Consider the following 50490-nt stretch of genomic DNA (forward strand, 5'->3'; position numbering starts at 1 on the left):
CTCCTCCCTCCTGCTCCTCCTCTTCCTCCTCCTCCCTCCTCTCCTCCTCCTGCTCCTCCATCCTGCTCCTCTCTCCTCCTCCTCCTCCTCCCCCTGCTCCTCTCTCTTCCTCCTCCTCCTCCTCCCTCTTCCTCCTCCCCCTGCTCCTCTCTCTCCTCCTCCTCCCTCTCCTGCTCCTCTCTCTTCCTCCTCCTCCTCCCTCCTGCTCCTCTCTCTCTCCTCCTCTCCCTCCTGCTCCTCTCTCTTCCTCCTCCCTCCTGCTCCTCTCTCCTCCTCCCTCCTGCTCCTCTCTCTTCCTCTTCCTCCCTCCTCCTCCTCCCTCCTGCTCCTCCCTCCTCCTCCTCCTCCCTCCTCCTCCTCCCTCTTCCTCCTCCATCCTCCCCCTCCCTCCTGCTCCTCTCTCTTCTCCTCCTCCTCCCTCCTCCTCCTCCCTCCTCATCCTCCCTCCTCCTCCTCCCTCCTGCTCCTCTCTCTTCCTCCTCCTCCTCCCTCTTCCTCCTCCATCCTCCTCCTCCCTCCTCCTCCTCCCTCCTGCTCCTCCCTCTTCCTCCTCCATCCTCCTCCTCCCTCCTCCTCCTCCTCCTCCTCCCTCCTGCTCCTCCCTCTTCCTCCTCCATCCCTCCTCCTCCTCCTCCTCCTCCGTCCTGCTCCTCCCTCCTGCTCCTCTCTCTTCCTCCTCCTCCTCCTCCTGCTCCTCCCTCCTGCTCCTCTCTCTTCCTCCTCCTCCCTCTTCCTCCTCCATCCTCCTCCTCCCTCCTCCTCCTCCCTCCTGCTCCTCTCTCTTCCTCCTCCTCCCTCCCTCCTCCTCCCTCTTCCTCCTCCATCCTCCTCCTCCCTCCTCCTCCTCCCTCCTGCTCCTCTCTCTTCCTCCTCCTCCTCCCTCCTGCTCCTCCCTCCTGCTCCTCTCTCTTCCTCCTCCTCCTCCTCCTGCTCCTGCTCCCTCCTCCTGCTCCTCTCTCTTCCTCCTCCTCCTCCCCTCCTCCTCCTCCCTCCTGCTCCTCTCTTCCTCCTCCTCCCTCCTGCTCCTCCCTCCTGCTCCTCCCCCTGCTCCTCTCTCTTCCTCCTCCTCCTCCCTCCTGCTCCTCTCTCTTCCTCCTCCCTACTGCTCCTCTCTCTTCCTCCTCCTCCTCTCCCTCCTCCTCCTCCCTCCTCTTCCTCCTCCTCCTCTCCGTCCTCCTCCTCCCTCCTGCTCCTCCTCTCCCTCCTCCTCCTCCCTCCTCTTCCTCCTCCTCCTCTCCGTCCTCCTCCTCCCTCCTGCTCCTCCTCTTCCTCCTCCATTCTGCTCCTCTCTCTTCCTCCTCCTCCTCTCCCCCTCCTCCTCCTCCCTCCTCTTCCTCATCCTCCTCTCCCTCCTCCTCCTCCCTCCTGCTCCCTCCTCTTCCTCCTCCCTCCTGCTCCTCCTCTTCCTCCTCCATTCTGCTCCTCTCTCTTCCTCCTCCTCCTCTCCATCCTCCTCCTCCCTCCTCTTCCTCCTCCTCCTCCTCCTCTTCCTCCTCCCTCCTGCTCCTCCTCTTCCTCCTCCCTCCTCTTCCTCTCCTTCCTCCTCTTCCTCTCCCCCTGCTCCCCCCCCCTGCTCCTCCTCTTCCTCCTGCTCCTCCTCTTCCTCCTCCCTCCTCTTCCTCTCCTACCTCCTCCCTCCTCCCCCCCTGCTCCCCCCCTCCTCCTCTCCTGTTCCATCAGACATCAGCTGTTTTTTCCCAGGAAATGTTTTGTTTGAAGTGATTAATTCATTAGATACAGTATCAGAGCCCCGGTGGTCCTTAGCCTGGTCTGCAGAGCTAATGGGGTGCAGAGGAATCTGTGTGTGCGTGTGTGTGTGTGTGTGTGTGTGTGCGTGCGTGTGTGTGTGTGTGCGCACGCGGGTGTGTGTATGTATGTGTGTGTACGCATGTTCAAGCGCATGCTCCGTACTAATTGGAGTGTCAAGCAGTGTGTATTTTTAAGTACCGCAGGTTTATGTGTGTGTGTGTGTGTGTGTGTGTGTGTGTGTGTGTGTGTGTGTGTGTGTGTGTGTGTGTGTGTGTGTGTGTGTGTGTGTGTGTGTGTGTGTGTGTGTGTGTGTGTGTGTGTGTGTGTGTGTGTGTGTGTGTGTGTGTGTGTGTGTGTGTGTGTGTGTGCATCTTGCACCCATGTGTGCTAATTGGGGCTGTCAAGTGGTGCGTGCGTGCACATGTTCAAGCACATGCGTTATACTAATTGGAGTGTCAAGTGTATTTTTAAATACCGCAGGTGTGTGTACGTGTGTGTGTTCCAGACAGTTACATAAGCAGACCCAAGTACTTCTCCTATCATGTGTGCGTGAGTATGTGTGCGTGTATGTGTGTGTGTGTGTGTGTGTGTGTGAATGTGTGTGTGCATGTGTGTGCGTATGCATGTGTATGTATTTGTGTGAAAAAATAAATAACGCACATCCTCCGTTTGTTGGTGCTGAACCAAACTGTAAAAACAGTAATACATAAGATAAAGCAGGGCTCGCAACTCATTCGTAGTTCCAAGGTGTTTATTTGACAAAAAAAGGCAGATGCGACGTTTCGACCCTTCTGGTCTTCTTCAAGCATGAAGACAACACAACACTGACATCTTTTTATACAGGAAGTGAACTAAATTGATTATCAGCCCCACCTGGTGATCAGGGGCGGTCCCAATATTTGCATGATACATTCTATACATAATTAAGTAACAATTTCTTTTCATTTGACATTTTTTAGAAGATTTGAGAAATATCTATGTTAAACACAACATTAAGACATAATTTACAGATAGGCAGCAGTGTTAGTCACTGAAAACAAAAATGAAAAAAACACAAACAAAAAACAAAAACAAAGTCCATTGACTGTCTCCCTCTATAAGTTACATTTACAAATAAGGTCTAATGTCAAAGTCCTCATTAAGTCCTGTTGGTGCCATCGTTTTAAGATAATGGATCCACCATACTTCTCTCCTCAGTAGGAGATTATCTATATCTCCCCCTCGTCTTGGAAGATGCACTCTCTCTATTCCAAGGTATCTTAATGATGAGACATTGTGGTGTGCCTTTTTAAAATGTAAAGCTACTGGGCTTTTTTCATCCCCATTCCGTATCGTACTCCTGTGTTCAGCAATGCGTGTTTTTAAAGCACGTGTTGTCTTACCGACATATGCCTTACCACATGGGCACTTAAGCATATAGATTACATTGGTAGTTGTACATGTTATTTTGCCTCTTATTTTTATCTCTTTCCCAGTTGTTGGGTGATAGAAAACAGTGCATTTTTCTGTGAAGTGACATTGAGCACACAAACCACAACGTCGGTTTCCATCTGGTAAGTCATCTAAAAAATTGTGTGTTTTCTTAGGAGGCAGGTCTGATTTAACCACAATGTCTCTGATGTTATGTGCTCTCCTGTAGACTAGTCTAGGGGGGATCTGAAAAGATTTATCCAATGTTGGATCAGAACTGAGAAGATGCCAATGTTTTTTAATAGTATGTTTAAAAAGGTTGCCTAGAGGCGAGTATTGTGTAATACACTGTATAGGTTGTCCAGAGGTAGTTTTGTTTCTTGTAGATTGTAAGCAATCTTCTTGGGTTTTAGCCCAGTAGCTTTACATTTTAAAAAGGCACACCACAATGTCTCATCATTAAGATACCTTGGAATAGAGAGAGTGCATCTTCCAAGACGAGGGGGAGATATAGATAATCTCCTACTGAGGAGAGAAGTATGGTGGATCCATTATCTTAAAACGATGGCACCAACAGGACTTAATGAGGACTTTGACATTAGACCTTATTTGTAAATGTAACTTATAGAGGGAGACAGTCAATGGACTTTGTTTTTGTTTTTTGTTTGTGTTTTTTTCATTTTTGTTTTCAGTGACTAACACTGCTGCCTATCTGTAAATGATGTCTTAATGTTGTGTTTAACATAGATATTTCTCAAATCTTCTAAAAAATGTCAAATGAAAAGAAATTGTTACTTAATTATGTATAGAATGTATCATGCAAATATTGGGACCGCCCCTGATCACCAGGTGGGGCTGATAATCAATTTAGTTCACTTCCTGTATAAAAAGATGTCAGTGTTGTGTTGTCTTCATGCTTGAAGAAGACCAGAAGGGTCGAAACGTCGCATCTGCCTTTTTTTGTCAAATAAACACCTTGGAACTACGAATGAGTTGCGAGCCCTGCTTTATCTTATGTATTTGTGTGAACCATGTGTGTGTGTGTTCCACAGTTACATAAGCACATGGACCCAAGTACTTCTCCTATCATATGTGTGTGCATGTGCATGTATATGTGTGCACGTGTAGCCTATGTGTGTTCACAAATGTGCATCCATATGTGTGCGTGTCCATATGTGTGCATATTTGTGTGTGTGTGTGTGTGTGTGTGTGCATGTGTTCACAAATGTGCATCCATATGTGTGTGTGTCCATACGTGCACTTGTTTATGTGTGTGCGTGCATTTGTGTGTGTGTGTGTGTGTGTGTGTGTGTGTGTGTGTGTGTGTGTGTGTGTGTGTGTGTGTGTGTGTGTGTGTGTGTGTGTGTGTGTGTGTGTGTGTGTGTGTGTGTGTGTGTGTGCGTGCATGCGTGCGTGCGTGTGCCAGACAGTTGCATAAGCAGACCCAAGTTCTTCTAACACATTGTGTTGCTAACAACGTTGAGTTTTGTGCTAAGCTGACAAATCAAACATGTTGCTTCATTAGTGAATTTTCCATAATGAACACTCTCTCTCTCTCTCTCTCTCTCTCTCTCTCTCTCTCTCTCTCTCTCTCTCTCTCTCTCTCTCTCTCTCTCTCTCTCTCTCTCTCTCCTCCAGGGACCAGTTCTCACACCAGGGACGTACCGACGAGCGATGAGGAAGAAAGGCAGCCCCGACTCTCGTCCAATCAGAGATGCAGATGGCCACAGAAGAGGACATGAGTAACAGCCAATCAGGCGTGAGGAACAGGACAGTCTTGCCAACCCACTTCCTCAAAACCAATCAAATGTGACCCCAGAGTTCAAGAGAAACGATCAATCGCTTCAAGTTCATTTACACATACAGATATTTATATACAGTATATCTGTTTCCAATGAGGGAGAACATTGCCTTCCATCCTCGTTTGCTCTTTATTTAATTATTAATTTCACAAACGGAGTATAGGACACGACAGAACGTTCAACTCGGTACAACACAGTACGGTGGGGCGGTCACAGAAACAGTACACTAAAGTGACATACTACTTGACTCCATCTAAAACAACATACTATAGTGACATACTATTTGACTCCATCTAAAACAACATACTATAGTGACATACTATTTGACTCCATCTAAAACAACATACTATAGTGACATACTATTTGACCCTATCTAAAACAACATACTATAGTGACATACTATTTGACCCTATCTAAAACAACATACTATAGTGACATGCTATTTGACTCCATCTAAAACAACATATAGTGACATGCTATTTGACTCCATCTAAAACAACATACTATAGTGACATGCTATTTGACTCCATCTAAAACAACATACTATAGTGACATGCTATTTGACTCCATCTAAAACAACATACTATAGTGGCATGCTATTTGACTCTATCTAAAACAACATACTATAGTGACATACTATTTGACTCCATCTAAAACAGTACACTAAAGTGACATACTACTTGACTCCATCTAAAACAACATACTATAGTGACATGCTATTTGACTCCATCTAAAACAACATACTATAGTGACATGCTACTTGACTCCATCTAAAACAGTACACTAAAGTGACATGCTATTTGACTCCATCTAAAACAACATACTATAGTAACATACTATTTGACTCTATCTAAAACAGCACACAGGCGATACTGGAGGTACACCTTAGAGCTGTATTCTGACATCTTATCATCAGATAAGATATTCCTTTATTGAAGGGAGTCCTATAAACAGAAACGAGCCCTTGGTCCCCGGCCCTCCTTCTCAATGGGACTTGCCTGCATCGAAGGTTAAACAGCAAAACATCATTGGACGGGTCTCTCCAATGGATATCGCCACGGCAACCCCCGCGGCCCAAGGGGCGGGACTCGGTCAACAGAGCGCCTCGTCGTCCGTGGCTCTGGCTACCGCCAGGTCCTTCCTGTATTGGCTCGCCCTGCTGTCGATGATGCGGTTGCCGGTGGTAACGGCAGACTGTTGGCTGATCGAAGGGGAGAAAGGCTTCGTCTGGTTGGCCATCTGCAGTATGAACCAGCCCCCGTACGAGGCCATCCCTGCTCACATCAACAGGTGAGAAGCTCCACAGTTTGGTCCTACTACTAAAATATGTAAATAAAGTACTAATCGACCACAGGACAAAAGTTATATAATGTACGTTATGTTATAGCCATGAGTAATATACTTACGTATTGTATAGTTTTCAGAAAACTTTTAAGTTCCCCTGCTGGGGATGGAACCCTATAACCTTAACCATAACCGTTAAGTGAACGTTAAAACGAACCTTAACTCTAACTATAATCATTAATCAGAGTTAGATAGTGGTGAGAGCACTCACCCGCAACGGCAAGGACTGTTGGTTCAACTCGTGCTTATATATTTGCGGTATATTTGCGGTATATATAAGTATAATTTACGTATAATTTACTGCAACCACATAACCATCATTATATTATATTCGATTGTACTTTTATTTTAACTTAGTTTATATTCATTTTGTTTTATTCTGCCCTTTATTTTATTCTACCTTAATTGTCTGTTAATGTCGCACCAAACGACCAATTCCTTGCAAGTGTAAACTACTTGGAAATAAAGACCATACTGATTCTGATTCTGTAAATTACTTATGGCTATAAAACGTAACACACATTATGTACCTTTTTTCCCTATAGTCGTCTGAGCACTGTTGGGTGAAAACCTTGTTTCTTCAGTTTAGATGGTTTTCAAGTTTTAATTGAATTGAAGGTTCGTGTTCCTCTTATGTTGCTGAATAATAAGATCCGTGACCCCGAGGCAGGGCGTCCATTTAGAAGCCATTATTAAATGCCCATGTAACACCAAGCAAGCAGGCTATTATACTAGTAGTAATAATTAACTTTTCCCCCCGACCCAGTTTATGATGTGGTGCTGTGGTCAGACACACAGCGTCCCCCCTCGGGACTCAGGGGGTCATATGTATTTTAATTAGGGATGTCCAATATTATTGGCCGATATTGGCATTAAAATGTGATATCGAAAAATATCGGTATCGGTTTAAAAAAAATTATAATAATTTTTTGTTTTTTTTACATTTCTATAACCTTTATTTACCCAGGCAAGCAAGTAAGAACAAATTCTGATTTTATTTATTGTCAAAAGTATGCATAATGTTATGTTAATTCCACAACAAGACATATGTAATGTTAATTACCAGAAATTATTCCGTTTTTTGGGGGGGAAACCCTGCATATATCGGTATCGGTTGATATCGGTTGATATCGGTATCGGAAATTAAGAGTTGGACAATATCTGTATATCGGTATCGGTAAAAAAGCCAATATCGAGCATCCCTAGACGAAAGGTAACAAAACAATTGACATCCCTAATAATAATAAATGCACTCAATCTGAATAACAGGCTGTTTTTTCGTAACTCCTGAAACGTACACTTTTGGAGCTGCACCCTCCATGTTCTCCATGTTCTCCTCGTTCTCCATGTTCTCCATGGTCTCCTCGTTCTCCATGGTCTCCTCGTTCTCCTCGTTATCCACGTTCTCCATGTTCTCCATGTTCTCCACGTTATCCTCGTTCTCCATGTTCTCCATGGTCTCCTCGTTCTCCATGTTCTCCACATTCTCCATGTTCTCCTCATTCTCCACATTCTCCTCGTTCTCCACGTTCTCCATGTTCTCCATGTTCTCCACGTTCTCCTCGTTCTCCATGTTCTCCATGGTCTCCTCGTTCTCCATGTTCTCCACATTCTCCATGTTCTCCTCATTCTCCACATTCTCCTCGTTATCCACGTTATCCACGTTCTCCTCGTTCTCCATGGTCTCCTCGTTCTCCATGTTCTCCACATTCTCCATGTTCTCCTCATTCTCCACATTCTCCATGTTCTCCATGTTCTCCACATTCTCCATGTTCTCCTCATTCTCCACATTCTCCTCGTTCTCCATGTTCTCCACATTCTCCATGTTCTCCACGTTCTCCTCGTTCTCCATGTTCTCCATGTTATCCATGTTCTCCACGTTATCCATGTTCTCCATGGTCTCCTCGTTCTCCATGTTCTCCATGGTCTCCTCGTTCTCCATGTTCTCCATGGTCTCCATGTTCTCCTCATTCTCCATGTTCTCCACGTTCTCCATGTTCTCCTCGTTCTCCATGTTCTCCTCGTTCTCCATGTTCTCCATCTTCTCCACATTCTCCTCGTTCTCCATGTTCTCCACGTTATCCTTGTTCTCCATGTTCTCCACGTTCTCCATGTTCTCCTTGTTCTCCATGTTCTCCACGTTCTCCACGTTATCCATGTTCTCCTCGTTCTCCATGTTCTACATGTTCTCCACGTTCTCCATGTTCTCCTTGTTCTCCATGTTCTCCACGTTCTCCACGTTCTCCACGTTATCCATGTTCTCCTCGTTATCCATGTTCTACATGTTCTCCACGTTCTCCATATTCTCCTCGTTCTCCACGTTCTCCACGTTCTCCTCGTTCTCCTCGTTCTCCATGTTCTCCATGTTCTCCACGTTCTCCACATTCTCCTCGTTCTCCACATTCTCCTCGTTCTCCATGTTCTCCATGTTCTCCACGTTCTCCATGTTCTCCACATTCTCCTCGTTCTCCATGTTCTCCATGTTCTCCATGGTCTCCTCGTTCTCCATGTTCTCCATGTTCTCCATGTTCTCCTCGTTCTCCATGTTATCCACGTTCTCCACGTTCTCCATGTTCTCCACATTCTCCTCGTTCTCCACGTTCTCCATGTTATCCACGTTCTCCACGTTCTCCACGTTCTCCTCGTTCTCCACGTTCTCCACGTTCTCCATGTTCTCCACGTTCTCCACGTTATCCACGTGCTCCATGTTCTCCACGTTCTCTACGTTCTCCATGTTCTCCTCGTTCTCCATGTTCTCCATGTTCTCCACGTTCTCATCGTTCTCCTCGTTCTCCATGTTCTCCATGTTCTCCACGTTCTCCACGTTCTCCACGTTCTCCACGTTCTCCATGTTCTCCATGTTCTCCATGTTCTCCTCGTTCTCCATGTTCTCCACGTTCTCCACTTTCTCCACGTTCTCCATGTTCTCCACGTTCTCCTCGTTCTCCTCGTTCTCCATGTTCTCCGCGTTCTCCATGGTCTCCATGTTCACCACGTTCTCCACGTTCTCCATGTTCTCCATGTTCTCCATGTTCTCCTCGTTCTCCATGTTCTCCACGTTCTCCACGTTATCCTCATTCTCCATGTTCTCCACGTTCTCCACGTTCTCCACATTCTCCACTTTCTCCATGTTCTCCACGTTCTCCACGTTCTCCTCGTTCTCCTCGTTCTCCATGTTCTCCACGTTCTCATCGTTCTCCTCGTTCTCCATGTTCTCCATGTTCTCCACATTCTCCACGTTCTCCACGTTCTCCTCGTTCTCCACGTTCTCCACGTTCTCCTCGTTCTCCACGTTCTCCACGTTCTCCTCGTTCTCCTCGTTCTCCACGTTCTCCACGTTCTCCACATTCTCCATGTTCTCCATGTTCTCCTTGTTCTCCTCGTTCTCCACGTTCTCCATGTTATCCACGTTATCCTCGTTCTCCATGTTCTCCATGGTCTCCTCGTTCTCCATGTTCTCCACATTCTCCATGTTCTCCTCATTCTCCACATTCTCCTCGTTCTCCACGTTCTCCATGTTCTCCATGTTCTCCACGTTCTCCTCGTTCTCCATGTTCTCCATGGTCTCCTCGTTCTCCATGTTCTCCACATTCTCCATGTTCTCCTCATTCTCCTCGTTATCCACGTTATCCACGGTCTCCATGTTCTCCACGTTCTCCTCGTTCTCCATGGTCTCCTCGTTCTCCATGTTCTCCACATTCTCCATGTTCTCCTCATTCTCCACATTCTCCATGTTCTCCATGTTCTCCACATTCTCCATGTTCTCCTCATTCTCCACATTCTCCTCGTTCTCCATGTTCCCCACATTCTCCATGTTCTCCACGTTCTCCTCGTTCTCCATGTTCTCCATGTTCTCCATGTTCTCCACGTTCTCCATGTTCTCCATGGTCTCCTCGTTCTCCATGTTCTCCATGGTCTCCTCGTTCTCCATGTTCTCCATGGTCTCCATGTTCTCCTCGTTCTCCATGTTCTCCACATTCTCCATGTTCTCCTCGTTCTCCATGTTCTCCTCGTTCTCCATGTTCTCCATGTTCTCCATCTTCTCCACATTCTCCTCATTCTCCATGTTCTCCACGTTCTCCTTGTTCTCCATGTTCTCCACGTTCTCCATGTTCTCCTTGTTCTCCATGTTCTCCACGTTCTCCACGTTATCCATGTTCTCCTCGTTATCCATGTTCTACATGTTCTCCACGTTCTCCATGTTCTCCTTGTTCTCCATGTTCTCCACGTTCTCCACGTTATCCATGTTCTCCTCGTTATCCATGTTCTACATGTTCTCCACGTTCTCCATGTTCTCCTCGTTCTCCACGTTCTCCACGTTCTCCTCGTTCTCCTCGTTCTCCATGTTCTCCACGTTCTCCACATTCTCCTCGTTCTCCACATTCTCCTCGTTCTCCATGTTCGCCATGTTCTCCACGTTCTCCACGTTCTCCATGTTCTCCACATTCTCCTCGTTCTCCATGTTCTCCATGTTCTCCATGGTCTCCTCGTTCTCCATGTTCTCCATGTTCTGCATGTTCTCCTCGTTCTCCATGTTATCCACGTTCTCCACGTTCTCCATGTTCTCCACATTCTCCTCGTTCTCCACGTTCTCCACGTTATCCACGTTATCCACGTTCTCCACGTTCTCCTCGTTCTCCACGTTCTCCTCGTTCTCCATGTTCTCCACGTTATCCACGTTATCCACGTTCTCCATGTTCTCCACGTTCTCTACGTTCTCCATGTTCTCCTCGTTCTCCATGTTCTCCACGTTCTCCATGTTCTCCACGTTCTCCACGTTCTCCATGTTCTCCACGTTCTCCACGTTCTCCACGTTCTCCATGTTCTCCACGTTCTCCATGTTCTCCTCGTTCTCCATGTTCTCCACTTTCTCCACGTTCTCCACGTTCTCCTCGTTCTCCATGTTCTCCACGTTCTCCTCGTTCTCCATGTTCTCCACGTTATCCACGTTATCCATGTTCACCACGTTCTCCACGTTCTCCACGTTCTCCATGTTCTCCATGTTCTCCATGTTCTCCTCGTTCTCCATGTTCTCCACGTTCTCCACGTTCTCCTCATTCTCCACGTTCTCCACGTTCTCCACGTTCTCCACATTCTCCACTTTCTCCACGTTCTCCACGTTCTCCACGTTCTCCTCGTTCTCCTCGTTCTCCATGTTCTCCACGTTCTCATCGTTCTCCTCGTTCTCCATGTTCTCCATGTTCTCCACATTCTCCACGTTCTCCACGTTCTCCACGTTCTCCACGTTCTCCTCGTTCTCCACGTTCTCCACGTTCTCCTCGTTCTCCTCGTTCTCCACATTCTCCACGTTCTCCACATTCTCCATGTTCTCCATGTTCTCCTTGTTCTCCTCGTTCTCCACGTTCTCCATGTTCTCCATGTTCTCCACGTTATCCTCGTTCGCCATGTTCTCCATGGTCTCCTCGTTCTCCATGTTCTCCACATTCTCCATGTTCTCCTCATTCTCCACATTCTCCTCGTTCTCCACGTTCTCCATGTTCTCCACGTTCTCCTCGTTCTCCATGTTCTCCATGGTCTCCTCGTTCTCCACGTTCTCCACATTCTCCATGTTCTCCTCATTCTCCACATTCTCCTCGTTATCCACGTTATCCACGTTCTCCATGTTCTCCACGTTCTCCTCGTTCTCCATGGTCTCCTCGTTCTCCATGTTCTCCACATTCTCCATGTTCTCCATGTTCTCCACATTCTCCATGTTCTCCTCATTCTCCACATTCTCCTCGTTCTCCATGTTCTCCACATTCTCCATGTTCTCCACGTTCTCCTCGTTCTCCATGTTCTCCATGTTCTCCATGTTCTCCACGTTCTCCATGTTCTCCATGGTCTCCTCGTTCTCCATGTTCTCCATGGTCTCCTCGTTCTCCATGTTCTCCATGGTCTCCATGTTCTCCTCGTTCTCCATGTTCTCCACGTTCTCCATGTTCTCCTCGTTCTCCATGTTCTCCATGTTCTCCATCTTCTCCACATTCTCCTCGTTCTCCATGTTCTCCACGTTCTCCTTGTTCTCCATGTTCTCCACGTTCTCCATGTTCTCCTTGTTCTCCACGTTCTCCACGTTCTCCACGTTATCCATGTTCTCCTTGTTATCCATGTTATACATGTTCTCCACGTTCTCCATGTTCTCCTTGTTCTCCATGTTCTCCACGTTCTCCACGTTCTCCACGTTATCCATGTTCTCCTCGTTATCCATGTTCTACATGTTCTCCACGTTCTCCATGTTCTCCTCGTTCTCCACGTTCTCCACGTTCTCCTCGTTCTCCATGTTCTCCATGTTCTCCACGTTCTCCACATTCTCCTCGTTCTCCACATTCTCCTCGTTCTCCATGTTCTCCATGTTCTCCACGTTCTCCACGTTCTCCATGTTCTCCACATTCTCCTCGTTCTCCATGTTCTCCATGGTCTCCTCGTTCTCCATGTTCTCCATGTTCTCCATGTTCTCCTCGTTCTCCATGTTATCCACATTCTCCACGTTCTCCATGTTCTCCACATTCTCCTCGTTCTCCACGTTCTCCATGTTATCCACGTTCTCCACGTTCTCCTCGTTCTCCTCGTTCTCCTCGTTCTCCATGTTCTCCACGTTCTCCACGTTCTCCACGTTATCCACGTTCTCCATGTTCTCCACGTTCTCTACGTTCTCCATGTTCTCATCGTTCTCCATGTTCTCCATGTTCTCCACGTTCTCCATGTTATCCATGTTCTCCATGTTCTCCATGTTCTCCACGTTCTCCATGTTCTCCACGTTCTCCACGTTCTCCTCGTTCTCCATGTTCTCCACATTCTCCATGTTCTCCTCATTCTCCACATTCTCCTCGTTCTCCACATTCTCCATGTTCTCCATGTTCTCCACGTTCTCCTCGTTCTCCATGTTCTCCATGGTCTCCTCGTTCTCCATGTTCTCCACATTCTCCATGTTCTCCTCATTCTCCACATTCTCCTCGTTATCCACGTTATCCACGTTCTCCATGTTCTCCACGTTCTCCACGTTCTCCATGGTCTCCTCGTTCTCCATGTTCTCCACATTCTCCATGTTCTCCTCATTCTCCACATTCTCCATGTTCTCCATGTTCTCCACATTCTCCATGTTCTCCTCATTCTCCACATTCTCCTCGTTCTCCATGTTCTCCACATTCTCCATGTTCTCCACGTTCTCCTCGTTCTCCATGTTCTCCATGTTCTCCATGTTCTCCACGTTCTCCATGTTCTCCATGGTCTCCTCGTTCTCCATGTTCTCCATGGTCTCCTCGTTCTCCATGTTCTCCATGGTCTCCATGTTCTCCTCGTTCTCCATGTTCTCCACGTTCTCCATGTTCTCCTCGTTCTCCATCTTCTCCATGTTCTCCATCTTCTCCACATTCTCCTCGTTCTCCATGTTCTCCACGTTCTCCTTGTTCTCCATGTTCTCCACGTTCTCCATGTTCTCCTTGTTCTCCATGTTCTCCACGTTCTCCACGTTCTCCACGTTATCCATGTTCTCCTTGTTATCCATGTTATACATGTTCTCCACGTTCTCCATGTTCTCCTTGTTCTCCATGTTCTCCACGTTCTCCACGTTCTCCACGTTATCCATGTTCTCCTCGTTATCCATGTTCTACATGTTCTCCACGTTCTCCATGTTCTCCTCGTTCTCCACGTTCTCCACATTCTCCTCGTTCTCCATGTTCTCCATGTTCTCCACGTTCTCCACATTCTCCTCGTTCTCCACATTCTCCTCGTTCTCCATGTTCTCCATGTTCTCCACGTTCTCCACGTTCTCCATGTTCTCCACATTCTCCTCGTTCTCCATGTTCTCCATGGTCTCCTCGTTCTCCATGTTCTCCATGTTCTCCATGTTCTCCTCGTTCTCCATGTTATCCACGTTCTCCACGTTCTCCATGTTCTCCACATTCTCCTCGTTCTCCACGTTCTCCATGTTATCCACGTTCTCCACGTTCTCCTCGTTCTCCAAGTTCTCCTCGTTCTCCATGTTCTCCACGTTCTCCACGTTATCCACGTTCTCCATGTTCTCCACGTTCTCTACGTTCTCCATGTTCTCCTCGTTCTCCATGTTCTCCATGTTCTCCATGTTCTCCATGTTCTCCATGTTCTCCACGTTCTCCATGTTCTCCACGTTCTCCATGTTCTCCATGTTCTCCTCGTTCTCCATGTTCTCCACGTTCTCCACTTTCTCCACGTTCTCCACGTTCTCCTCGTTCTCCATGTTCTCCACGTTCTCCTCGTTCTCCTCGTTCTCCATGTTCTCCACGTTCTCCATGTTCTCCATGTTCACCACGTTCTCCATGTTCTCCATGTTCTCCATGTTCTCCTCGTTCTCCATGTTCTCCACGTTCTCCACGTTCTCCTCGTTCTCCATGTTCTCCACGTTCTCCACGTTCTCCACATTCTCCACATTCTCCACTTTCTCCATGTTCTCCACGTTCTCCTCGTTCTCCTCGTTCTCCTCGTTCTCATCGTTCTCCACGTTCTCATCGTTCTCCTCGTTCTCCATGTTCTCCATGTTCTCCACGTTCTCCATGTTCTCCACGTTCTCCACGTTCTCCACGTTCTCCACGTTCTCCTCGTTCTCCACGTTCTCATCGTTCTCCACGTTCTCCACGTTCTCCATGTTCTCCATGTTCTCCTCGTTCTCCACGTTCTCCATGTTCTCCTCGTTCTCCATGTTCTCCACGTTCTCCACGTTCTCCTCGTTCTCCATGTTCTCCACGTTCTCCACGTTCTCCACATTCTCCACTTTCTCCATGTTCTCCACGTTCTCCATGTTCTCCACGTTCTCCACGTTCTCCTCGTTCTCCATGTTCTCCACGTTCTCCATGTTTTCCTCGTTCTCCTCGTTCTCCACGTTCTCCACGTTCTCCTCGTTCTCCTCCTTCTCCACGTTCTCCTCATTCTCCTCGTTCTCCACGTTCTCCATGTTCTCCTCGTTCTCCACGTTCTCCACGTTCTCCACGTTCTCCATGTTCTCCTCGTTCTCCTCGTTCTCCATGTTCTCCTCGTTCTCCACGTTCTCCATGTTCTCCATGTTCTCCTCGTTCTCCTCGTTCTCCACGTTCTCCACGTTATCCACGTTCTCCACGTTCTCCACGTTCTCCTCATTCTCCACGTTCTCCATGTTCTCCTCATTCTCCACGTTCTCCATGTTCTCCACGTTCTCCATGTTCTCCTCATTCTCCACGTTCTCCATGTTCTCCTCATTCTCCACGTTCTCCATGTTCTCCACGTTGTTCTCCACGTTCTCCTCATTCTCCACGTTCTCCATGTTCTCCATGTTCTCCTCATTCTCCACGTTCTCCATGTTCTCCATGTTCTCCTCATTCTCCATGTTCTCCTCGTTCTCCATGTTCTCCATGTTCTCCACGTTCTCCTCATTCTCCACGTTCTCCATGTTCTCCACGTTCTCCATGTTCTCCTCAGTCTCCACGTTCTCCATGTTCTCCACGTTCTCCTCATTCTCCACGTTCTCCATGTTCTCCACGTTCTCCATGTTCTCCTCATTCTCCACGTTCTCCATGTTCTCCACGTTCTCCAGGTCAAGCTGCGTGAGATTATGTGCAAAATAAATCAGCATCGTTTTTTGGGTGAAGTGCCCCTTTTTAAAAGCAACGTTGTAGGTTTGGTTAAAAACTGTATTGGACCAAATATAATGCATGCATTTACACTTTAACCCCTCGCGGGCCTAGCGGAGATTGTGCTCGTCACCAATGCAAGAGGCTGCGGTCTCGACTCCCGGAGAGTCAGCATTGCCTTGGCTCGGGCTGATCGCTATACTAACTCGTTTGGCTGAGTTAGGGGGAGGGGAGCCGTGGGTGGGTCCTGGGCGTTGTGGACAGCGACCCCTACAGTTCGGTCGGGGCGCCTGCTCAGCGAAGGTAGGATCTGGAGAGAGGTAGTGCGACCTTCCACACGTTACACTCTCCCGGTGAGAATCTGCGCGGCCAGGCTGGCTGCCGGCTGGCTGCACATGCGTCGGAGGAAAGCATGTGACAGTCTCCGGCCTCCCGGACCAACAGTAGGGGGGAGTGCGCAACAACCAGGAGGGGGGTTGTGAATTGGCATAACGACTAACAGTGGGATGGGAGAAAAATCGGAAAAAAGGAGCGGAAAAAAGATAATAAAAAAAAATTATAAAAAAATCCAGATCCAGAACCGCCCCCGTAGGTTTGGTTAAAAACTCTATTGGACCAAATATAATGCATGCATTTACACCTTAACCCCTCGCGGGCCACCAGAACCGCTCCCGAGGGCCACACTTTGAGAACGCCCGGTCAACGTCGGAACAAGTTTCATTTGGTAGTCGTTGTTTGGCCGTCCTGGAGTTGGGGACTAATGGCACTGTACTCGTGAAACTGCGTCGGTTGTAATGTGTAGATATAGGGACTCTCTCCCTAAACACAAGTGTAATTAATAACGTTAATCACGGTCCCCTTCCGTTTAGGCGTGTTTGTTTCACAGCCGTCGTTCCAGAGAGACAGTGCGCACGACGCAGGGCCCTGTACCCTGTGTGCCCTGATGGAACGCAACCGTCGTTAATATAACAGCCGCTTCCCGCTGTGGCCATTCTGACGTGTCATCGCACGGTAAACACACGTGTAATTAATAACATTATAATTATGCTCCCGACGTCCTGTTTAGGCGTGTCACAACGCATTCCAGTGAGACGCCGCGCGCGATGCGGCTTAAATGGAACAGGACCATTTGATTGGATTTGATCTTTATTTATCTCGAACAACCATAAACACACAAACTTGAAATAACAAAAAAAAATTATGTAATTTTTTTTATAAAAAAAACTGAATAAAATACAAATACAAATTAAATAAAATATATCTTCCTAGACATGGAAGCAATTGTCAACACAGCTCAAGACAAATGGTTTTGTTCGAGAAGGGACAGAAAGAAGCTAAGCTTATCTGGTCCTGCCCCTTCCTTACAATATCATATGTAATAAGTTATCTATCAATATAAAAAATTATAATATACCTATCCACTACAGCAAAATGTAAATAAATAATTACAGAAATACTAGTTCACGTTATTTTCAGGCTCCTCTAACTTATACTTGTCCAATAATTCCTGTTTATTAATGCTGTGAGCTACGCCTGTGTTTACCCTGCAATGTCAAAATGGTCACTGTGAAAAGGGGCCTATTGGACGATTTAATAATAAAAAAATAAATCTAGGATGATTGATTGATTGATTGATTGATTGATTGATTGATTGAATTTATTGGACAATCTGACTAAAATCACATACAATACCCGATACACAACATGTACATCCATCACATAATTATAATTTAAAACCGTCAAGGATTGAAACACAATAAAACCTTACGGTTTATTTCCATTGTGGTCCCCAAAGATGACGAGAATGCACAAATAAGAGATGCACAAATAAAATGTTCAAGCATTATAAATATATAACTATGGATAAGAAATGCAATAAAACAAACAAACCCAAAGTCTACAGCGCACCTGCATATATCTTTCTTTATCCCGAGTGACTAAGCCATTTCTTTCTTCATAGCCTGTTTAACATTTCTATCTGAGTCAATACTTTTTATAGACACTGGCTGAGTACTGAACGGTGTTTTCCCCCATTGAGCTCTTGAATTTGCACAGTTTAATGTCAGTTAAACTGCCCCTGGTTGCATGTGTGTGGGTGTCCCCAAAACACATAAAATAGATGAATAGATAGAGAATAGTTTTCGACGCGGGTCCTCAAACACAAAACATAACGACTTCCAGACAAAACAAAATACAAGCTATAACAAATGATAAACAATGAAGTGACACAAAACAATAAACATATAAAGACATGCACATAGAACAAGAGCTCTCGTTCTCCCCAAATCACACCCGGTTACATGTGTAAACCAATAGAAAACAAAAACAAGAACACGTTTATTTTAAATAAACAAGCAATGGTATCTTAAAGATATGGAAAGAAGTGATTGATCTGAACGAGCTGGTAAATCTTTTCAGTCAGATGTTGTTGCTTTAAACATAAAAGCTTGTCTCCTGATGTCCTTTAATATTCTAGCAACAACAAAGACAGGTGTGTGTCTGAGGGAATATTATGAATATGATGATCTCTAGATGGAATATGATGATCTAGATGAAACTGAAAGTTGTTTTAGGTGAAATAGGTAGTTAAAGTGCCTGCATTTATACCATGGTATAATTTACATACGAAAGTGGTACCACAATGTTACAAAACTGTCTTTTATAAGTAACCACAGCTACTCGAATGCTTTTCCAACAGCATCATAGTGTTTTATATAATAACCACAGCTACTCTAATGCTTTTCCAACAGCAATATCGTGTTTTATAAGTAACCACAGCTATTGTTTTATTGTTTTATTGTGGATCCCCATTAGTCTACACCAAAGTGAGACTACTCTTCCTGGGGTCCAAATGTTAAAAATACAAACAGACAAAAAAAGTTAAATAAAAATATAAAACCACAAACATTGAAGTACTCACAAGAAAACATCACAACGAACAAAACAGTGAATAAAAGCTCACTCAATATTCATAAGTTAGATATCACAATTCTCAACCATAAAATACAATTTACATATTCAGTCCATAAGAACAAAACAGATCAAAATCATATATATGATTTGAACTCATATTATAGCATAACTTTTCTCAAGTCACCGATCACCTTTATATTTCCATACTAATTTCAAAAGTCAATGGCCAAAATATAACTCATTATTCATGAGTGCAATTTTTAACTTTTTTTTAAACATAAATTTGTTCCTTATTATAGTTATATTTCTGGGTATTTTATTCCAATAAGCAACTGCTCTATACATTACCGTCTTTTTCAGAGCACTTGTTTTTGGTAGAGGTAAAGTAAAGCATGAATCTAATGCTTGCCTTGTGCTATATCCATGTCTCATATTAGTTGGGTACAGTTGTGAGTGCAAACCCTCCGGTTTCCCAGTATTACAGATATTAAACAAAAAAGTTACCAGGCTACATGCCATCCTCTGTTCCACTGTCATCCAGGTCAGCGTGGCTACTCTAATGCTTTTCAGCAAAATAGTGTTTTATAAGTAACCACAGCTACTCTAATGCTTTTCAGCAACATAGTGTTTTATAAGTAACCACAGCTACTCTAATGCTTTTCCAACAGCACCATCGTGTTTTATAAGTAACTACAGCTACTCTAATGCTTTTCAGCAACATAGTGTTTTATAAGTAACCACAGCTACTCTAATGCTTTTCAGCAACATAGTGTTTTATAAGTAACCACAGCTACTCTAATGCTTTTCCAACAGCAACATAGTGTTTTATAAGTAACTACAGCTACTTTAATGCTTTTCCAACAGCAACATAGTGTTTTATAAGTAACTACAGTTACTCTAATGCTTTTCCAACAGCAACATAGGGTTTTATAAGTAACCACAGCTACTCTAATGCTTTTCCAACAGCACCATAGTGGACCTGCGCCTGAATGAGAACAAGATCCGGTCGGTGCACTACTCCTCTCTGAGTCGCTTCGGGAACCTGACCTACCTGAACCTCACCAAAAACGACATCAGCTACGTGGAGGACGGGGCCTTCTCAGCACAGTTCAACCTGCAGGTCAGCCAGGAGCACACACACAGAAACACACATACACACATACACACTTAGACACACGTGAACACTTAGACACACAGGGCGGCTGGGTTGCGCAGCGAGAGACACCGGTATCGAATCTGGCTGTCGACGTTGACGGCGTCATACTGACTCAATTGGCAGAGCCAGCGAGAGGGGAGTCGATGGGTGGTAGTCTGATGATCGTTGTAAACAGCGACTCCTACAGGTCGGTCAGGGCGCCTGCACAGCAAAGACAGGAAAAACGGCGGGGGCAGTGTGAGCCTCCCACGCGTTACACCTCGCCAATGAGAGGCCGCGCTGGCAGGTGAAAAGATGTGACTGGCTGCCTCCACGTGTATCGGAGGGGACACGTGATGGGCTTCTATCCTCCCTACGACCGGCCAGTGGGGGGCACATGCGAGCAACGATCAGGACAAGGGAGGGATAATTGGCACGAGAAGTACATTGGGATGGGAGAAAAATCACAGAAAAAGGAGGAGAAAAAGTAGATAAACATTTAGACACGTAAACACAAGTACACGCGTAGACACAAGTACACACATAAACACTTAGACACACATAAACACACGTACACACTAACATTTAGACACATGTAAACACAAGTACACGCATATACACAAGTACACACATAAACACTTAGACACACGTAAACACACTTACACACATAACCATTTAGACACACGTAAACACAAGTACACACATACACTTGTAGACACACGTGAACACAAGTACACACATAAACATTTAGACACACGTAAACGCAAGTACACACATATACACAAGTACACACATAAACACTTAGACACACGTAAACACGCGTACACACATAACCATTTAGACACACGTAGACACAAGTACACACATAAACACAATACACACATAAACACAATACACACATAAACACAAGCACACTTAGGCACACATAAACACATTAGACACACATAAACACATTAGATACACATAAACACATTAGACACACATAAACACATTAGACACACATAAACACATTAGATACACATAAACACATTAGACACACATAAACACAAGTACACACATCAGCAGGTAAAAAGCTATTTCTGTTTTAATTTTGAATTGATTGAATTAAAAGTGAATTGATCCCAAACCTGAGACACCGATATACACACACACACACACACACACACACACACACACACACACACACACAAGAACATATTGCACATTACTACGTTAACGGCGGCAGTTACCACGGGTGTTGCTCAGATGTTAAGAACGGTGCGCTCCAGCATTCAGCTGCGACCTGCCCTGAGACACTGATATACACAGACACACACTGTTGGATATTATCTGCGTTGGTCTTGAAGGTGAGCTTGTGGTCGATGGTGGTGCCAAGGTATTTGTACTCCTCAACAAGCTCTATTGTCTGGCCATTTATCTCCAGAGCCGGGGGAGTTGTGGGGTCACGCCTGAAGTCCATCAGCAGTTCCTTCGTTTTGCTGGGGTTTAGGTCCAGGAAGTTGTTCTCACACCACTGTGCAAACCTGTCCATTTCTCCAATGATGCGGTCATCGGAGTTGGTCAGAGTACTTGATGAAAAGCATCTCAGGGTCTGAGCTGCTACAGTTGTCGGTGTACAGAGTGAACAGGACTGGTAAGATGACAGATCCTTGTGGTGCCCCGGTGGATACAGTTCTGTTGGAGCTGTAGTTGCCGTTGAATCTAACGGTCTGGTGTCTATTCGTGAGGAAGGAGAGAATGAGCAGTATGAGGTGGGGGTTGACATTCATCCGGAGGAGTTTCTGTCCCATCAGATGAGGTTGCACGGTGTTAAACGCACATGAGAAGTCCACGAATACCATCCTGACAAAGGACTTGGACTTCTCCAGCTGTGTGTATAGGTGTGATGCAGCAGGGTTATCATTGCATCATCCACACCTCTCTGCTGCTTGTATGCGAACTGGAGTGGGTCTGTGTGCACAGAAACCACACTCTGGACAGGTGTGGGTTCTGTTTATTCACTGTGTCCGTGGACAGGTGTGGTTTCCTTGCGCAGAGAATACTTTAGACAGTGTTTTGTTTTGAACACTTTTGTTTACACTTGTTACGTACTTTTGACTTCTAATTTTTACTTATCTATTTTATTTGTATCTAGCACACTCTCAGGAGCAGAACAGGAAAAAGCATTTCATATAAAAGTATTCTGTGTTTTTGTATGACAACTAATAAAGAAACTTGAAACTTGAACTAGATAACCACCTCACTGCATAACTCATAAATGTGCCTAATTATTTGGTTATTAGTGATACTGTCCGGCCGCCTGTATGTGGGCTCCGTCGAAATTGTGCTTAATTTTGTTAATTTTTTATAGTTTTACATGTTTTTGATGTACCAACTGTTGGTGCATTTAATGTATACTTACTTCTTATTTTTTTTTTTTACTTACATTCTTCTTACTGTATGTAGCACACTCTGAGGGGCTCATTCAGAAACAAGCATTTCATTATAAAGTATTCTGTATTTTGTTAATAATAACCAAACTTGAAACTTGAACTTGATACTCTGTTTACACCCAATTCAAAGTTATAGCCGTGCTTTCTTTCAAACGAATTTGGTCGCAGATGCTGTGATGTACAGGAGTAGAGGCGGCTCTGCGTAGGAGTCCATTTATTTATTTTAAATTTATTTAGGATTTCATGGTGGCTTTTTTGTTCTTGATTTATTGTGATGTTTCTTGTGAAGACTTGTCCGGCCCATGGAGACATTAACTTGTGATTTTGTGGCTTTACAAATAAATTATATTTGATTTAAACATGGACTTTGCATGAGGTTATACTGCGTGAGGCAGGAAATGTATTCAGCGTGTCGACTGGAACAACAACAGAGCCCACTGTCTATTTGAGTGGAAACATGAATAATAACAAAGAGCAAGCTGTTCGACAAGAAAACTCACGCCGGACACCTTTAAGGACGTAGACTAGAATTAAAGATAGATGAAGCATCGTCTCGAGTATCCATTACAACTCAACTCAGCGGAGACTGAACACGATCTCGCCAGCTGCTGTTTGTCCGCTCTCCTCCGTAGGCCTGCGATCCTCGAGCCATTAATCACAAGTTTATGAACACGTCTGAGGCTGCAGAATATCGGGATAATTAGGCTCCTACTGTACGAGCCCGAGGACTCTGACGGTATGTGACGAGGGCCGCTGTTAGTCCCAGAAGGCAGCGTTCTAATCGAATCGTGGCTCATTCGTCACGTACTCCGTCGTGCAAGTAGAACGTGGAGAGGAATGCGTGTTGCAGACTTCCAAGTGTGCTGCTATACAATACATAAGAGTAAACACACACACACACACAGCCTTATAGATCGTAGAGTGCATTGTGTATGTGCGCACACACACAGACACACACAGACACACACACATACACACACAGACACACACACATACACACACACACACACACACATACACACACGTATACACTCACACAGACACACAGACACACACACACACACAGACAGACACACACACACAAACACACACACACACACACACAGAGAGACAGACACACACACACACACACACACACACACACACACACACACACTTCTAGACAGTAGACTGCAGTGTGTGTGTGTGTGTGTGTGTGTGTGTGTGTGTGTGTGTGTGTGTGTGTGTGTGTGTGTGTGTGTGTGTGTGTGTGTGTGTGTGTGTGTGTGTGTGTGTGTGTGTGTGTGTGTGTGTGTGTGTGTGTGTGTGTGTGTGTGTGTGTGTGTGTGTGTGTGCGTGGCTCTGTGCCAGGAGCATGTGACTGGATGCAGCACAGTGGAGCTACAGCAGCAGAGTGAGATCAGCATGAGAGACCAGGAGCACCAGCTGGTATCACTCCTGCAGCAGCAGCTGGTATCACTCCTGCAGCAGCAGCTGGTATCACTCAGCAGCTGGTATCACTCCTGCAGCAGCAGCTGGTATCACTCCTGCAGCAGCAGCTGGTATCACTCCTGCAGCATCAGCTGGTATCACTCCTGCAGCAGCAGCTGGTATCACTCCTGCAGCAGCAGCTGGTATCACTCCTGCAGCAGCAGCTGGTATCACTCCTGCAGCAGCAGCAGCTGGTATCACTCCTGCAGCACCAGCAGCTGGTATCACTCCTGCAGCAGCAGCTGGTATCACTCCTGCAGCACCAGCAGCTGGTATCACTCCTGCAGCAGCAGCTGGTATCACTCCTGCAGCAGCAGCTGGTATCACTCCTGCAGCAGCAGCTGGTATCACTCCTGCAGCAGCAGCTGGTATCACTCCTGCAGCAGCACCAGCTGGTATCACTCCTGCAGCAGCAGCTGGTATCACTCCTGCAGCAGCAGCTGGTATCACTCCTGCAGCAGCAGCTGGTATCACTCAGCAGCTCGTATCACTCCTGCAGCAGCAGCTGGTATCACTCAGCAGCTCGTATCACTCCTGCAGCAGCAGCTGGTATCACTCCTGCAGCAGCAGCTGGTATCACTCCTGCAGCAGCAGCAGCAGAGTCAGAGTCACGCCTCGTTAGCCTGCGTCGTGATCACCTGCGGTTACACCGAATAAAGATGTCGTGTTCATAATATTGATACCTCGTCTTCGCAACAGAATCAGAACTACAATTCGAATCTATTCGTTTGCCAAGTATGTTTATTTGCATACGGTACTACGGTGTATGCCAGGAATCACTATCATCTGCATTATCTTCTAACTGTTGAGGAGCAGGAGGTCAAACTCAAACAACGGACCTTCTAGCTGTGAGGCAGCAGAGCTAACCGCTGATTCAAACTCAAACAACGGACCTTCTAGCTGTGAGGCAGCAGCATTAACCGCTGATTCAAACTCAAACAACGGACCTTCTAGCTGTGAGGCAACATAGCTAACCGCTGATTCAAACTCAAACAAGGGACTGTTAGGCAGCAGCATTAACCGCTGATTCAAACTCAAACAACGGACCTTCTAGCTGTGAGGCAACAGCATTAACCACTGATTCAAACTCAAACAACGGACCTTCTAGCTGTGAGGCAGCAGCATTAACCACTGATTCAAACTCAAACAAGGGACTGTTAGGCAGCAGCATTAACCGCTGATTCAAACTCAAACAACGGACCTTCTAGCTGTGAGGCAACAGCATTAACCACTGATTCAAACTCAAACAACGGACCTTCTAGCTGTGAGGCAGCAGCATTAACCACTGATTCAAACTCAAACAAGGGACTGTGAGGCAGCAGCATTAACCGCTGATTCAAACTCAAACAAGGGACTGTTAGGCAGCAGCATTAACCGCTGATTCAAACTCAAACAACGGACCTTCTAGCTGTGAGACAGAAGCATTAACCACGAAGCCCCACTGTGCTGTCAGCTTGAAGCACATTATGTTCTCTCTCAAAGCCCATTTTGTTCTTACATTGTCCTACATTAATTAACTTTCCTTATATCTAGTCAATTCTATCTTACTCTTTTTATTATTGTCTATTTTTAAAACTGAATCAAACCATAAACACGGTGGCCTGTTGGGATGTTAGATCCTAATGTGAAAAACTGTGATTTTATATGTCTGCACTTTGTGCTCATTTTATGCCTGTCTTTTTTCTGTTGTGAAGCACTTTGAGCTGCAGTTTCTGTATGAAAGGTGCTATACAGATAAAGTTGTATTATTATTATTATATGCTAAATGTTTGACATTAGAATGCCATGAGACTAGAATGTGTGAAAATGATGAAAATACACAGACGTCATTCTGAATATAATAATCTTTTTCCTATTTCAGTCAATATAATAATGGGCATAATGTACATAATAACAGTACAAAGAAACTAATAATTTTTTTTATAAATACATGGAAAAGAATAGATACTAGGCTGCCAGCAGCAGCTGTATTTCAGTGGCTTGTTCTGTAACGTACAGTCAGGGGTGTAAAAAGTACCCAGAAATTATGAAAAAGTGAAAGTATGGGTACCGTTTCAAAATCGTACTCAAGTAAAAGTCAGAGTATCTGGATAAAAACACACTTGAGTAAAAGTAAAAAAGTTTCTACTTTTAAATGTACTTACCGGTAAGTACTAAAAAGTTAAACTAAAAACGTTGTTGTATTGCAAGGGATAGACAAGGGGTCTCAAACTCATTCCATCGGGGACCAAGGTTTCATTTTAACTTCACATTGCACCAGGTGAGTTAGTTGAAGAGGTGAGCCAATTAGTGAAATCATCAGCTGGTGTTTAGGCACGGCTGGAATGAAACCAAGCATACACTCTGCCCACAATGGAATGTGTTCTGCGATGGACAATGCTGAGGAAAAAAAACTAACATGGACGGCATTCACATCACAGCATCCAGTTGTAAAGTTGGTCAAACTACAGCCATGGAAAAAATTAGGGTTTAGTTTTTTTTAATTTTTTTTATACATGTGTCTGGTGTCGGGTGTCTGGTGTTCAAGTTTCAAGTTTCTTTATTAGTTGTCATACAAAAATACAGAATACTTTTATATGAAATGCTTTTTTCCGTTTTGCTCCTGAGTGTGCTAGATAAAAATAAAAATTGATAAAGTATAAAATAGAAAGTCAAAAGTATGTAAACAAAGTGTACACTAAAAGTGTTCATCAATATACATATACACTATACAATACAGAGTAGGAAAAAAGTAACTGAGTTACAGTAGAAATGGGATGGGGTACAATTTAGGGTAAGGTGCAAAGAGGTATGAATGAGGTATGACTTTGTTTGTTTGTTTGTTTATTTACACATATAAAAACAATTACATATAATACAATACAATCCACAAGGGATGTGTAGGAGAATTGCCTAAAAACCCTCTATCTAGGGGCTTGCATGAGGCATTCACCAGGAAGCAAAATTACACTGATATTATATCAAGATCAAATATACCCCCCCCCCCAACAAACACACACAAGCAGGTCTACATAGACACTGAAGCAGGCACCCATGCCAATACGATTTCGGGTATAGAGAAAACAACTAATGACAGGAAGAATATATAATAAAACGAAAATACAATAACAAAATACAACAAGCCATCAGACCACAGTTTGTAAAGGGAGCCCATAGGGAAATATTGGTGATCTAGGAGATGAGATTTCTGTGCTCTTTTGAACTTCAGAAAAGAAAATTCCAGAATATGTGGAGGCAAAGAGTTCCACCACTTTGACCCTCGGTAGAGTAAACAAAACTGAGATTGGGAAGTGCGGGAAAGGGGTGGTCTAAGCAAACAGGAACTACGTGTGGGGTAATTATGAATTTGGTGATTGTGGGCAAACACGTCATGAAAAAAAGGGGGAAGGGCTCTGTTTAAAGAACTATGCACAAATAAACCAGTCTGAAGATGATTCACTTGATAAACACTGAGGATACCTAACTTATGGAATAGAGGCTGAGAAGAATGACTTTGTTGAACACAGCTGATATTTTTTAGAACTCGTTTCTGCAGACGGTATATGGGCTCAAGTTTGGTCTGATGAGTACTACCCCAAACTAAATTACAGTAATTGATATATGGGTAAACCATAGAGTAATATAACATTGTGGCAACCTCAGTGCTCAGCAAGTGACATGTTTTTCCAAGAATACCAATACACGCCATTTTTGTAGTTATGGCTGTGATATGAGGTTTCCATGATAGGGATTCATCAAGCAGAACACCAAGGAATCATGTAGAACACACCCTAGCTATGGGGATGTCATTGATCACTACTTAAGAGTTAAAAATCACAGATTTGAAATTCGTTTTTTTAATGTTTAGTGATAATTTGTTGCATTTAAACCAAATTGATAGTTTGTTAAGTTCTTCATTTATGACCCTAATGATGGTATCAGGATCTTTATGTGAATAGAATACACTTGTGTCATCTGCAAAAAAAAATCTACAGCCTGTCTGAGACGTTAGGGAGGTCATTGATATATAACAAAAATAGCAAAGGCCCAAGAATTGAACCTTGGGGCAGACCGCAAAGTAAAGGAAGAAAGGGAGAATTTATCCCATTATACAGGATACAGACTGATGTCTATTTAAGGTAACTGGTGAACCATAGCAGTGTATTGTTTTTTATTCCAAGATGTGAGAGCTTCTGCAGGAGGATATGGTGATTGATATGCCTTTGATAAGTCTAAAAGAAATTCCTATAGTGTTTTCCTTTCTGTCTTTAGCTTTGTATATTTGCCTTATATGTTGAATGTTTCTTTCTGAACCCGTACTGGTGAGTGTAAATAATATTGTGCTTATTAAGATGTTCAATTAATCTTTTATATACAAGCTTTTCAAGTATTTTTGACAAGGCAGGTAGGATGGATATAGGTCTGTAATGGTTGAAGACGGCTGGGTCATCATCTTTATAAATAAGGATGATCTTAGCTATTTTAAGTTCCTGTGGGACGATTCCATTCTCCAGTGATATATTAAAAATATCACATAATGGCTTCACAATGGATTCTTGAATGGATATCAGTAATCTACCTCCAATACGATCATAACCCGGAGAAGAGTCCGCCAGGTTGATCAAGATCTCCCGAACCTCATCCTCTGTAACCGGCAAGAAATTCAAACTGTCATTGATTGGAGGATTCATAAACTGAAGGGGACTATGATTACCAAATGGAATCTTTGCAGCCAGTGTTGGACCAACTTCTGAGAAAAAATTGTTAAAGTTATTGGCAATTAATTGCGGGTCAGTGATAATACCCCCATCAACCTTAAATTCATTAGGCAACTGGTTACATTTTTTGTTGTTGTTAAGGATAGAGTTAATTGTTCTCCGTATCATGTTCCCTATATAATATGAGAAAGATTGGACAATGATTTCCTGATTTCCTGCCCTTATCCAACACATTAGTAAAGATATTGTCAATCAGAGTGGCAGATGTCTCTGTCACTCTGGTTGGTACTGCAATCATAGGATGAAAGTAGTGGGAATACATTGTGTCAATAAACTCCTTAGTTGAGTTATCATTCTTATTTAGGTCACCCATCAAATAGCATTTTTTTCTTCTTCTTTGGAAATGACATCCAAGACATTTGTTAGATCAGCATTGAATGCAGACAAGCTAAAGCTGGGAGGTCTATAAATGCATGCAATAATGGCCTGGTGGGTTTCAACAAACAGTCTCAGCAGAAATGGTTAAATACTTTTCAATGTCATGCCTTTCTTTATACACCATGTTGTATGTATGTATGTATGTATGTATGTATGTATGTGTGTGTGTGTGTGTGTGTGTGTGTGTGTGTGTGTGTGTGTGTGTGTGTGTGTGTGTGTGTGTGTGTGTGTGTGTGTGTGTGTGTGTGTGTGTGTGTGTGTGTGTGTGTGTGTGTGTGTGTGTAAACAGTCTCAGCAGAAATGGTTAAATACTTTTCAATGTCATGCCTTTCTTTATACACCATGTTCGGATTGAGATATAGAGAAACACCCCCACTATTTTGGCCTTCTCTGCATCTATGAATATGCTTATAGTTGTTGAATTCATACAAATCAGCATTGTCTTTAGACAGCCACGTTTCAGTAAGCCCTATTACACTAAAAGAGAAGTCAAGGTTAGTCAAACAAAGGCATAAAGTATCATCGTTTTTTGGCAGGCTGCGGACATTGATATGAATGAGGGAAAAGTCACTCCTAATGTTTTGAGGGTCAACAGTGGAATTGAATTTGTTCTCACTGAAGTAATCAGATATTCCAGAGACTTGTTTCATTTGAGCAAAACAACGTGTGTCAGGGTCATTATTGAATAAAAGGCTTGATGTTGATGAGTCCCGAGATTCACTTTCTGACTGAAGCAACGTAGTGGGCGGGTCATTCAAAAGTTTGTTTGCTTGATCATATGGGTTGGAGTTAGAGTTTACATGTAATGAACCAGAGACTGATTTGGAGATGAGCGTCAAGTTGGTTGTGTGAGGAAGATGACATGCCAGATTGGTAGAGAAAAGATCATTAAAAGGGGTCAGGTTCCCACTGACTTTCACTCGTGTTGTGCGGTTGGAATCAGCCCTTGAGGAGTTCATGGTTTGATCACCAGTCTGTCATAGTTAATGACAGCATACTTTCCTTCATCCCTTGCCTGTTTCATTGCTGGGATGAGGTCAGCTCTCTTCTTCCTTAACGAGTCAAGAGAAGTCCTCATTTACATAAATGAAGGTGTTCTTGAGGTGAGCTCTCGCCTTGGCAAGTATGATGTCTTTATCCTTGAACCTCAGGAGTTTCACAACAATTGGTCTTGCTTTATCAGTGTTCTGTTTCACACTCCCAGTGCGGTGGGCTCTTTCGATTTCGATAGACTTTGGATACATTTTCAGTTTGTTTTTTAGGAATTCTCTGACCATCTGCTCAGTATCTGACCAGGACTCATACACATTTTCCTGAGTCAGACCATCAATAAGGGGTCATACACTGAGTCAAGTCAAGTCAAGTCAAGTCAAGTCAAGTCAAGAGTTTTATTTGTCACGGCATACAAGTATACAATGAAATGCGGGTGGTCTTGCCCGCAACGATGTGCAATACAGTGGTACAACAGGTGGGCACGGACTGGAACGACTGGAGCTGTGATTCAAATGAGCCAAGTTTCTTCTCCATCACTCTCAAGTCGTCAATTCGGGCTTGAGAGAACTGAAGGCTGGACCTGACCTCATGTACCTCTTTCATAATGCCATCAATTCTAGTGGTTGTAGATTCCATGATCAGCTTGGTGAAGGACATGAAGTTTGACTCTTGCCTGTTAAGCATTTCCACATAGAATAATTTCTGTTGATCCATCAATTCTTTCACATTTTCCATAGAGACATAGTCCTCATCATGATTAGAGATGTTTTGTCTCGTTTTGGTCTTGCGAGGGGACATGCTTGCCCTCTGTAGAAGTTGATATGTGGATTTTGACAATGGATAGAAGATAGAAGACAGTCAGGTAGGTTGGATGGTGGTAGAACAGTAGGCCCGGATTGTTAATCCATCCATCCATCATTATGATGAATTGAAAATGGGGGACCCTGATGTAAACAAGACGAAAGTCTTTCTCTGGTCTGCATCCCCTTAACAATTGTATGTATTGAGCTGTACTGTACTGTACGCATTCTGCAATCTGTTAATAAACTTTTCAATCAATCAATCAATCAATCAATCAAAAATCTCTTTCGGTGTTAGTCATCCACACTTCAGCAACTCTTCTCTATATATGAAAATAGCTTTGTATGCTTTATAAAAGTATTTAAAAAGAGTCCAGAATCACAATAAAACATTTGGTTGGCTTGTAGCCAAACATAGCATGCTGCTGCTAGACAGGAAACAGGAAACAGGAAAGTAGTGCAAATCGGGTGTCGGGTGTCTGGTGGCGGCCCCCAGCCTCTCAGGGATTACACTAATCCGTCTCGTCTGCCTCTCACCAGGTGCTCCAGATGGGCTTCAACAAGCTGAGGAACCTGACGGAGGGGATGCTGAGGGGCCTGGGCAAGCTGCAGTACCTCTACCTGCAGGCCAACCTGATCGAGGCCGTGACGCCCAACACCTTCTGGGAGTGTCCCAACATCGAGAACATAGACCTCTCCATGAACAGGTGTGCGCGCATGTTTTGTGGGAATATATTTCACCGTCCGCTCTATTAATAAAATGTTGTGTGTGTGTGCGTGCGTGTGTGTGTGTGCGAATGTGCAAGTGTGTGTGCGTATGTGTGCGTATGTGTGTGTGTGTGTGCACGTGTGTATGTGTGTATATGCGTGCACATGGGTGTGTGTGTGTGTGTGTGCGGGCACGTTTATGTGACCAATCTGGGCCAATTTGGAGAATACCCACCATGAAATCAGGACATGACCTTATTTGGGGACAAAATTAGGACATGTTCGAAGTCCTGATCTTGTTTGACGAGATATTGTGTTCTCAAGGTCCAGGTTACAATGAATGTAAGTGTATGTAATGTCCCCGTATTTCACATAAACATAAATGTGTGCATGCGTGTGTATATACAGTATGGCGTTTATGTGAAGTGTGCCATCTGCTCAGTTATGTTGCATGCTTCACATTTAATTGGCCATGAATAATATTACGTTGAAATCACATTATATTATAACTAACAGGTTTCTTATCTGTCTGTATTTACAATGTTTATGGTCCTTACCTGTCTGTAATTACACAGGGTCATAATTCAATGATACATGTGACTGTGTAGGTCTGTGTGTGTGTCTATGTGTGTCTATGTGTGTCTATGTGTGCCTATGTGTGTCTACTGTATCAAGTCAAGTCAAGTTTTTATTTGTCACGGCATACAAGTATACAATGAAATGCGGGGGGTCTTGCCCGCAACGATGTGCATAATTCAATAGTAATATATAATAGAATCCAATAGAACGACATTGTGCAATAAAACAAGTAAACAGAGTAGGACATATCGGTATATGTACATGAGTTATTTACAGAGCATGGTAGGACATGCTAGGTCCTGTGGTAGTGCAATACACTGTTAGCTACGGATGAGGCACTGGATCTTTATGTACATGCTATACTATACAATCTCAAGTTATACTATACTATTCTTAAAGTGACCTTTCCTTTTGTAAAGTGACCATAAGTGTGAGCGTGTGCAGCATGAGTGTGTGTTTGCTCATGTTAAAGTGGCTGCTAGTGTGTGAGCGTGTACAGTGTGTGTGTCGTGTGTGTGCTCATGTGTGCTTGTGTGTGGAGAGTTCAGTGTTCAAGGCTCTGATGGCCTGGGGGAAGAAGCTGAGCCGAAGTCTCTCTGTCCTAGTAGCTGGGGTTCGCAGGCTGCCTGACCTCAGCAGCATGAACAGGCTGTTGTTGGTGTGGTGAGGGTCTTTCATTATTCTGCAGGCTCTGGATTTGCACCTCTTGTTGTATAGAACCTGCAGGGGGGGTAGTGCAATACCCGTGGTACGCTCGGCTGAGCGCACCACTCTCTGTAGGGCCTTCTTGTCCTGTGCCGTGCTGTTTCCATACCAGGCAGTGATGTTTCCAGTCAAGATGCTCTCTACAGCTCCGGAGTAGAAGGACTGGAGTATCTTCCCAGATACTCTGAACTTCCTTAACTGTCTCAGGTGGTAGAGGCACTGCTTCGCATTTTTTACTACTGAGTATATGTGTGTTGTCCATGTCAGATCCTCTGAGATGTGGACCCCCATGCAGGTACTTAAAGCTGCTCACCCTGTCCACGGTAGCCCTGTGTATCCTCAGTGGTGTGTGTGTCTCCTGCTGTCCTCTCCTATAATCCACGATCAGTTCCTTGGTTTTACCAATGTTCAGGAGCAGGCTGTTGTCCTGGCACCAGCGTGTATGTGTGCCTATGTGTGTCTGTGTGTCTGTGTGTCTATGTGTGTCCACAGAACTGGAATGCATAGAACTGTGTTTCCATGTGTCTAATCAGAGTCAGAGTCAGAGATTTGATTTGCCATGTATGGACGAATCCACATTGGAATACAGGTACAGAGAAAACACTGTGTCTACAACTAATCCAATACAGGAGCAGAGTAGAAACAGTACAGAATAAAAAAAAAAATAGAAAATAAAAAACAGAGACAGTATAAAAGGACAAATGCTAAGGTTGATATCAACATCCCCATACGTGGTGAAGTGCATAATGAATAGAGGCACAATTTACAGTAAAAGTGCATATAATCAAAGTGCGTGATGCACAGACACACAGAAACAGCACTTCCACAACCTGACTAATAACACACTTGTGACTTGTCTGGGCTGAACATGAGGTGTGCAAGGTCCTGTTAAAATGTTAATTTCCTTCCGTGTATCAAACCACCAGTGATTCCCATGACATGAAGAAACATGCTCTGCACCAGCTAACGACTCAGACGACTCAAGAATGTAGATCTTATCATCCGCTCTATTCATTAAATTGTGTGTGTGCATGCATGTGTATATGTATGTCTGTGTGTGTGTGTGTGTGTGTGTGTGTGTGTGTGTGTGTGTGTGTGTGTGTGTGTGTGTGTGTGTGTGTGTGTGTGTGTGTGTGTGTATGTATGTATGTATGTACGTGTGTGTGTGTGTGTGTGTGTGTGTGTGTGTGTGTGTGTGTGTGTGTGTGTGTGTGTGTGTGTGTGTGTGTGTGTGTGTGTGTGTGTGTGTGTGTGTGTGTGTGTGTGTGTGTGTGTGTGTGTGTGGGCAGATTTATGAGAACAATCTGGGCCAATTTTAAGAATACCCTCCAAGTAATCAGGACGTGACCTTATTTGGGGACAAAATGAGGACATGTTGGACATACTGATTTTAGTTTGACGAGATATTGTGTCACGCTTAAAGTCAGGGTTAAGTTAAGGTTAAGGCGTGTGTGTGTGTGTGTGTGTGTGTGTGTGTGTGTGTGTGTGTGTGTGTGTGTGTGTGTGTGTGTGTGTGTGTGTGTGTGTGTGTGTGTGTGTGTGTGCATGCGTGCATGCATCTATGTGTGTGTGTGTGTGCATGTGTGTATCTGTGTGTGTGTGTGTGTTATCATATCTCTATGGATGTGTGTATATGGATGTGTATGTGTGTCTATGTATGTGCATATGTGTGTGTCTATATATGTGTATATGTATGTGTATATGTATGTGTATGTATGAAAACACAATGTATGTTTCCATAGTTACGCAGATGACACACAATTGTACATCTCTGCTGAACCAAATGATCACACAGCTATTAACTCCATTTCCGCCTGTCTCTTAGCAATAAACAAATGGATGACGAACAACTTCCTAAAATTAAAAAAAAATATATTTGATCTATTCTATTCTACTATTTTATTGCACTGCACTATTTTACCCTGTCTATTTTATCTTACTCTTTTTATCATTGTCTATTTAAGACTGAATCAAACCATAAACTAGGTGGCCTGTTGGAATGTTAGATCCTAATGTGAAAAACTGTGATTTTATATGTCTGCACTTTATGTGCTCATCTGTTGTTTTCTGTTGTGAAGCACTTTGAGCTGCAGTTTCTGTATGAAAGGTGCTATACAAATACAGTTTATTATTATTATTGTTATTATTATTATTATCACATTCAATTGAGCATGAATCATTTTCCAATAACACTATAATATTACATTATAACTAACAGGTTTCTTATATGGCTGCATTTACAGTGTGTACTGTATGTTCCTTACCTGTCTGTAATTACACATGGTCATAATTAAATGACACATGTGACTGCGTGGGTCCTATGTACGTTACAGCTGCTTTCTGAAGTCAAAGCCACAGAACTGGAATGCATAGAAATGGCCTTTCCAAGTGCATAATGTTCCTTCAGTACGTCCACGATGGCTTCCGTAGAGTTTTGACCAATCTGGGCCAATTTGGAGAATACCCACCATGAAATCAGGACATGACCTTATTTGGGGACAAAATTAGGACATGTTCGACGTCCTGATCTTGTTTGACGAGATATTGTGTTCTCAAGGTCGAGGTTACAATGAATGCAAGTGTATGTAATGTCCCCGTATTTCACATAAACATAAATGTGTGCATGCGTGCATGCACGTGTATTTATGTTTGTGTGTGTGTGTGTGTGTGTGTGTGTGTGTGTGTGTGTGTGTGTGTGTGTGTGTGTGTGCATGTGTGCATGTGTGTGTGTGTGTGTGTGCATGTGTGTGTGTGTGTGTGTGTGTGTGCATGTGTGTGTGTGTGTGTGTATATATGGCGTTTATGTGAAGTGTGCCATCTGCTCAGTTATGTTGCGTGCTTCACATTCAATTGGCCATGAATAATATTACGATGAAATCACATTGTATTATAACTAACAGGTTTCTTATCTGTCTGTATTTACAATGTTTATGGTCCTTACCTGTCTGTAATTACACAGGGTCATAATTCAATGATACACGTGACTGTGTAGGTCTGTGTGTGTGTCTATGTGTGTCTATGTGTATCTATGTGTGTCTATGTGTATCTATGTGTGTCTATTTGTGTCTATGTGTGTCTATGTGTGCCTATGTGTGTCTACTGTATGTGTGCCTATGTGTGTCTAAGTGTGTCTGTGTGTGTATATGTGTGTCCACAGAACTGGAATGCATAGAACTGTTTTTCCATGTGTCTAATCAGAGTCAGAGTCAGAGATTTGATTAGCCATGTATGGACGAATCCACATTGGAATACAGGTACAGAGCAACACTGTGTGTCTACAACGAATCCAATACAGGAGCAGAGTAGAAACAAAATCAAATTACACATGGTCATAATTAAATGACACATGTGACTGCGTGGGTCCTATGTACGTTACAGCTGCTTTGTGAAGTCAAAGCCACAGAACTGGAATGCATAGAAATGGCCTTTCCAAGTGCATGATGTTCCTTCAGTACGTCCACGATGGCTTCCGTAGAGTTTCGATAGCATTGTCATGGAGATGACCAGTGTCTGGAGGGTGCATGAGATGATAGCGTTGTCATGGAGATGACCACTGTCTGGAGGGTGCATGAGATGATAGCGTTGTCATGGAGATGAGCACTGTCTGGAGGGTGCATGAGATGATAACGTTGTCATGGAGATGACCACTGTCTGGAGGGTGCATGAGATGATAACGTTGTCATGGAGATGAGCACTGTCTGGAGGGTGCATGCGATGATAACGTTGTCATGGAGATGAGCACTGTCTGGAGGGTGCATGAGATGATAGTGTTGTCATGGCGGTGACCACTGTCTGGAGGGTGCATGAGATGATAACGTTGCCATGGAGATGACCACTGTCTGGAGGGTGCATGAGATGATAACGTTGTCATGGAGATGAGCACTGTCTGGAGGGTGCATGCGATGATAACGTTGTCATGGAGATGAGCACTGTCTGGAGGGTGCATGAGATGATAGCGTTGTCATGGAGATGAGCACTGTCTGGAGGGTGCATGCGATGATAACGTTGTCATGGAGATGAGCACTGTCTGGAGGGTGCATGAGATGATAGCGTTGTCATGGAGATGAGCACTGTCTGGAGGGTGCATGAGATGATAGCGTTGTCATGGAGATGAGCACTGTCTGGAGGGTGCACAAGACTAGTTGGAATGTTCATCCCAAACCGCCGCTGGATGGTTAATCCAAATGACGAGGATGACATGATAAAACATCAGAGGTCTGAGTCCAGTGTATCAAACCACCAGTGACTCCCATGACATGATGGAACACGCTACCAGCTAAATGATGACTTAATAATAATAATAATAATAATAATAATAATAATAATAATAATAATAATAATAATAATAATAATAATAATAATAATAATAATAATAATAATAATAATAATAATAATAATAATAATAATAATTGTTACAAAGGATCAGATTAAACCGAATATATATATTTATTTATTGATATATATTGCATAGTATTTGTATATCGTTTGATATCCCTTGTATATTCCTTGTACATATACACGGAATATCCCTTTAGCCCACACCATAATATTTCATTCTCCTATTGGACAGCGGTCCACCGGCGCCAGGGACCGGCCTCCGGAGTCAGGTTCAAAGTCACCGTCAAGACGTGTCTGGACATGCCCGGCCTTGCCCAGGGATACGCGACAGAAATGAGATTGGTACTAGTTTGTTCACCGTGCGTATAAATACGGCGCAGGTGAATACAGAAGCCTCTTAGCCCTTCTTAGCCTTAGTATGTTACCCAATAAGTTGAAGCCTCACCCACGATACAACGTGCGGTGAAGTATGGCCTGTTTGGCCCCAGAATAGAGCATTGAGACCGCGTGCGAATTAGCAACTGAATTGTCAGAGTTTGGCGCTATACCGTCGAGTGCGACATATTTCTATTAAGTCATTAATAGTCTATTTGTGTATAGTGTATCGTGCGGTTAAAGTTCTACAGTGACCAGCATCTCCAACGCTTCCTCGTATTAGCTAGAGTTCTTATCCAGGCTGGGCTGACCACATGGCGCTTTCACCCGAGGAGACCTAGACGAGAACCGTATGGACATGTACACTGGATTAATCTACCCGACGACTACATAGCCCTTTGCGGCTGGAATATATTTGCTTTGGTCCTGTGATTTATGGAGCGGATAATCGCCGACGCCTGCACGTGTTGGATTTACCCCGCGAGGAGTCAAGTCGAGTCGGCGCCTCAGAGAGCCTGAGGCCGACTAGCTTTCTTCACTGTGGAGCTACAGTCTATGGAGAACAGCTGTATTCGTCTGTGGATCAAGAGGCTACTGCACCGGCTCCTGTACCTGGAGTCTCCTTAGTCATCGTTGACCAGACGTTCTACTACCGACAGATCTTCTACCCCTGCTGGCTTACAACCAGGGGGACCCTTTCCAGTATCTCCCGCTATATTACTAGTGTACCATAGATATAATTCCCTAAGATTCAGGTTGTATAATTACCTCCTGCGTAACCAGAGAATCGACATTCATTGTTGATTTGCCTACGCACATTCCTTTGCCTTACAAGTGCATTCAAAGAATAATGTAAAGTATCCTATGTACCTTTTGCTCCATTAAATACTTGATTATACCTTTGTTTGGAACCGATTTCATTGTGGGAAGTGTTCATCATATTCATATATCGTGTACTGTATGGCCAGTAATTAAAGTACATAAAGCGGTAGTGGTTTAATGATACCATACTTATCAATACAGTCAGGGAATTGTACCCCTCAGTTACAATTGGTCCTTCGAGCCGGAGGGTAACTAGTGTAATATTAATATAGCGGTATTAATATTGACATGGCCTATGATGAACACTCCACAAAACGGTTCTCCTAAAGTAGATCGCCCGCAGCGTAGACGGCAGACACCTCAGTACTTAGAGGATTACGTTGCCAATATACTACCTAGCCTTCTACAGACGGTAAACGCGGAAAAAGTAGATAGTAAAATTATGTCCGACCCTATCGCCCAGGCTACCCCGCCAATAGAGGCCCTAGTGGGTTCTAACGTAACTGACCAAGCTCACGGTAGGGACCAGGAGGGACCTGACACGACTTTACCCCCCGCCAAGACCGAAGAAGTAGTCCCCGGAGAGCTCCAGGATAAAGACAGCTCTCCAGGGATGGAACTCTACCCGCTACAAGAAGAGGAGAGCACCCCGGAGATGGATCTCCAGGACTCGCCACAGGAGAACAGATCTCCAACGAGTACTGCCAGGAGCGGATCACCTCAACCAGCGTCTTCCCCCAGCGAGGCGGACAAGATGCTGGCACAGGCATTCCTCGCCAGCCTAGCAGCCTCAACAGAGTGCGATCGACTCCAAGCACAGACGCTTAGTGAGCGCGAACATTCTTCCATGGAAAGAGAACGCCTTCAAGCGCAGCAACGGAGCGACGAAGATCGTATACATCTAGAGATTAGACGCCTTCAGGCGGAAGAGAATATGGTAAGAGACCGGGCCGAGGCAGAGCGCGCCGCCGCCGAAGCCCAGCGCGCCGCTGCCGGTGCCCAAAGAGAAGCAGAGCGCGCAGCCGCCGAAGCCCAGCGCGCCGCTGCCGGTGCCCAAAGAGAAGCGGAGCGCGACCTCGCTCTCACCAAGCGCGAAGCCGAGCGCGACCGATTACAAGCGCAGATAATGGAGCAGCTGATCGACAGGGCAACACCCCCTCCCTCCGCACGGGGTTCCAGGGCCTCGTCAAGACACGGGTCAAGGGCACCCTCCCCTACCCGATCAAGCGACCCTGAGCCCGACCACCAGAGAGAGCCTATACCCCCCTCCGAACTCCTTCCCCGACCGGTCCACGCGAGGACCAGCTACAAGGAAGAAACGGTCTACACCGCGGAGAGGCTAAATAGACGACTACAGGATCTAGACCTGCCAGAGCAAGAAGAAGAGGGAGAGGAGGAGAGTCAAGCCCGACAGCAGCACAGAACTCCACAGGACCAGGAGGTCCAGTACAGCCCAGGCTCTACCCCCGCGGCTCTGCGCTACAGACCCCCGACTCAATTCACGGGTGAGCTTGACGCACGACCAGCCCCGAGGAATAGCACCTGGATACGCGGGCCATGGTACCCAGCAGGTACCAGCCCACCAAGAGGCGTAAGAGGAGACTCGCCTAGGAGGCCTCTCTTCCAACGCTCACCGATGTGCCAGCCATCCATGGCATCATACATTGGCACACCGACGTTTCCGGACTTCACCCACGAGAACAGAGCACAGTACACGGAGCTACGATTGTGCTTAGAGACAATGATGTCCGATGTAGCTGATGAACCTTACAAGTGTGCTATCCTACTGAAGCACCTCAAGGTGCCCAGAGCGCACAATATAACGCTGGCCTTTGCCACCTCTACTACCCCATACACAGCGGCTCTAGCAGCACTCGACCAAAGATATGGACGCATATGGGACTACGTAATACAAGAGATAAGGCATATTGACCGCCTACCCCCAGCCACAGACAATCGCTCACTAGATGACCTGTCTATCAGGGTACAATCCCTGGTAGGGATGCTGGGGGCGCAAAGAGAAAAGGGTTTGCACGAACTGTACGCGAACTCTAATGTCGAGAGGATTTTAGAGAAGCTTCCGCCCGCCCGACAAGAGCGCTTCAGGCGGCAAAGAGACCACCGTGATCCTAACGGTCCCGAGCCATCCCTCCTAGACCTAGCCGACTTCCTGGCGAGAGAAGTCAACAGCCTACGGTTGGATACGTTCATGCGGAGCACCCCAAGCTCCAGAGAGGGACCTAGGAGAGCAAACGATGGCCGAAGATTGGTGACCGTCATGCACCAATCAGAATCAGTACCGAGCAGCAAGAACCACAGTACCCCCTCGATGAAAGAGAAGTGGAAGATGGTGTGCCCGTACTGCGAAAAAGAACACTGGTTGTCACAATGTGACACGTTCAAGAAGATGACCGCCGACGAGGTGGGTCAATGGATAAAGTCCAACCGACGCTGTTACCGATGTGCGCGCAGTCACATGGCAGCCGACTGCCGCTTAAAGAAGAGGTGTAGTCGGTGTGACGGAGCCCACCTAGATGTCCTACACGACAGTAACAGAAGAAAGCCTGCACCCTCAAGCAGCACAAAGGCAAGTGTTATGTACATTGACCCCGCCAGCAGCGGGGGCGCCCGGGTGCTCTTAAAGGTGGTCCGCGTAACACTGAGTTACCAAGACAAGGTCATGGACACTTACGCCGTCCTTGACGACGGGTCAGAGAAGACCCTTCTCCTCGCGTCCGCTGCGGCCCAGCTGGGGCTGCGGGGGAGCGAAAACCAGATGACGATTCGGACAATAAGAAGAGATCTAAAGACGATAAAGGGCGAGAATGTCTCCTTCACTATCGCAGCAAGCGGGCAGCCAGAGAGACGGTATAGGATTACTAATGCTTTCACCAGCCAAGAAATAGGCCTGTCGCAGTACACCTACCCCATCGCCAAGCTGATGGATAAATATGTGCACCTGCGTCAACTACCTATACCGCTCATAGACGGTGCCACCCCGACTCTGCTGATAGGCTCCGACCATGCAGACCTCATAGTCCCGATAGACCGGGTCCACACAGGGCCCAGAGGCTGTCCTGCAGCAGTCGAGACCCGCCTAGGATGGACATTACAAGGCCCCCTCGCTAAGTCTCTTAACCGAACAGCAGCCACTAGCTGCCTCCACTCCAGAGTGACAGAAGAAGACACCACCCTCCTACAGCATGTCGAGAGGCTATGGACACTAGAGACAATGCCCTTTAAGAACGAAAAGAAAGACATTCGTTCCAAGGAAGACATTTACGCTATAGCACTCCTCGAGCAGAGGACAAAGAGAGTCAAAGTCAACGGAGTGATGAGATACGCAACTCCACTCCTGAGGCGAGAGGGTATGCCCACCTTCCACGCCCCAAAAGAAGCGACGGAGCGGTATCTATTGAACACAGAGCGGCGCCTAGCCAGAGACCCCGCTCAAGAGACTGTGTACCGCGCTGAGATTAACAAGCTAATCACAGCGGGACACATAAAGAAAATTGACAGTAAAGAGGCCGATCAGACGACCGAATCATGGTACGTGCCGCACCACAAAGTCCACCACAACGGCAAGTATCGTATTGTGTTCAACTGCAGCTACCAGATCGGATCACAAAATCTGAATAAAGAGCTCTTGCCCGGCCCAACACTCGGCCCCTCCCTACTAGGCGTGTTACTACGTTTCCGCCAGGACAAGGTGGCCATCAGCGGCGACATCAAAGGGATGTTCCTGCAGGTGAGACTAGTGGAGGAGGACAAGCCCCTGCTGCGGTTCCTATGGAGAGAGAGGATCGGGGATGAGCAACCAGCCATCTATCAATGGGAAGTCCTCCCTTTCGGAACCACATGCAGCCCATGCTGTGCTACGTTTGCACTGCAAAAACACGTCGCAGAGGACCCAGCAGCTGATGAAGAGGTCCGAAAAAGTGTAGAAAATAGTTTCTACGTGGACAACTGTCTGCAAAGCGTCTCGACGCCAGAAGAAGCCGAGGCCCTTCTACTCAAGCTCCGCGCCTCCCTGATCAAAGGCGGCTTTGATCTCAGGCAGTGGGCCAGCAGCGACCCGCAAGTATTGCGCAGCCTCTCCCCCGAGGACAAGGCAGCAAGCAGCGAGACCTGGATGGCGACCATCCCAGGAGAAGCCCAAGAAATGACATTAGGACTAGTCTGGCGCTTCAAAACAGACTCGCTCCATTATAAACACACACCCCTGACCAAGGAGCAGGGAAGGTCGACTGCACTACCGACCACCAGACGGAGTGTATACAGAACACTCGCCAGACAATATGACCCGTTGGGATGTATTCTACCTTACACCACCAGGGCAAAGATGATTGTAAGAGCGTTATGGGACAAGGACCAGGGCTGGGACGACCCCATACCCCGAACACCTTGCATCCACATGGAGAGAGTGGGAGACGGAACTCAGCTCACTCCCAGGTGTCAACATACGCCGCAGCTACTTCCCACCCACAGTGAGGCCGGAGACGTGCCAGATGGACCTGCACGTCTTCAGCGACGCCTCCGAAGTAGCCTACGGTTCGGTGGCCTACTTGCGTGCCCGAGAGGAGGGAGGAGAAATACATACTGCTTTCATCCTGGCTCGCTCAAGAATAGCCCCACGAAAGCAACAATCTATCCCGCGTCTAGAGCTCTGCGCAGCCCTAGCAGGAGCGCAACTCGCCACGTTAATCCAACGTGAACTCACCATTCCGGTGCAAAGAACAATCTTGTGGTCAGACTCCACGACAGTACTCACATGGATCTGGTCTGATTCGTGCAGATACAAGGTCTTCGTGGGAGTCAGAGTCACAGAGATTCAAGATTTAACAGAAGTAGCAAGCTGGAGGTATGTGGACACAAAACACAACCCAGCTGACGTCATCACCCGGGGAATGTCCCTGGATGACCTCACCCGTCACAACCTATACAGTGACGGGCCAGAGTTCCTCAAGCTCCCGGAAGAAGAGTGGCCTACACCCACCCCACGGGAAGCGAGTAAAGAGGAGGCAGAAAACAAGAAATCTATGTTCTGTGGATTGAACACACTCGTCTCCACAGACCCCGACATAGACGATTGCCTCACCCTAGAGAGTGCGCAGCTAAAGACATTCCTGTGGCACCACCCAGAGGTTCAGCTCACTACTGACATTACTGCAGCTGACTACGAAGAAGCGGAACTTCTTCTACTACAACGAGCCCAGAGAGACTCGTTCCCCGATGAGCTAGACTGTCTACAGGGAGCAAAGCCCGTCCCATCAGACAGCAGACTGCTCCACCTAGCCCCCGAGAGCGACGCCCATGGTCTCATCAGAGTGGGTGGTCGTCTGCGGAGAGCTCCAGACTTACCGGATGACGTCAAGTACCCGATAGTCTTAAACAGCCGACACAAGGTCACAGAGCTGATCATAAAGAAGTACGACGAGGATGTGCATCACGCCGGGGCAGAGAGAGTCTTCGCGGAGATCAGACGTCGTTATTGGATACTGCAAGGGAGAGAAGCAGTGCGGCGCTTCCAGCGAACCTGTCTAGACTGTCGTAAGTGGCGAGCGCAGCCCAGTATACCCCGGATGGCTGACCTACCTCCCTGTCGCCTCCGACTCGGCGACAAGCCTTTTCACTCCACCGGTATGGACTGTTTCGGCCCGCTGTATATAAAGAAAGGAAGAGGAACCGAGAAGCGGTGGGGTATTGTATTCAAATGCATGACCACCCGAGCGATGCATATAGAACTCCTTCCAACCATGAGCACAGACTCATTCCTTATGGCCTTCCGAAGATTCACATCGCGGAAAGGCAAACCGTCTATATTATTGTCTGATCACGGGACAAACTTCAAAGGCGGAGAAAGAGAGCTGAGAGAGAGCTTCCAAGCTATGGGCCCAGAACTTAAGACCCACCTCGCTCCATACCAGATTGACTTCCAGTTTAATCCCCCGAACGCACCTCACTTCGGTGGAACTTGGGAACGAGAAGTACGTTCAATAAAGACAGCCCTGTACGCCGTGCTTGGGGCCCAGACAGTGGCGGAAGAAGTCCTAATGACAGTCCTCACGGAGATCGAGGGAGTATTGAACTCAAAGCCCCTCGGTTACGTCTCAAGTGATGTAGCAGATGTCGACCCAGTCACCCCCAACACACTCTTGATGGGGCGGCTGGACCCCGCGCTACCACAGACAATGTACAGGCCTGAAGAAGCGAACGGCCGAAGAATGTGGAGGTACAGTCAAGTATTGGCTGACCAGTTTTGGAACAGCTTCCTACTCCACTATCTACCGTCTCTACAGACCCGCCAGAAATGGGTGAAAGAGAGAGACAATTTGACAGAAGGAACAGTCGTCATGATTATCGACCAGTCACTACCCCGAGCTATGTGGCCGGCTGGCCGCGTAAGCAAAGTGATCACCGGTGCCGACGGAAAGGTCCGAGCAGCCGAAGTGCTCGTCCAAGGGCGGATCTACACCCGACCCGTGGCGAGGCTAATAGAACTGCCAAGGCTCCCCGATACCATCGATGACGACCATGACCCCATGACTTTGTGAACTGACCGACCCCTCACAACAGACATTGAGTAGTGGACAGTGCGGTTAATCTGTCTCTGTTTAGCTAATTAGGTGGGACTAATTAGGGGGCGGCTGTTACAAAGGATCAGATTAAACCGAATATATATATTTATTTATTGATATATATTGCATAGTATTTGTATATCGTTTGATATCCCTTGTATATTCCTTGTACATATACACGGAATATCCCTTTAGCCCAGACCATAATATTTCATTCTCCTATTGGACAGCGGTCCACCGGCGCCAGGGACCGGCCTCCGGAGTCAGGTTCAAAGTCACCGTCAAGACGTGTCTGGACATGCCCGGCCTTGCCCAGGGATACGCGACAGAAATGAGATTGGTACTAGTTTGTTCACCGTGCGTATAAATACGGCGCAGGTGAATACAGAAGCCTCTTAGCCCTTCTTAGCCTTAGTATGTTACCCAATAAGTTGAAGCCTCACCCACGATACAACGTGCGGTGAAGTATGGCCTGTTTGGCCCCAGAATAGAGCATTGAGACCGCGTGCGAATTAGCAACTGAATTGTCAGAGTTTGGCGCTATACCGTCGAGTGCGACATATTTCTATTAAGTCATTAATAGTCTATTTGTGTATAGTGTATCGTGCGGTTAAAGTTCTACAGTGACCAGCATCTCCAACGCTTCCTCGTATTAGCTAGAGTTCTTATCCAGGCTGGGCTGACCACATGGCGCTTTCACCCGAGGAGACCTAGACGAGAACCGTATGGACATGTACACTGGATTAATCTACCCGACGACTACATAGCCCTTTGCGGCTGGAATATATTTGCTTTGGTCCTGTGATTTATGGAGCGGATAATCGCCGACGCCTGCACGTGTTGGATTTACCCCGCGAGGAGTCAAGTCGAGTCGGCGCCTCAGAGAGCCTGAGGCCGACTAGCTTTCTTCACTGTGGAGCTACAGTCTACGGAGAACAGCTGTATTCGTCTGTGGATCAAGAGGCTACTGCACCGGCTCCTGTACCTGGAGTCTCCTTAGTCATCGTTGACCAGACGTTCTACTACCGACAGATCTTCTACCCCTGCTGGCTTACAACCAGGGGGACCCTTTCCAGTATCTCCCGCTATATTACTAGTGTACCATAGATATAATTCCCTAAGATTCAGGTTGTATAATTACCTCCTGCGTAACCAGAGAATGGACATTCATTGTTGATTTGCCTACGCACATTCCTTTGCCTTACAAGTGCATTCAAAGAATAATGTAAAGTATCCTATGTACCTTTTGCTCCATTAAATACTTGATTATACCTTTGTTTGGAACCGATTTCATTGTGGGAAGTGTTCATCATATTCATATATCGTGTACTGTATGGCCAGTAATTAAAGTACATAAAGCGGTAGTGGTTTAATGATACCATACTTATCAATACAGTCAGGGAATTGTACCCCTCAGTTACAATAATAATAATAATAACTTCATTTTATATAGCGCCTTTAAGAAGACCCAAGGTCACTTTACATAGGGGGGGGGGGGGGGGTAACAAACATAGTGGACAGACACAACATACAAAGTGAGAAATTAGGGGTTAAAGGCTAAGTTGAAGAGGTGGGTTTTGAGGAGTTTTTTTGAATGAGTCCAGAGTTGGGACTTAAGAATGATCTCTCTCTCTCTCTCTCTCTCTCTCTCTCTCTCTCTCTCTCTCTCTCTCTCTCTCTCTCTCTCTCTCTCTCTCTCTCTCTCTCTCTCCGTCTCCCCAGGATCCAGGTGTTGGACGGCAGCCTGTTCTCCGGCCTCTCCAAGCTGACCACCTGCGAGCTCTACACCAACCCGTTCAACTGCTCCTGCGAGCTCCTGGGCTTCCTGCGCTGGCTCTCCGTCTTCCCCAACCGCACCAACGAGCGCATGGTGTGCGACGCCCCGGCGGGCTTCTCCGGCTACAACCTGCTGAGCCAGAACCCGCGCGCGCCGGCCCACCGCAACGCCCTGCACATGCTCGGCGTCGTGTGCACCGACGACGGCGGCGCCAACGCCACGCCGTACTTCGTCATCGGCTCGTCCGACTCCACCGCCGCGTCGCCCGACGACGCCGCTGCCTCGCCGTGCGGCTCCGACGACTGCCCGTCCGGCGCCTCCTCCTCCTCCTCCACGGACGAGCCCCCGGGCCTCATCCCCGTCTTCACCGACACCAACCCGGTGATGCGGGTGAAGCAGCAGCTGCACTCGAGCGCCATCCTCAACGTGCAGATCCCGCACCCGTACCGCAAGATGTACATCCTGGTGCTGTACAACAACAGCTTCTTCATGGACATCCAGAACCTGCGCAACCAGAAGGAGGACATCGCGCTGAAGGACCTGAAGCCGCACACCGACTACACCTACTGCGTGGCGTCCATCCGCAACTCGCTGCGCTTCAACCACACCTGCCTGACCATCAGCACGGGCCGCCGGCCGGGCTCCGAGCGGGTGGCCAGCGAGTCGTCGGCCACCCACTACATCATGACCATCCTGGGCTGCCTGTTCGGCATGCTCCTCTTCCTGGGCCTGGTGGTGCACTGCCTGCGCAAGAGGCGGATGGCGGAGGAGAAGGAGAGGAAGATGAACCGGATCCAGAGGACTCTCATCGAGCTGAAGTACGGCGGGGGAGGAGGAGGGGGAGGGGGAGGGGGTGGGGGTGGAGGTGGAGGAGGGGGAGGAGGGGGAGGAGGGGAGATGGAAGGAGGGGGCTCCCAGAAACAGATGCTGGGGGCGGGGGGAGAGCTTGTCCAGGATGCCCTACGTGCCCCAGGGAGGCGAGTTGGATCCGTACAAGCTGCAGGAGGTCGTGGAGACGCCGGCGCACCAGGCCGCCAAGCTCAACTACATGGAGGTGAGAGGCGGCTCCGCGGTGGAGAGAGAGAGGGAGCGGGATCGGGACAGGGAGAGGGAGCGGGAGAGGGAGAGGGAGAGGGAGAGGGAGAGGGACATGTCGCCCCACCAGGACAACCCCCAAGGCTCGGTGGCGGAGATCTCCACCATCGCCAAGGAGGTGGACAAAGTGAACCAGATCATCAACAACTGCATAGATGCCCTCAAGTCGGAGTCCACCTCCTTCCAGCAGGGGATGAAGTCCCCGTCCGCCGGGGGAGGGGGAGGGGGAGGAGGAGGAGGAGGTGGGGCCGTGTCGACCGCCGAGCCCCAGCTCGTGCTCCTGTCGGAGCAGGGAGGAGACAGAGGAGAGCGAGGAGAGCGAGGAGAGAGAGGAGGAGGGGAGTTCCTCTCCCCGGCGTACAAGGGCGGGAGAGGAGGGAGAGGGGAAGGGGGCGGCGGGGAGAGAGAGAGGGGGAGGAGCTACCACCACCACTCCTTGCAGCGCCACCACAGCATGGAGGCTCCTCCCACCTCCAAGCGACCCAGCAGCTCCTCCTCCCCGGGCTCCGCCTCCGCCCGCAGCCCCCGCTCCTTTCGCTCCGACGGAGGAGGGTACCGCTCCTCGGAGACGCGCTACATCGAGAGGACGTCGCCCGGAGACCGGGACCGGGAGCGGGAGCGGGGCGAGCGAGGCGAGCGAGGCGAACGAGGGGAACGAGGGGGAGGAGGAGAGATCCTCACGGTCACCCCGGCGGCGGCCATCCTGCGCGCGGAGGCCCAGAGGATCCGCCAGTACAACGAGCACCGCCACTCCTACCCCGGCTCCCAGCAGCACCTCCAGGACATGCAGCAGCAGCACCACCCGCAGACCCCACAGCAGGGGGGGCTCCACCACCACACCTCCGCGCTGGACCCCGTCACCCTGGGCCGGCAGGCCAAGCAGCGGGAGCAGCAGCTCGCCTACTCCCAGCTGTCGCCCCACTACCCGCTGCAGTCGCCCCAGTACCACAACCTCAGCTACTGCTCCAGCCCCGAGGAGGAGGAGGAGGAGGAGGAGGGCCTCCTGTGCACCCCGACCCTGGGGCTGTGGGAGCGCTTCAAGATGCACCGCAAGAGGCACCGGCAGGCCACCATGATGGAGGAGGAGGAGGGCTACGTGGCGGCGGGACACGCGCTGCGGAGGAAGGTGCAGTTCGCCAAGGACGAGGACCTACACGACATCCTGGACTATTGGAAAGGGGTCTCCGCTCAGCAGAAGTCTTGAGGGGCTCGGGCTGGTCGGAGGCGGAGCTTAGGGAGACGGAGAGACACACACACACACCTTATACATACCTTATTGAGACACAGAACTATACGCATATGAAAAGAGACGTGTAAATACACACACACACACACAGAGACAGGCGTGCTCGAGCACACACGTACACAGACACACACACACACGGTTAATTACACAATACTTTATACATACATACGGTATTATACATTATCCAAACACAGACAGTCGAATGTGGACCGAGCCTTTGCTTCTTCTGGGGGAACATGGACCAAACTAATAATAATGGTGTTAACTGTCTACGATGAACAATGAGCGAATCAAATAACTTATAAAAGACTGAATTAACTTTTTTTTTGTAATGTAATGGAAATTATAACTCAGACTTATGTAGCTGTTTTGTACTAAGAATAGGTTTTGAATGAAAAAAAAAAAAAAAAAAAGTATAACTTTAAAGAACAGATAGTGTACTTTTTTCCCTGCCTGGCTACTCATCCTGAAGACCTCGACTCTGCCGACTTAATAATGTGAATCAGGTCAGAAGAGCTGGGTTGAGTTATGAACATTAACGTTTCATTAATGTGATGTATCGGCGTAATCACCTTCAAAGATGAGGAAGATCGATAGCCTTCTGGCGGCGCCTGTGATATTGGAAACGCCAGCGTTTCTCGAAGCGAGGAAGGGATTCCCCCCCCCCCCCCCACCCCCACCCCGCGTGGCCAGTCGATCCATGTCCCATCCTGTCCACAAAGAGGATGTCGTCGTTGTTGTCGTCGTGGTTACGTCTCTCTCTCTCCGGGGCAAAGCGAGGCGGCAGAGGAGACGGTTAGGATTTAATCTCGGCACCGACTAGGAATGCTAATATGAAGTTTTATCCGGCTGGACTCCTCCATGGAATCCTCCCCCTCGGAGGCAAATTGTTATTTATAAAAACACATAGAGGCTCCTCTCGATCTCCACGGTGAACATTCTCTTTTTCCTTTTCTTTTTGTTTTGTTTATTATACAAAACTTTCAAAGTCAATTTGACTTCGATGACACCACGTTGGAGATAAAAACCCGACCACGCAGCGGCTCTAACCTCAACCGATCGGCATATTTTCATCAAGCCACGTATCGATCCAGACTCTCGGGTGTGGGGGGTGTGGGGGGGGGGGGGGTACGCCTCGCTTTGCGGTCAGAGAGACCCGGCAGGGAGGGGGGGGGGGATGCTTCAGACACATTAAACTGACGAGACGCCGGCTGGGGGGGGATTCCGGAACGGATTGCCTAGGCAACGGGATGGGATTCCGGATGAGTCGCCAGGCAACAGGGGTAAAAAATCAAACTGTGATGAGTATGATTAGGGGCGTATAGGACTTTTCACTGGAGTGGTGAGTTAAAATCGTGCCAAATCAAACCACAGAGATATAGTACAAACCATATACCGTGTACCGACATCTCCTTCTCTCCACGCGTTTTTATATACAGGACTTTTAGGATGAATATGTTGTTGTTACTATTACAATTATTATTATGGTTATTATTATTGCTATTA

The 50490-nt window shown here is 46.6% G+C and overlaps 1 protein-coding gene across 1 annotated transcript; it reads left to right on the forward strand.

Annotated features, from left to right (window-relative positions):
• Window positions 1-6124: 6124 nt before the first annotated feature.
• On the forward strand, window positions 6125-48942 carry LOC311232741 (protein ELFN1-like; the record flags this gene model as incomplete). The annotated part of the gene is given in 5 exon segments (XM_084338321.1): window positions 6125-6251; window positions 19763-19916; window positions 31302-31468; window positions 46589-47579; window positions 47581-48942. Coding segments are annotated over 5 exon segments (2799 nt in total). The 5' UTR covers window positions 6125-6126.
• Window positions 48943-50490: the final 1548 nt, after the last annotated feature.

The sequence above is a fragment of the Notolepis coatsorum genome, assembly GCF_963971535.1.
Source record: "Notolepis coatsorum genome assembly, contig: SUPER_7_unloc_3, whole genome shotgun sequence".
Classification (NCBI taxonomy): Eukaryota; Metazoa; Chordata; class Actinopteri; order Aulopiformes; family Paralepididae; genus Notolepis; species Notolepis coatsorum.